Raw genomic sequence first — 71,487 nt, forward strand, 5'->3', positions numbered from 1 at the left:
GCTTTGTTGTTGGGCGGAGTATGCTAAACACAGCCATCTGGATTGGTGAAGCCTTCCGAGTCCCGCCTCCGGGGTAGGATTATGCCCTTACAGACTCCAGCTTCTTCGGATCCAGAATGTGAAAGCTCGGGCTCGGGTTTTGCTCTTTCCTTCACATTTTAAGACGGTGGCATCTTTTTACTGTGCGAACGGGAACGCAGCAATAAAAGAAAACACTTCTGTTCTCAAATCCTGATCATTTTATTATGCCCAGACAACGGGGTAGAGGATAGGAGCTAGCCTTGCCACTCCGTGCTGCTTTCCTTTTTTAGAAAGGCAGAGAGCCATCGTGGCGTCAGCTGTGCGAACGGAAGAGGTCTCATGGATTTCTTGAAGTGGAGTTAGACAATGGGTCTTCCGTCCACATCACAGCAGGTCCCATTCAGCCAGAAGGTCCTGCCGGAGACTTTCCCTTGTAAATAGAATGCAATTATTGGAATATTTTTCACCTTTATGGTACCCTTGGTTTCTGTGTCATGTCCAATGAATATCTATTAGTTAATAAGGACAAAGGTAAATAAACGGGATTTTTTTTGCCAGTTGTATTAATTATACACGCTCTAGGCGAATTTTCTGTTCTTGGTGTTCAGCTGGCAGCCTTGGTTCCTTGGCCGCATGTGCATTTTTGCTTTTGTTCTCTTTTAGTTTCCTGTCGAAATTTCAGATACAAGCAAACAAAACATGGCATAAATTCTATGTGTGGAGCCCTTACCCTGACTGTCAGTAATCAGCTTATGCCAATCCTGTTCGATGTGTCTTCTGCCTCCTCTTGGTTTGTGGGAGTGTTTTAATCCAGACATTGTTTCCTGTCGGAGTGCCACACTTAAGTATTTATTTCTGTCAGGTAAGGGTTATCACACCCACCAGAATTAGCCGGCTGACGCCATCAAAGGAGCCTGTCTCTTGCAGAGTTTTTAGTAGTGAGTCATGGTGCTCTAGGCAAGGTCTGTAAACGACATTGAGAATAATTTTAGATTTATAGAAAACATGGTGCCACAGAACCCCCAGCCTTCCCTTGTGCTGACACTTTATATAACCATGCAAACCGAGAAAGAGTTACTGGTCGTGAGTAAATAGACAGCAGACCTTACTATGATTTTATTATGCTTTTCCACTGAGGCCCTCTCGCTATTCCAGGATCCACTGTTGATTTTAGTCCCGTTTCCTCAGTTTCCCCAAAGCCATGATGGTTTCTCAGCCTTTCCCTTGTTTCAACTCCTTGGCGATACTAAGACCATCAAGGATTCACTGAGAATAATACCTGTCTCCCCACCATGTCCTTGAGCCCATATCTCGCAGAATGTCATGCCTGATTTCTACCTTGTGGTTGGGGGACTGTTTTATTGATTTTTTTTAAAACAGGTGTTACTTTGCCCATTTCAGTGTCACAGCAGGGGGAACAGGAGTACATCCAAATGTCCTCCTTGGGAAACTAAGTTTAAGGGTGAGATAGTTGGTAACTTCTCTGTACTGTTCCATTATATGCATTTTTCTCTTCATAATAATCAGGTAATCCATGGATGATATCCAGGCATTCCCTCTTCCAGTTTCCATTATGATCTTTACCAAAATAAGTTATTAGAACACTGGTGGTTTTGTAATTTTATGTAAGTTAGCACTAACTTTTCATTAGTTAGCTCTAATTCTGCAAAACAGCCTTTACTTCCTTCTTTTTGGCATCGTCATTGCTTTTGTCTTGTGCCGCACCTGCTGCGCAGCCTGTACCCAAGAATGTGGCAAGGATTGATGACACAGAGACTGGTCGGTTGCGTTAAGAAAACTTCATGCTCCCCAAATCGGCTTAGGAGCACTTCCCAAGAAAAATGCTTCCCTTCAGAAAAACTTCTGTCATCCATACACGCACAAATCTCCAACAGACCTCTCACACACCTCTCATACAGACCTGTCACAGCCCTCCTCCTGGCTGGTGGTTAAATCTCTGGCACCAGAATCTGGAACAGCAGTAGTTAGCCATCGGGAAGATCAAAGTCATGGTGTTTCTGTGAGCGAGCCCTTATCAGAGCCCTTATCAGGAGCTAAAGGCACTGAATCGTTTTCAGTAAACATGTTTTCAGTAAACATTGTCTCGCAGCTGCCTGCTCCCAGGCTGATCGAGGAGTGGGTTTCCAGCCAGGGTCTGTGATTCCCCACAGTCTTGCTTTTGTTTGTTGGTTGTTTGCTTTTTCTCAGATTATTCCAAATTTGGCTAGAGAGTCTCATGAAATAACGCCAAGGCCTTTAAGGCGTCATCCACGAGCAGTTCTGCACTCTCTGGTCTTGGCCAAGCAGAGCTAGTCCGCCTGCAGGAGCCCTGCTTCTTTTTCGTGGATTGCATTATTTGGAAACCAAGATGCGGGTGCCAATGGGTTCTTTCTCTCTTGCTTCTCCAGGCAGTTTAACTTTGTATTTTCAGTCTCTCACCTGTCACAACATTTCCCCTCCCCCCCTCAAATTTAGCTTGATAAAAAATTTCTGGAGTCAAAAAAGCAGTCCACAAACTGCAGTGGTGAGTGTAATGCTGAACAGCTGTGCACAGAGCTGATTTAAAAAAACAGACAGACAGATGTTTACATGGAAGAGCAAAGGCTGGCTGTTCGAAAAACCATGTCCCAAAGCAGATTTACAATTATCAGGAAGTTGCTCTATATTCAGGTATTCCATAACAGCTAGCAGAAGGATGAAAGTAGCCCTTCCCCACTCCTGCAGCCTCCTCCCTCCTCCCTCCCCCTCCCTCCCCCTCCCTCCCTCCCTCACTGACTCATTGTGTCCCACTCCTTCATGTTATCTGAGGCCATTACCTGCTTCCTAAGTAGAATTAAGTCAATAAAAGGGCCCATTTAAACCTCTGGTCAGCCTGCTTCCTCCGCACCTCTTTTTTGCTAACCATCACCAGCTGACCACAAGCAGAATCCAGGTCCAACTTAAGCTTCTCTTGAATAGCAGCTATTCTCTGCCTGGGCCCACGGGGGTCAGGGGGTCAGTCAACCTAGGGGAGGGAGTGAGAATGGGGGGACCAGAGAAAGAGACGCGAGAGACGGAGACAAGACAGTATTCTGATCAAGTCTCATTTATTGAAAGTACCAACAGGGCTTAAGTAAGGCAGGGAGCAGAAGGGTGGGGGAGCAGAAGTTCTCCTTGGCAGGGTGTGTTCCAAGGACACAAGTCTGCAGCTGGGGGAGTCTGGCCTGCAGGCCAGGAGGCAGAAGGGTGGGAGAGCCTGGACTGCAGGCCTTGAAAATGTGCTGTACAGGAAGATAAGCAGGCACAGAGAAACAGAAACTTAACTAAGTGCTAGTCTCTAAGAATACAGTAGGAATACTAAGATGGCTTTTATTATGCCATCCTTATTTAGGGCCCTCCATAGTTCTCCACGATTATGACTCCACTTTCATATGTAGTACTAGCTTCAAGTTACTGGTCATGAGCCTTCTGTCTTCACCTGTGTCCAATGCCTGCCCACCTCCCCACAGAATCCATATCTGTGCCTCGCCCAGGGTTTGGCAGTTAAAGGGTTTGGCACAGGTAAAGGGGCTATATTCCCAACCAGTGACTTCGAATTTAGTAGTAAGCGGTCTGCAGGGAAAAACCAAGAATGCTTGAGTAACTGGTTCCAGATGGACTGCAGTGACAGATGCGTTCTATTCTGCACTGACCATTGTGGCAGCCCTGTGTCTGCTGAGCGCTTGGAATGTGAGGCATTGATGCCAGTGTGGGTGCTCCCCTTTCCTGCCCCTCCCCTTGTGGGTAGGTAGTTTTCCTTCCTTTGTTGAAGTGTGTGACTGGTTAGTTTTCAGGCCTCTTTTGTGACTAACCGCTCCCTTGAAGGAAGCTAAGGCTGTCTGTCATCGTAGAGTTTTACGGTGCGTCCCCTCTACAATGCACATCTTCTTAGGGGTTGAAGTCACTTAGGGAAGAAGTCACTCTGGGCTTCCTTCCTCATGTTATCACCTGCTGCTTCAGCAAGTGCCCATGGTTGAAATCAACAGGATGAAGCTGGTTCAGACTCGATGTTTTCATTAGTAGCACCAAAGGACCACCTCTTCAGCAAAGGCCTCGAGGAAAGAACCCTTTACTGTGGCCCCTTCAAGTTTCTCCCTTGCCAGGCATACATGTACATGCTGATGTACATACCACATAGACAGGGAAATACTTTTCACTGAATAAATGAAAAATCTAGACAGTTTAGGGTCTAATTATTTTGGTAATGTGCAGGTCAGGACCTATGGATTATTTTCTATCCATGATGCTAACTTGTTTTCAATCATAAGTCACATAAAAATATAGTCATAAACTCTGAGCAGACTGCGTCTCAATAGTAAGAGGCTTCAGGTAGCATTCACTGTAGTTTTATCACATCCCCTTTGGGAGCAGAATCCCACCACTATCCTTGCATTGCCATCAGTCACCAGATTTTGATAATAGAGTAGGTTAGGGGCCACCCATCCTCAGACAGACATAGCATGGTAGGGGGCCTGTTGAGGTGGCTAAGAACATGAACTGCTCTTCTAGTGGGCTAGGGTTTGGTTTCCAGCCATCACACAACCAGCCAGCAACCAACATCTTCCTCTGTGGGTACTGCACCTCCATGATATATAGACATACATGCAGGAAAAACACTCATAAAATAAAATAAAGGTTGAAAATAGTACCAAAGTGATCTGGATTGGTCTTAAGTACAACGATGCTTCTTACATGAGACAATGAGTAAGAAAGAATGGAGAACAGGTCTGTCGGTGCATGGTTTTAGTCCCAGCATCAGGCTCACTGATAAAAAAGCCATGACAGGTGAGCCAACGGTGGTTGAAGTGCAAAGTCACAAAAATCTTATGGCTACAGAGGCTCCAGCAGCTCACACCTGCCTGTCACTGCGGAGTTCAGTACATGTTTGAGGGCAGCTCCTCTCCCCCAGCAGCTGTTTTCTGCTTATGTAACTTTGGCCAGTGGCCTCATGAGTTCCCCGAGTCTGCCAATCCTCCCTCTGGGAGGTTGTGTTTCAAACTGGAAGGCATTTCTACACGACTCCACCCTGTTCTCATGCATTCTTTCTGCCTTCACTTTTGCAGTGTTTCCCAAGCCTTGGAGGACATGATATTTATTTTGTTCCATTTATAACTAACCATCGGACTACTTTGCCACAACAGAATCACTTATTCTCAACAATTTGGCCTGTTCTGAGCCTCCATAACCTACTTCCCCCAACAGAAAATCAGTTTTCCTCTACAGCAGACTGGTAGCAGCAGTAATCTGTGGTTAAAAACAAGTGTTTAGAAGGCAATTAAACACAGAATGAAACAACAGCAGTAGCTTCCTGATGGGGAAGTCCTTCTGTGTATATGTTTGTCTTATTGGTTGATAAATAAAGCACTGTTGGCCAATAGGGGAGCAAGATAGGTGGGACTAGGAGAGGTGGAGGGTTCTGAGAAACGGAGGCACAGTCAGTCATGATGTAGGACAAAAGAGACATAAGAGGTGTGAACCCTTTCTCTGGTAAGAGAAGACCACATGGAAATACTCAGATTAGCAGTTATGGGTTAATAATTAAGTCAGAGCTAGCCAATAAGAAACCATAGCAAACTGCCAACAGCTTCATAATTAATATAGCGTCCTGTGTGTTCATTTGGGACTGACATGGTTCTGGGACCAGGCTGGCGGGAAGAATGCTCATTACAGCTTCCCTGTTGGAACTCCAGGTCTGTGCTCTGGATTACAATAAAAAACATGACTTTTTTTTCTGTGGAGGAGACCTTAAATCCAATTAGAAAGGGGTTGGTCGCATCCATGATAGCCACAGCACTATCTCGTCTTACCATCTCACCCATTGTTGGGTCCCAGCCCCCACTCTGTCTCTGAGTCGTTTGTCAGCCAATAACCACAGGTACATCCTGTTCTCTAGTCCTGGCTTACAGCCCCGGCCTTGCCCAACTGACATCAACATCTAATATGAGGAAAACATGGACTCTGTTTTTTTTTAAAGATTATGCATACAATATTCTGCCTGCATATGTCTGAGAAGAGGGCACCAGATTTCATTATAGATGGTTGTGAGCCACCATGTGGTTGCTGGGAATTGAACTCAGGACCTTTGGAAGGGCAGTCAGTGCTCTTAACCTCTGAGCCATCTCTCCAGCTCCAAACATGGACTCTTTTTTTTTTTTTTTTTTTTGGCTTTTCGAGACAGGGTTTCTCTGTATTGTTTTGGAGCCTGTCCTGGATAGGTAGACCAGGCTTGGTCTCGAACTCACAAGAGATCCTCCTGCCTCTGCCTCCCGAGTGCTGGGATTAAAGGCGTGCGCCACCACTGTCCAGCCAAACATGGACTCTTACATGTAAATCTGTATATAAGACTCCTCCCTCAGCCAGGTGTTGGTGGTGTACGCCTTTAATCCCAGCATTTGGGAGGCAGAGGCAGGCAGAGCTCTGTGAGTTTGAGACCAGACTGATCTGCAGATCAAGTTCCAGGTCAGCCTCCAAAACAATATAGAGAAACCCTAGCTCAAAAAACCAAAAAAAGAAAAAAGAAAAAAAAAGACTCCTCCCTCCTTGCAATAAAGGCAACCGCTTGCTCACACACACACACACACACACACACACACACACACACACACACACACACACACACACACGTCCTCTTAGCACAAACAGCCAGACGTCTCATCTTTTACTTAAATCTCCAGGCTCTCACCCGATGCATTAGACTCGCTCATGGCTCAGGCACCACAACCTGTCTTGCCTATCATGTTGACAGTGTAGTAAGCAGGATCCATAGATGAGCGGGACTGTCAGCAAAAGCTCTTTCCCCAATAGCCTGTATATTGCCTTCTTGACTACAAAAGTCTGCCAGCAAGGCAGATGCTTTCAACTCAGTTCTAGCTTGGTTTCTCCATGTCCTGCAACAAATGAATGCAGTATCTGCCGCAATAGTCATCTCCCTTCTAGTTCCAGCATGCAACCAACAGCATTGGCAATAGCCTTTATGGTTTGTGAGGCTTCAGGGGCCTCCCTAGTTACCAGCACATAGGGAGGTGGTTCAGCCTAGCAGTGGATACTCACCTAGCAACTATATGGCTGCTCCTGGGATTTCCTTCTTCACCTACACAAGGATGACTTCCTTCAAACTCTGTAATTGCTATTTTTTTCTGCTCCAAATATGTTTCCAAAGCTATAGGACTCTCAAGGGTTAGCAATAGTGAGACCCTTTTATAGGAAGCATCTCTGAAAGTCCACTGCCATTTTTATAATCAAATGTCAATGGCTCTTGGATAATTAAGAGGATACTAAAAAGAAAACACTACTATAGTCTAATATAGAATAAAAAGATCTTTCTCATAGATGAGAACGCCAAATCCTAACCACTAGACCACAATTTATGGGGCCTCAGGTAGTATATTAGTATTTATCCCTGGTGTATGAATGGACTTGGTGAGTCCATTCCACATGGAGGGATGCTCTCTCAGCCTGGACACACGGGGGAGGGCCTATACCCTGTCCCAGATGATATGACAGACTTTGGAGATCCCCCATAGAGGGCCTCACCCTCCCTGGGGAGGGGAGGGAGATGGTTGGGGGGCAGGAGAGGAGGAGAGGGAGAGGGAACTGGGATTGACATTTGAAGCAAGCTTGCTTCTAATTTAAATAAAAAAAGAACACCAAGCTACATCTTAAAAAATAAACAAAAAAACAAAACAAAACAAAAGATCTTTCTCTTAGAATTGGAGAGATGGATCAGCAGTTCAAAATGCTTGCTACTCTTGCAGAGGACCTGGGTTTAGTTCCCAGCTCTGAAATGGCAGCACATAACCGTGCATTTGCAGTTCCAGGATACCCAATGCCTTCTTCTTGGATATGTGGACATGGCACACATGTGGTAGACATATATACAAACAAAACACTCAAACACACAAAATAAAAACAAATCTTTTTAAAAAGAATGAAAAGATCTCATCATTTCTGTCATCATTTGTTAGAAGCAATGTTGGAACAGAAAACTCATCTTCATCCTCATATGCTGCTGCCAGGAGACCATTACACATTTTCAGCCCACAATAGCTTCAGCAAGCCTTGCTCATAGTGCTAGGCTCAGCTCAGGATCATGATAGAAGGGGGCTATGCTGTCTCTGTTTTGTCTATTACTGAAGCCAGCTTCCTGGTTGTGACAGGTCATGGCCCAGGACCGTGGCCATTGTCATGGTCAGCCAGCCCTGGCTGCTAAAATAACCTAGGTCTGGGTATACAGTTTCCATTACATACTTAACCTGTAGGTTAAATTTAATCCTTTTCACCTGTACTGTTCTAGTTTCTACTCTTCTTTTCTTAAACAGTCTTTAATGAGAGCTGTGTAGGAGACGCCCCTACTCCTGCCTCTTCTCAGGAGAGCCCTTTTCCTTTCCTATTTGTCGAGACTTGGCTTTCCTTCCCAGGACCTTCTTGTGGTCTTTGTCCAGTGTTAGCCGGGTGATACCCCCCTTGCTGGGGTGGATGCCCACATGGACAGTTGTGCCATCAGCCTTTTCTCGCTGCGCTCATTCAACATAGATGACGAATTTCTTCCTGTACACCTGGACTACTTTGCCAGTCTGCTGACCTTTGGAGTGTCCTCAGACAGCCTGAACTCCATCATCCTTTCAAATGGGCATAGATGGAACAGCGTACTTCTGTCTCAGCTCTTTGGAAAGAGGGGAAGACACGATCTTCCTCGGAATGTGAGAAGGTGCACTGAAATGCTGTTTCTGGTTCTTGCTTTGCACAGAAGTCACGAAGGGACTGAACTTTATTTTGGCGGCTGCAATCCAGCGATGACCGCAAAAGGAAAGAGGAACTAGTTTCTACTTCTTTTACCCCCTTAGGAAACTCCCATTCAGGCTCTGGCATTCCAGAGACAGATGATCCTGGAACTTTGGGTCAGTCCTTTCCCTAGGAATTCCACCTTGACATAAATCATGCCGCATGTTCTTTTGAGTGACCTAGACAGGCCCCAATATCTGCTTTCCCCTGTCGTCACCCACTCCTAGATGTCATAGCCCTCTTGATAAACCCAGTTTGTATGCTGGTGTGAATCACACAGAGCCCTGACACCTATGACCTAAAGATCACATCCCACGGGGCCCAACTAAACCACTACAGCCCCATACCAATCTCAGTGTCCCTGTAGAAGTAAGTCCTTTCTCAGCTCTCCTGTGAACACACAACTAAACCACTACAGCCCCATACCAATCTCAGTGTCCCTGTAGAAGTAAGTCCTTTCTCTGCTCTCCTGTGAACACACAACTAAACCACTACAGCCCCATACCAATCTCAGTGTCCCTGTAGAAGTAAGTCCTTTCTCTGCTCTCCTGTGAGCACATTCCTATCACCATCTGCATGCCAGAACATGGGTTTCTCCATCCTCCATATCAAAGTCAGACCTGGAGAGGTATTACCTGCCACTTCAACCTTGCTTTCTCTACACTGATTCTTCCCATCCCTGGTGGTTTGAATAGGAATTGCCCATATAGACTCGTGTGTGTGTGTGTGTGTGTGTGTGTGTGTGTGTGTGTGTGTGTGTGTGTGTGACTGCTTGGCCCATAGGGAGTGGCACTATCAGGAGGTGTGGCCTTGTTGGAGGAAGTGTGTCACTGTAGGGGTGGGCTATGAGGTTTTATAAGCTCAAGTCTGGCCAGTGTGATACAGTTTTTCCTTCTGCTGCCTGTGAATCAAGATGTAAGACTCTCAGCTGGGCAGTGGTGGTACACATATTTAATCATAGCACTGGGGAGACAGAGGCAGGAAGAGATCTGTGAGTTTGAAGCTGGTATGGTCTACAGAGTGGGTTCCAGGACAGCCAAGGCTACACAGGGAAACCCGATCTTGAAGCCCCCCACCCTGCAAACAAAGGTGCAGGACTCTCAGCTCCTTGTCCAGCACAGTGCTTGCCTGCTGTGATGATAATGGACTTAACCTCTGAACTGTAAGTTACCCCAATTAAATGTTCTCCTTTAGAAGAGTGCCATGGTTTACGGTGTCTCTTCACAGCAATAGAAACTATAACTTAGACACCATCTTTGGATGTGAGAAAGGGCTCTTGAATATAGATTCTGGTATGCACTCTCGTTCCCTTATATCCTAGCAGCTGTAGGACATGGTAAGGCAACTCTTCCCTCTCCTCCACTCTTTTTTCTGTTTTTCCTACCAAAGCAGAGTGGAACCTGTAATACCGTCCACACACCTTTTTCTCATTGTAAGTCCTCCCTTGTTTTCTAGACAGCTCAGCCATAGTTGCATCTCCTGTCACCCATAGCAGTGGCCACACAGTGCCGTCAGAGCCCAAAACCAGAGCCCATACATGCCACTTTCAGCGATGAAGTATGTTCTCTAGTCCATCAACTGTTTGGAGGACACCCCTGTACTCACATGGTAGACCTCATTCATCGAGGAGGCATGTCACCCCATAACACCTACACAACAACCCTGGGGTTCCCCCAAAGGGATGTTCCACCCTTAGACAGCTAGGCCTTGGCGAGGTATTTTATTCCCCACAGCAGGGAGCACAGCACAGCATCTCCCTGACACACTTTTGGATCTATAGGTCCTTGTGCAGGTGCTACTTGTGTTTTCCCTAGAGAGAAGCAAACAATGTCTACTCACCCCAGATAGGGTATCAGTGGCAGACTAAAAGGAGCCCATCTGGAAGCCCATTTATCTTGGCAAATCAATTAGTTTACTGTGGTTACTTACAGGAGCTTGATTGGATGATCACACAGGAACACACAGGGATGTCAGGAGCTAGCTCCAGCAGCATCACGTCCTCCAGACCACCCTGCCGCCTCCTCTGACATCAAGAAAATTCCAAGAAACAGGCCTACGGTTTATCTGTCAGTTAAAGATTAGCTTAATTGGAAAACTACAAAGTCCTCAGGAGATAGGCCTGAGCAATAGTGAATTGTAAAAGATAGGATCGGACCCTGCTGTCAGGTTACCAAGCAACACAGGAGGTTCTACCCCTGACCTCTTGCCCTGCAGTTGGGTTACCAGAGGACACAGGAGGACCCGCCCCTCCCACTGACCACTTGCCCGCGTCCTTGCAGCTGCAGCACACCCCAGCCCCCCTCTTCACTTCCCCTATATAAATCCCTTTGGGATGAGTCAAGTTGTCGCCTTGACCAGAATCCTGTCTTGTCATCCTCTCTCGTATCTCCTGTCCCCCATCTTTCTCCTAGGTGTCCTCCAGACCTTCGTTGAATGTCCCACTGGACGGGGCATAGGACTAGGGTAGCGGCACCACTGAGAAGTCCACCTCAGAACGGGTACTGAGAGCTGCATCGCCAGAGTTCATTGGACAGCTTCAAGTAAGCTAGCTGCCCAAAAGTCCCTTTGTCCTAATGACTGTTTGTAATTCAACCTCAAGGCATATCAGCTTCATGAATCTTGCAAGTTTTATAGTTCCCTGACTTTTGTGAGCCTCCTCATCCTACCAGGATGCTTAGATGCAAAACCAAACAAACAAACAACAAAAAAAAAACCAAACGTTCTAACCTCGAAGAAGGTAAGGTGGTTATTCTAGAGCCAAATGTGAGTGACCATGGCTGGGGAACACAGATTTTGTTTATTCCAAATTCTGTGTTCTGATGTGGAAATGAGAGCCTAGGAGTTAGGGTCTAGACTCCAGACTGATTCCCTGGTAGGCAAACAGAAGGGAGAGGGACCATGAATAGTTAAGAAAGGTGGCAGATTTCCAAGATGGCTGGCTTCTTCCTCAGTCGGGTCAGGCCACCCGCCCTCAATAAGCACATTAAAAAAGCCTGCTTAGCGGGATGGTGGTGGTGCCTGCCTTTAGTCCCAGCAAGGTGGGCAGGTCTCTGTGAGTTCAAGGTCAGTCTGGTCTACAGAAAAAGTTCCTGGACAGTCAGGACTATTACACAGAGAAACCCTACCTCAAAAAAGAAAAAGAAAAAGAGCCTGTTTGAAGGTGGAAAACAGAAAAAGCAGATTTAGTCAATATGGCTTCAAGTCTGTCCTCCAGGTCCTGAAGTGAGATCAAAGTTTAAACAGAGAGCCAAGGGTATGCACATCTGTGAGGTACTGGTCTCTGTGTACTGTTCACAAAGACTCATCATTTTTCTGGACTTCAGTGTCTTGTGAGATGCTCTGACAAGCTGTTAGAGACTATGTGAAAGAAATCACTTCCCAGAAAGCAAACTCCCCCAGCTGGCCAGGACCTTCTCCTTCTCCCGTCATGAGATTCGTGGGGAGAGTCCCATTTCTTTGAGACCCATTGTCCATTATTATTCTCAATCTGGTAGTCAGACTGAGAGACACAAAGTGTCTCTTTACAATATCTTTATTTCTGCCAGCCCTGTTACAGAAACTTAACCCATTATGCATTATGTAAGAGTTTTGAGGTCAGCGCTTTTGAAGAGGTGATGAGGTCCATGAGGGCCTCATTAGTAGATTAATGTTACTGAGGAATAGGCTAGGTATTGAAGAACCAGCCAGCCTCCATCTTCAGCTTCAAAGCCATCTTATAGTAAAGACAAACTATGTTAGTTCCTCTTTATGATTAACACTGTTTCTCAAGGATTGAGCCATGTCCCACCTGTAACCTTAACTACAGATAGTTCGGTACTGCCTGTTCCAGGAATGGCAATCATGTTTTTATTCCAAAAAGTTGTTTATAAACCATCTGCCCCATTGCAGATAAAATGAAAGAGAACAGTGTGTCCTCCTTAATGAGAAAGGAAGGGAGGGGGCGAAGTCATGCAGTCATTAGGAACCACTCCTAAGATGAATGCATGACTTTGCCTCTTCCCTTTCTCATCAAGGAGGACACACTACTTTTTTTCTTTCATTTTACCCTGTATTGTAGCATGAGGCAGTAAGATAGCCTTCCTTTCCAGGTGGAAGGCCCTCAATTTTAGATTGCCCAACCTGTAGAACTGTAAGCCTTTAGTTTGTCTAAAAAAATAGACCCTTGACTCTCAAGTGTTCTGCCTTAGCAGCACAAAAATGAGTCATAGCATGATGCTCCATTCTATTGGACCTCACAATTTTGTTGACATACAATTAATGCATGAATCTATGAGCTATAGCCATTCATTGTGTTGCTGCTATAGTTATTTTGAATAAAGTACACTTATCTATATGCTTATATAACCTAGCTTCCTCCAAATAGAAGTGGAAGTCATACCTCCTCTGTAGGGCCAACACCCAAAAGAGTGTACTTGGTAATGTTTGTTGAATAAGCCAGTGAGTTTCTAGAACACACCAGTCCGTCCTGTCCAGTCCCGTCCCACCCCCATCCCACCCCCCACCCCATCCCACCCCCCATCCACCAGGAACAAAGTGTTAGCCAACTTCGAGTGTAAACTGAAGCCTTGGAGACAGCAGGCGTTTCCTAAAGGCTCGCTGGCTGGTGGGCGGAGTTTTGAATCAACTCCGAAGGTTGTTGACTTCCATTTAACAGCTTGTCTCAGACCAGGTTCTAGAAGAATAAGGTTAGTGTGTGTGTGTGTGTGTGTGTGTGTGTGTGTGTGTGTGTGTGTGTGTACTTCTCTTGCACTGAATAGTTACACTAAATCTGCAGTTTATAATCAGCAACTGTTTTAATTTTCTGATCTATTTGATGTTCATGATTTCAAAGCTTGTTTAGGCCAGATAAGAGGCACACATTTTTCTGCACAGAAGGTAAGTGATTGATACGATCTAGGGGTCTTGGTAGCTTTTATTTTCTCTGCCAATTAAGTTATTAAAAGGCAGGAAAAAATTTTGACCTCAAGAGATGGCGGTGAAAAGAGCTCAACCAGCACAAACAGGAACAGACAGGATCAAGAAAGGCATTTTTTGGGGGGAGGGGACCGCTAAGGAGCCACTCTCATGCCGCAGACAGACACACAAAGAGGACAGACACTCACAAGCTGTTGACACACAAGGTGGAAAACTCCAGGCTCTTCTCCAGGGCTGGGGTTTTTAAGTCTCTGGAGAGTTTTTCTTCCCTAATTTAGGGTTGGTCAGTTTGAAGTTTTTCCATCCTGCAACTGTTATGTAAGTATGTCTTGGTTCATCAGCAGTGGACCCGCTGGTGGGAGAAAAAAGCCTCCAAGGGCTTGTTTCAAAGGGCTGGGCTTTTGTCTAAGCCATCTTGGAAGTTCATCCTTTTTACTTATCCATACTCCCCTCCCTCAAATCTGACTGACTACCAGGAAGTCTGCGTAACTCCTAGTCTTTCATGATTATGTCTGTGCTCAGCTTGTATATGACTGCATGCTGAAACACCCTCATTCATTATGTATTTACTCTAACTTCAAAAGTAAGTCCTTAAGATTTAAGTGGGGCTTAACTGGTTGGTTGACATAAGATGCAAAGCAGAATTTGAAAATACTTTTCTTGTTGTTGTTGTTGTTTTGTTTTTCGAGACAGGGTTTCTCAGTAGCTTTGGAGCCTGTCTTGGAACTCACTCTGTAGACCAGGCTGGCCTCCAGCTCACAGAGATCCGCCTGCCTCTGAGTGCTGGGACTGAAGGTGTGCACCGCCGCCGCCGCCACCGAAAATACTCAGAGGTGTTTGAGCCACTATGTATTTTTCCTCCTGAGGAAAACCTCAAATATTTTTTAACTATTAGAAAGGAGATAGGCATCAGCCATAGCATGCCACAGGGCTTCAATGGCAAACAAAATCTTTCTGCGTCTATGAGTCTACCCCATGTGTTGGGAAGACTTTACCCAAACGACCAAACACTGGGGTTTCCCTCCCCATCTATGCTGAGCTGAGAAGCAGGGGTTCTTGAAATGGCTCTGTCGTCACTGTTTTCAGACTTGTCCTAGCCTTTAACTACCATATAGCAGCTCACTTGGTTTATTCTTGAGCAGGACCTCAGAAGATAAGAGACAGTCTCTTTCTCAACTTTACATTTTCCACCGAAGCAAGTATATGAGCCCTTGGCATTTTGTGAGCATAAACCAACTGATCAAGAGTTTAGTTTCTGAGTATGAAAGATGGGGATAAGGTAATACAAGCACCTGGGTCAGACCCTCGGCCCCACAGGAGTGCTGTGTGGCTGCCGGAAAAAAATCCCATGTAACTAATAGAGAGCTTTTTGGAATGGCTGGTTTCAAGCAGGAGCCTGTGCTAGCTGGCGACATGAAACACTAAGACACATGTCCCACGTTGGCCAAATGGTTAGTTCATGGGAAAAGTAGACAAGGGTTATATGTTGACCCCCAGGGCAGGCTGGTTGAATTTTCATTCTAGACTCAGTCTCCCAAACTTCATCTGGGCCAGGTCTCCTCATTTCTTTTCCTTTAAAAAATGTTTTATGTGTATGGGTGTTTTGTCTGCATGTCTGTCTGTGTACCACAAAAGTACAGTAGGGTGTCAGATCCCCTGGAGCTGGAGTTACAGACTGTTGCGACCTGCCACGTGGGTGCTGGGATTGAACCCCCATCCTCTGAAAGAGCAGCCGATGCTATTAACAGTTGAGCCATTTCTCCAGCTCTGACTGACACCATCCTGATAGGCAATGAGAAACTACTGTCGGTCGTCCAGAGCTCTCTCTGGAGAATGCTGCCCACTTCTAACAGAAGCAAATATTGCCGTAATCTGAGAGGGAGAAGGGTCATTTAGGTTGCTATGTTTAGCAATCTGCACATTCGATCTCCTTTCAACCTCATAACTAACCAAATGAGTTACCAGCGAGTGGATATGAAAAACACCATTGGCCTTGTGTGACTGAGGAAACGGAGACTCAGAGAACTTAAGAAACTAGTTAATAAGAAAGGTAATTTTTTTCTTTTATTGCTTGATTGAACTAAGGCCTTGTTCATGCTCAGTAAGCACTCTACCCCTAAGCTATATCCCCAGTCCTCTTTTCACGTTTTATTTTGACACAGAGTCTCTCTGTGTAGCTCTGACTGTCCTGGAACTCGCTCTGCAGACCAGGCTGTCCTGGAACTCACAGAGATCCGCCTGCCTCTGCCTCCCGAGTGCTGGATTAAAGGCATGCGCCACCACTGCCAGGATACTTCTTTTTCTCTAAGAAGTGACCTAATTAGCCAAAAGCTGTCACACGTAGCTACTTTCTGCTCAACCCAGCTGAGCTCCAGGTTGAGGAGCTGCACACAGGTTCATGTTCTGAACCCTGCGGACGGGACTCAGCATTCAAGGTCATCATACCAAAAGCCCACTTAATGAACTAACAGTTTACTCAGTACATACGTGGACAGCTTTTGAGGAGTAGGAACCAGAGTCTCAGTTTGTTGGTTTTCAAGTCCATCCCTGCCTCTTAGAATTCTACTCTAAAAGCAGACTGAGCAGGCCTTGAGGAGCAGACCAGTTAGTGGAAAGTGCTCCTCCATGACCTCTGCTTCAGTTCCTGCCTTGGCTTTCTTCAACAGACTGTGTTCAGAAGAATATGTAAAGCAAACAGACTGTTTTCAGTCAGAGCTTTTAATCGTAGCAACAGAAAGCAAATAACACCAGAAAGTAAACTAAAGCTCTGTTCAATTTCTGTAATGCTGTATTATATGTACACCCCAGTGTGTGTGTGTGTGTGTGTGTGTGTGTGTGTGTGTGTGTGTGTGTGTGTGTGTGTGTGTAAAACCCAGGACTTCTTGCTTTTGAAGAAAATATTCTACCACTCCACCACACAATCACACAGGCCAGCAATGTGGTATTTTGGTAGTTTGTGTTTTAACGATACTATTTCTTTCAATATTAACAAAAAAAATAAGTGTGATAGTTTTCTTCCTTTGACAAAAACTTTCATCTCTAGGTGTGAGGTTGACATCATTGATCATAATGTATTTTAGCAAAATATATTCGGGAACAACATGTCTAATAAATCTTTCTATACACATTTCGCTAAATGACCAGATGCTTGGAAATGCACATCATGGTTCCCTTGCCTCCGCCTGGGATGTGTGCCACTATGTCCAGGTGCCTCTTTATTTCTCGTTAATGAAGAAGTGATTACTGGGGGGAAAGTATCACTTTGCATGTTTAAAAATAATTTAATTCAGAGACAGACATTGTTGGTGTACACCTTTAATCCCAGCACTTGGGAGGCAGAAGCAGGCAGATTTCTGTGAGTTCGAGGCCAGCCTCATCTACAGAGTGAGTTCCAGGACAGGCTCCAAAAGAATACAGAGAAACCCTGTCTCGAAAAATAAAACAAAACAAAACAGAATTTAATTCATAATTTTGTATTTTACAAATTTACTTTGCACAACTAAGCTAAAGGCTCGATGTCACAATTTCAGTGACCAACTTGTTTGTGAGCTGCATTAGAGTCAAACTGGTTCTGTAATGAATAAATTGACAACCAACTCAAGCAGAACCCATTGAGTGACATGGAGGTCAAAATGCCATTGTTTGCCAACACTTCTTTTTAAAAGCTTTGCTCCTTTGTAAACTGCTCTAGCTTGGAAGGAGTTTTTGAGTGCTCATTGTGTTTCTCTCTCTCTCTCTCTTCTTCCTTCCTTCCTTCCGTTCCTCCTTCCTTCCTTCCTTCCTTCCTTCCTTCCTTCCTTCCTTCCTTCCTTTCTGTTTTGACTAATACAGGAAATACTGACTATAGATCTTCTTTGAAAGTCTGGTAGAATTCTACAGTGAATTCACCTGGGCCCAGCCATTCTTTGGTTGGAAGGCTTTTCATTTCTGCTCCAATCTTCTCATTAAGGGTCGGTTTAGGTCGTTGACTTCTTTTCATTACTGTTTCAATTTCCTTGTTTGTTATAGATCTGTTTTAGGTTGTCGACCTCTCTTTGGTTTAAATTTGGTTGTTTGGGTGCATCTAGAAATTCATCCATTTCCTTCAGCTTTTATAACTTGGTTGAATATAGGTTTCTAAAGTGTTCCCTTATGTTAGCCTGACTTTCTTTGGTGTCTGTTGTAATGTTTCCTCATTCATCGCTGATTCTGTCCATCTGGGTTTTCTTTTGGTTCATGGATCAACAGTCTACTGAGCATATTTAGCTTCTTCAAGAGCCAGCTCTTAGACTCATTGATTCCTTCTGTTTTCTTGGTTTCTATTTCATTCATTTTACTCTGAATTATTTTATTTCTTCCCATCTACTAGATTTGGGTTTGGTTTGTTCTTGTTTTTCCAAATTCTTGAGTTGTATCATTGGGTCATTTATTTGTGCTCTTTTATAAGTAAAACCAAAGTATTTATTTTTATTTTACATATATGAGTGTTTTGCCTGCATGTATATAAGTGCATCACAAACATAGAGTGCTCAAGGAGGCCAGAGGTAGCATCTTATTGCCTTGGAACTAGAGGTGGGTCCTGGGAACTCAACAAGAGCAGCAGGAGCTCATAGCTGCTGAGCCATCTCTCCAACCCTCTTCCTAATTCCAGGGCATAAATTTCCCTCCTAGGGATGGTTTTAATGTGTCCCAGATATTTTTTGTTGTGTTAAATTTTCATTTGATTTTAAGAATTTTCACAAATTTTCTTTTGATTATTTCTTTGACCCAGCCATCATTCAGTAATGTGGTTTTCAATCTCCATGAGTTTGTATAACTGCTAATAATTCATTGATTTTAGGCTTTATTGCATTGTGGTCAGGTAGAATATATGAAATAATTTCATTGTTTCTGACTTTGTAAAGATTTCTTTTGTGTCATCGTATATGGGCTGTTGCATAGAGTATATTTTTTTTTACAGTTTGGGTAGAATATTCTGTAGATGTCTGCTAGGCCCATTTGATTTATGATGTCATTTAATTCAGATGTTTCTTTGTTTAATGTTTGCCTAGATGACCTCTCTATTGGAGAAAATGGGCAATGAAGTTAGCTATCTCTTAACTTGGCATTTTCTTTTCTTTTTTAACAAAATGTATTTAATTTTATTTTACATACATTGGTATGAGGGTGTCAGATCCGCTGGAACTGAAGTTACAGACAGTTGTGAGCTGCCATGTAGGTGCTAAGAATTGAACCCTGGTCCTCTGGAAGGGCAGCCGATGCTCTTAACCACTAAGCCATCTCTCCTGCCCCAGCTTGGTATTTTCTAATTTGTCATTATGAGTAACATATTTTATGCTATTTCATAGACATGTTCTTACCTGGAAAATTGTGGCAGCAATTGAAGATTCCCAAATTCCCACTGAGTATTCCAGTTCAAGGTGGCTTGCCTCTTTGCTGATGTTAGACAAGATTTTTTTTTTCAGAGATATTCATGAAACCATTATATCAGTTCCTGGTGCCTTTCTCCAAATGTCAAAGACAGTTTCAAATCATATGAGGCCTTGATGGGTGTAGTTTGTTCTTAGGTCTCAAGTTGTGAGTGACAGCGTTTATAAAGCATAAGGCAAACCACTTATGCATATTTAAATGGCTAAAGTTAAAGATTGCTATTTCTGTTCAAGAGTGGGACAGCCTAGAAACCTCAAATGCCCCCCCACGGTCATAGCCACATGTTCATAAGAGCCACCCTTATCCTGCTTTTTTGCTTTTTCTCCATAGCTTTATCTCATGTGTGTACATCTCTCCACCCTGTTTCCTCAAGGCTCCAATTGAAGGCAAAGCATACAATGTATACTAGTTTGTTTTTCACACTTATTTTTTTTAACTGCTGCCCCATAGGAAACTCTGAACCAGGAGTCATGGAAACCAAACCCAAGCTCTACTACTTTGACGGCAGAGGCATAATGGAATCCATTCGCTGGCTGCTGGCTGCAGCAGGAGTGGAGGTTGGTTCCTGGCTGGGGATGGTTCTTAGGTCCCATCTCCTTCTTCCCCTTCTTTCCAACTGTTTTCTTAGATAAGTGGGGGAAATTACAGTCATGAGGTGTGGGGAGATGAAGGCCTGGGATAGTCTGAAGCTCCTAGAGATGAAAAGATCTTAGCAAAAGAACCGTACATCTAGATCATTCCCTCCGTTTGGGAATGGCTGGTTTTTCTGAGGCCATTTAACTCCTGCCTCAGCCCAGATGAGAGATCTGCTGACTGGCTCTCCTCTTAACTCCAAACACTCTCCCCCGACTTTTATGTCCTGGAATCGTCTCTCTGTTTGAATGTCCTCTCTTCTGGAACAAGGACTCACCACTGTCTTTGTTTTCCACTTTTCCCTTAAGAGACTCTCCCTTAGTCTGGTCATGTGTCCCAACCATCTCAGGATGTGAAGGACAAAAACACCCTTAACAAAGTTTTAGAAAACCCATCAGTAAATGACTATACCCTCACTTGAGGGGGATCTTTGGATCCCTTTTTTTTGGATATATTAGTCTCAAAGATAAACTTAATTTGGACTGATATGAAGGAAAAATTATAAAAACCAAAGAGGGAGGAGAGAGGGGCAAAAAAGAGGGGGAAATCATTGGAGAAGTTTGGGCAAAGACAAGTGTTTAGAGCAAGGGAAGAGCTAGTCTAGGCAAAACAAAAATGGGGAAACAGTGGGCTTGCGGATCCTTGATGTAGGTAACCCCTCCAAAGGCATTCTGGTCCCATTTTATCTCTTCAGGCTCATCCAACCAGTAGCCCCTAGCCACAGGATAGCTATGAATGCAGCCAGCACATTGGTAGATGACAACGTCATGTCATAATATCAAAAAGCTGGTAACCCTTTCAGCTAATCTCTAAATACACACCCTGTCATGTTTTTAGGTGAGAGTTGACAGCTTTGTGGTTCCTTTTTAGATTTTATTCTGAAAACTATAAGGCATTTCCAACAGGTATCAGAATCTTTCTCCCTACTTCCTATCTTAAAGTTATAGCAATATCTCTCTCTCCTTAATCTAGTTTGAGGAAGAATTTCTTGAGACAAGAGAACAATATGAGAAGTTGCAAAAAGGTGAGTCTTGATTTATTTGATGCTGTTTTATTGGAAAAAATAAGAACTTTTTTTCTGGAAACATATTCATCAAATAGAACACAGGTCTCAGGAATGGTAGCTACTAGAAGGGGCTGGTACCAGCGTTCCTACAAACATTGATTGATTAATCCCCATTTTCCTGATGCAAAGCTTATGTATCAACTATCTGATCTCTGCGGCTTTCATGCATACCAAGTATCTGACAGCACTGACCTCAAGTAATATAGTAGTATAGGCTCCTTAGTTCTGACTAGCTCAGCACCGGACTCCCATTAACAAGTCTTAATCTTATCTCGGTGACTGGGGGCAAGGCAAGAGGGATAGTGCTTATGTTTTGTAGTTCATGCCTATTTTTTTCTTGGTATTTTTAATAGATTTATGAAACTATGGCATGCAGGATAGACTTGAGACGGAACCATACCCGTTTTTTACTTTTAAGATTTATTCTCTGACAACTCAATTCAGAGAATAACTGAATTACTTAGATAACACTCCCAATACCCTCTCTTATATACCCTCCCATCCCCCCACTGAGAGCTTTCTTCTTTCCAACAAGTCCCCTTCCTACTTTTATGTCTTTTTTTTTTTTGACCCACTAAATTTAATTAGAATTATTTGCATAAGCATGGTTTCAGAGGTTATTTACTGGAGCATGGGCAATTTATAAGTGGTTACACCATTGAAGAATATGACTCCCGCTCCTCCACATCCATTACCTATCAATGGCTCTTCAAGGAAGAGTGGGGCCCTACAGCCCCTCCTGTATCCATGATGGAATGTTGATGGACCCAGTCAGTCACAGTAACTGTAGCTGCTGTGATTTCATGGATGCAGTGACCCAGAGACACCATTCTACAGTATCCCTCCCCATCCTCCCATCCCCTTTCATGATGCGGCCTAAGCCTTGGAGAGAGTGATATAAATGTCCTATGTAGGCACCGGTTACTTTCTCAGCTCTTTGACCACTAATGAACCTCTGCATTAACTGCCACCCACATCAAGATGAAACATTTTTTTGATCAAGGTTGACCACAGCACTAATATATGAGCATAAATACAAATATTTAGAAGGTAGTTGGGCAATATGTTCACTTAGAAAGACAAAGTAGTAGATACTGTCTTGAGTTTCATGACCTCCTCTGCTTTGAGCCTTGGACTAAGTTACATCATGAACCCTTTCTTATCTGGGAGGTGGGAGGGGTGGTCTCAAATTCAATCAGAAAGTAGTTGATTATCCCCATAATAGTCATACCATTATTGCATCAGTTAGCACATTTTGCAGGACAGATTGGTCTTGTAGCATGCAGGGTCTACAGCCGGATGAGATCATTGATGACTCTTCTCCCCCAGTAGCCTACATAACATGTTGCAGTATGATGAACATAGAGATGAGACTTTTGGTTTAATTCAAACTTGATTTCTCTATGTCCTGAAACCAAAGGGTAATATCTTCAGAAGGAGGGTCTAATCATCTAGCTCTGATGGGAAACCAACAACAATGTAATAGCTGGCTTATTTGGGGGCTTCTGGGACCTCCCAAACCAATGGCTCACAGGGGGACTTCTATACCTGGTGTTGGGATTTTTATATATTTATATATAATTTCATAATAACCCGCAGCTCCTGGCAAAAACATTTACACATCCATTCAGTGTACCTCAGTTCCCCATTCTCTCTTTTAAAAAGGTATTTTAATTAGATTGTTGCTATGTTCCCATATGGCTTTTCATATCTGCTAAGTTCTAGTTAACCCTTCTCCTAACTCCTCCTCCTCACTACAATTGAATGTTGACAGGCCCAGTCTTGTGCAGACTCCATGCAGTCAATCTCAGCGGCTGTGTTAGTGACTGCAACAGCTGTATCCTGCCCAAAGTTGTATCACAGCCAGCTTCCCCATCATTTGGCCCTTATGTTCTTTCTTCCCTGTCTTCTGTGATGGTCCCCAGCTTTGTCTCCTTCTGCTTTCGTATCACTTGCATTCCATTCCCATCCCAAGGCCTCTTTATTCCCCTGGGCCCATTTTCCTAGCTTCCTAGCTTTTACAGATTCTCCAAGTTAAGCATTAAGCACATACATCTAACAATTTGAGGCTTGTAGCCACATGTAAGAAAGAACATGCAATGTTTGTTTTCCTGGACGTAGGTTACCTCACTTAATGTAGTATTTTCCAGTTCTATCCATTTTCCTCCAAATCTCCTAATTTTCCCTTTCTCTAGTTCTGAGTAGAATTCATATGTACCACTTTTCATCCTCCATTCATTAGTTGATGGACATCTTGGCTGGTTCTATTTCCTAGCTGCTGTGAAAGGTGTAACAATGAACATAGATGTGCAAGTGTCTCTGTAGTAGGAGATAGAATATCACTAAGTGGCCTAGGCATTCCCTGGGTTTGCTATCCTCTTGCCTGAGCATCTTGGGTACAGACCATTGTGCCTGGCTGAATTGAGTTTTGACCAAAGAAAAGGACCAATTACTAATATTAAATTTCCGGAAAAGTTTCCGAGAGGAAAAAGTGGCACTCCAACAGCGTTGCTTAGATTCCTCAGAGCCTCAGTGCCACTGCATTATCTAAAGAGAACATCATCCCCACAGTTGCTGCTCAGCAGTCATGAAATTGCAAATTAGTTTAAGAAGGCCACAGACTCTCACTAATTGTACAGCTTGGGCAAGATTTTGAACTCCTCTGCCTCCTCTGTGTCCACAGATTACAACATGCTAGTGGATCTTCCTGAAGGGGTGAGCCCTGATCACCCTTTGCCCAGTTCCTTTGCAAGGACTTTGTTGTCTTTCTGAAATTCCTCCTCTTTGATTCTACCTCACTCTACTCCAAGAATAGCCTCTGACTCACAGTACGGGTAGTTATGGGCACACATGCTCACACTGAGTAAGTGACTATAGTTCCATAGCCCTTTCCACCAGCATTCCATCAGGCAATGTTCCCAAACAGCCCCTGGCGGTGTTCCAGCTCTCCCTTAATCTATGATGTTGCTGCTGCACTGGGGATGCCCTCCTGGACTCCACTGTTTTGAGCAGGAGACAATATGAGACAGCAGAGAAGCCTGAACAAAGTCAGATGGTTCACTGTCATTAGCTTAGCTGTTCTGAGACTATGTGAGTTTGGTAGATTACACTCACTTCCCTTGGCCTCTGAGATGTCTTTGGTAATGGAAAAGAATTAAACTAGTGTCAAAGATATTTTCCTGTGTTCTTGACCTGGGTTTTGAAAAAAATCTCTCAGAGAAAGATGGTCAGCTTCTTGGAGCAGCCATTGTTTCTAACTGGTCTTGTCACTCATGAGCACAGTGCCCAGCAGTAACATTCAGTGGTGAATGAATGCAGACATCTGCTGATATAATACAGCCAGTGAGTCTCCCCACTCATCTTTCTGATACTTGTACACAATGATTACAAGATCATCTACTTAATGAAATTATGTAAGTGGGCAGACAGAGACTGTTACACATCAGAAAGCAAACTCAGAGAAGCCAGAGACTTGCCTAACACATCTGGTAAGAGAGAAACACTGGCCTTTGGAAAGCTGTCATTGTTTCTTACAATGATGTTCACCATATTCCAGTGCCATTGAATCAAGTGAGAAATCAGAGAAGCCTTTCTGGGCCATTATGGTGCATACTTTTAATCTCAGCACTCTTGGGAGGCAGAGACAGAGGATCATTGAGTTCAAGGCTAGCCTGGTCTATAGCACATGATCCAGGGCTACACATAGAAACCCTGTCTCAGGAGAAAGGAAGAAAGGAAGGGAGAAAAGGAGAGAGGAAGGGAGGGATAGAGGGAAGAAGGAAGGAAGAAAGAAAAAGAATGAAAGAAGAAAGAAAGAAAGAAAGAAAGAAAGAAAGAGAAAGAAAGAAAGAAGGAAAGAAAGAAATCAGAGATGTCCTATGGCCATTACTATGCACTAGTGAAGTATGGTTCCAAGTTTGGGCAAAGTTTCATAATTATGACATGTTCAGTATTAATGGGCATTGGATATCTATTCCCTTCTTCATGAGAAGGGAACCATGTTTATCTTCACACACATTATACTCTCAAGTTTCACAAAGACATTTGGTCAACAATGGACTACATACATAAATGGTATTCTCATAAGACTGTTTGCCTAGTGACTCGGTAGGCATCTTAGTCTGTGTGAGTACACACTTACAGTGTTCACCCAAGGACAAGATTACCTAGCATACAAGTCTCCAAAGGTTTTCCTGCTGTTAAGCAATTATCAACTGCAGTTATGTAAGTTGTCGGCAAATGAAAGCTTGGTTTTGATTCACTTGGATTACTGGTGTTGTTTTATAGCTCTTGCCTCCTTTCAAAGTCCTGCTGAATAGCTATTATCGTTAGAGACAGGATGCTGAAGCTCAGGTACATGGCTTATTCAAACGTGCATGGCTAGAATGGATGACTGCATGAGATGTGCTCTTGTGGATGTATCCTTCCTGCTGTCATGTGTGCCTATAGCAGTAAGTGATATGCTTTTAAAAGAATGCTCTCAGACTTCAGTCCCAGCTCAGAATATCTGAGGGTAAGGCATTCTTAGCAACCTTTCATGCCCAGGGACTTTTACACTGCTTAAGCTTTGAAAACCGGAAATTTATCATATGTATATAAAATTTGCTTTGTATTTATATAATATATATATTAGAGTAAATGTAGAAAACGTTGTTGTTCAATACACAAAAAAGCACAAAGTAGTCAAACAAAGCTCTGATTTGACATGAAACAAATGACTGGCATTTCTTACCTACTGGGACCTGTCATTCATCATTTTAACTAAAAACCATTGAGTGAAGTTAGCTAGGCCATCCTGCAGATGGACTGCAATCACTGAAACCATTGAAGATGAGCTTCTTACCCTGTCTTTCACATCGCAGATGGGCGCCTGATTTTTGAACAAGTACCTCTGGTTGAAATTGATGGAATGTCGCTGACTCAGTCTAGAGCCATCCTCAGCTACCTTGCGGCCAAGTACAATTTGTATGGGAAGGACCTGAAGGAGAAACTCAGGTACCTTAGTGTTCGTTCTGTACTAGGTTTAAACCAAGTCTCTGTGGTCTCATACCAACCGAAACCTGATTTGATTGTGTCTTTCAACAGGAACTGAAGGGGGAAAGTCAGGGAACAAAGGGGAGGTATTGCTGCTGGAGGCGGCATGGCTTGTGCAAGATTCTGAGCACGTATTCTACACTCTCTTTTTGTATACAATGCTAGTTAGCTTACGGTATTCTCAGATTCATGCCTAGAAAACTATGTTCTCAGAAAATGACCTAGTAAAACATTTTACATGAGGGTGCTACTGACTGACTCAGTGACCCAGCCTTGACCATTGTATCTATGATCTATTTTGCTACCAACTTGAAACAGACTTCAATTAGCAAGCATTTGCCTATGGGTTTCTACCTATCTAGCCTGGGCTGAACTTATCCCAGCTGGTCTCACCCATATGTCTCCCAACCTGCAGTTAGCCAGGCAGCTCTAGATTTGGGTATTGGCAGATGGTCAGTTCAGGGAGGAATAGGGCATTTACCTCCTGTGTTGTCATTCTTTTTTTTTTTTTTAAAGATTTTATTTATTATATATACAGTGTTCTACTGCATGCCAGAAGAGGGCACCAGACCTCATTATAGATGGTTGTGAGCTACCATGTGGTTGCTGGGAATTAACCTCTGGAAGAGCAGCCAGTGCTCTTAACTTCTGAGCCATCTCTCCAGCCCCCTATCATTCTAATTTTCTCATGAAAAACAGAATTCTAAGAGTGAACGTGAAAGACCCTAAGTATCATAAGCTCAGTCCAGAGCTTGCCCCTCATATTTCCACCTTATTCATTAGTCAATCACAAGGTCAGCCTGGGGAAGCCCCCATTGAAGGACCCGACAGGATTCATCATAAATACTGGAGGATGAAAAGCTGTAGTTTTCTTTTCTTTCTTTCTTTGTTTGCATCGATATCCCACAAATATCTGCTCTGTGCTGGAGTTGGTTAAGGATAGTTGTATTATTATAGTTGTATTATAAATAGTTCCGTTTCATGACAGATAAATAGACAAGGTGGAGAAATACTTCCAATTATAAAATTTAGTCTAGATTTGGGGTTAAGTCAGGCTCCCGACAACGCCACCATGGCAAACATGATGTGGTAGAGCGGTCAGTACATATAGAAGATGTGGTAGTAGAAAATCCCAAGTGCCACTATGTAGAAAACAGAGAAGGGGTGTCACTCGGGAGTGAGCAACGCTCAGAAGCAGCAGCGCCTCCCTCCATGCCCACACCTTCTCCATTGAAACACATGACAGGAGGAGCAATTCCACAGCCCATAAATACTGTGCATTTTCACCATTTTCATGTATACTTTTTGTTAATTGATTTTAAATCTCTAACTTTTTAAATAATCTCTACACCATCATAATCCCACTCGATTACCTTTCATACATTCTGTCATTCAGTAAATGTTTGCATAGTCTCCACTGTTTCACCTGGCTAGATCTGGTTCTGAAAATCATCCCTGGGAGTGGAAGATTTGGGGGAGAGTCAAACGCTGTTTGCTAACACTATGCCTGCTGTTCAGTGCTGCGTTAGGAAGCCTGCACTTGAGGGTTCCATTCCAATGGGAGTCTATGGTGTACTTTTCAGGATTGACATGTATACTGATGGCACCCTGGACCTGATGCTAATGATCATCCAGGCTGTATTTAAATCCCCTAAGGAAAAAGAGGAGAGCTATGCTTTAGCAGTGAAGAGAGCTAAGACCCGTTACTTTCCTGCCTTTGAAAAGGTAAGCTTGTGTATTCCTAATATACAGACTGTTTAAGAATGAGTGTTCAAAAAGATGGGCGAGATGGGTACCAGTGGGTAAAGGCACCTGCTGCCAGGACTGAAAACTTGAGTTCAATGGAAGGAGAGAACCAGTTCCTGTAAGTTGTCCTCTGCCTCCTCATGCATGCTGTGGCAAAGGCACCCCCTTTCCCCCTCCCGGCCCCATACATAGTTACATAAAATAAAACGAATAAAAACATAAAAAGACAGGCTGTATCAGAGTTTTCCTGCTGTAGGGTCTGTTGGTTTGAATGAGAATAGCCACCATAGGCTCATATGTTTAAATACTTGGTCCCCAATTTATGGAACTGTCTGGGAAGAATAGATGGTGTAGTCTTATTGGGGGAAGTATGTCACTGCGGGCACACCATTTCCAGTGAGCTCTTTCTGCCTCGTGCCTGTGTATCAAGATGTATTATCTGCTCCAGCCCCGTGCCAGCCTGCCCACGGCTATGCTCCCTGCTGCTATGCTCCCTGCCATGATTGTCATAGACTCTGATCCTCTAAAACCATGAGACCCAAATAAATTCATCCATCATAAGTTGCCTTAGTCATGATGTCTTATCATAGCAATAGAAAAGTAAGTAACTAATTAAGACAAGGTCAAAAATTTTTTTAATTATGTATTTTTTACTTTATGTGAGTGGGTGTTTTGCCTGGTGCTGGTAGAGGCCAGTAGGGGGCATCTGATCCCCTAGAATTGGTTACAGGTGGTTGTGAGCCACTATATGGGTTTAGGAATAGAACCTAGATCCTTGGAAGAGCCAACAATGTTCTTAACCACCAAGCTATCTTTCTAGGCCTTAAGGTCAAACTGTAATAATATAGATTCCAGAACAAGTTACAAAGAAAATTATAGAATCTCTAATCAAACAATTTCTGTTCTGTTTTTTAAAAGAATCAATAAGCCCAAGGTGTCACTGTCTTGAATTTGCTGCCTGGTCCTGGAGGCTAACTGCACCTTAATAAAAAAGACAAAAGCTTTTGAATGGGAAACTTTTTCAGCACTCAGTGGAAAACACTAATGAAAAGTGTCTTCACAATACATCTTGGAAGGGTCTAGGCCTCTAGAGCAGTGTGTAGAATGGTAAGGATGACCTATTAGTGCAGGCCCCACAACTAAAGGTTTTGTAGGATATTGTGTAAACTACAGGGCAGAGTTCTACCAGTCCTTCTCTGTTCTAGATGAGTTCCATTGATCCAGGGACAATGACAGTGTTATTGAAGCACCTTCCATTTAAAATGTCACACAATTTAGTCTTCCTTACACTGTAGATTTTAAGCCAAGGAGTCTCTACCCCATACTTCCCAAAGCATTTAAAAATAATTCTTTTATTCAAATTTGGATCGAACTCAACTTTACCATTCTAATTAGAAAACTTAAGCTTCCTTTTTATCTGCTAGGTCCCCTTTTCTTGTCTCCCCTCCTCTTCTTTTCTATTGCATTGTTACGTGGTTTCCTGTGCTGAGTTTTAGTTAACACAACAACTCTTATGTTCCTGAATGTCTTGTAACCTAGAAGCTGGAAATCTAGTCTTGATTGGACTCAGGTCCAATTATTTGGCCCCCAGCCTACTACATAGATGGCATTGTGTAAATCATCATGGAGCACAAGTTGTCTGATTGCTGTCCTTTGTACAATGTTAATGCAATAGACAATGCCGACACATGCTGATTTATCAGTAGATGTGAAATATTGATCTATCTATCTATCTATCTATCTATCTATCTATCTATCGAGACATGGTCTCATACTGAGCCCTAGCCCTGGCCATGACCTCAGTCCTCCTGTCCCCTCCTAAGTGTGTGAATGCAGGTGTAAGTCACCATGCCAGCTCTCTTCATGCATTATATAGAATATTCTCTACACAAAGAGTCTCCCAAGCCAAGTGCAATGGGCACTCCTGTATTCTCAGAACTTCGGTAAATAAGGCAGAGGAGAGTCTAGAATTACAGATCATCCTAGGCTACATATAGACAGAGAGAACATGAATCTCTCTCCTTCATGGCATACTTAGTTACTCTGGAGTGTGGATTATACAAGCAATAAAGATAAATGCTTTCTTTTTTATTTAAAAATAATTACTTAGTGTATTCCAAGAGGAACAATTAGTGTGTTGTTATTATTATTTTGGTTTTACCCTATAAGTAACATCATGATACTATTTTCTATCTATGATTTCAACCTGTTTGTCTTGATGTCAACATGTTCTATTGCTGTAAAGAGACACCATGACCATGGCAACTGTTATAAAGGAGAACATTTAACTGGGGCTGGCTTACAGTTTCAGAGTCTTAGTCCCCATCATGGTGGAATGCAAGCAGACACGGTGCTGGAGAAGTAGCTGAGAGGCCTAGATCTGAATCCACAGGCAGCATGAAGAGAGGGACTCTGGGCTTGGAATGAGCTTTTGAGACCTCAAAGCCCACCACCCAGTGACACATTTCCTCCAACAAAGCTATCCTCCTAATCCTTTCAAATAGTGCCACTCTCTGGTGACCACGTATTCAAATGTGGGCCTATGGGGGTTATTCCCATTCAAACCCACCACAATGCTTATTGTGCTTAATTTGTTTGAAGATCTCATTCAGAAATATAGGCTATAAACAGAAACTATGGCTATTCCTCATGATTAAAAGATAAGTGTAAGAACTGGTTTCATGTATTTTCATCCAGATTTTTAAAATATAAATAGTGGTATTTCTTCTCATTTACAGGTAACTGTGGTTATATTGAAGTTACTTACACTACTATTTTATCATTTAGAAGATTTTCCAAAGCAGAATTTCTATGTAACTACTACTTAGCTTTAACAAATGTCAATATTGCTATTTTCTTTTTCTTTAATGCTCAATTGTTTATTTATTATGTTCTCCCTGCATGTATACCTACACGCCAGAAGAGGGCACCAGATCTCATTATAGATGGTTGTGAACCACCACGTTGGGAGTTGAACTCAGGACCTCTGAAAGAGCAGCCTCTTTCCAGCCCACTGCTACTTTCTTGCTTGAGATCTTTTTCTTTTCATTAAGAATTATTTTAGAGTTAGAAAAATGTCATACATATTCTGACTGCCTGCAAGTCTGTATTGTATATCATGTATGTCGTATATGGTGCTCAGGGAGGCCAGATGAGCGTGTCAGATCCCCTGGAACCAGAGTTACCAAAGGTGCATTTGCTATTAATCACTGAGTTACTCATCGAGACCCCCCCTTCCCAGGTTCTTATATATATTATTCCCTCTTTGTGGAGTTAACCATATTTTATATATTTGCTACTCAAGGCTAACTCTGGTATCTTTTTGTTTATATTTGCTTCCCACTGGGTACTGAAAAATTAACTTTTTTCAGGTTTGGGCTTCTAATTCTACTGTTGATTTATTTTGATTTGTGTCACAACAGCGGGGTTCTCAATAATTCTAGCTCCCGTGTGTCCCTGTACCGGTGGGCACAGTGTTCCTTGGCTTCCTGCACGCTTTTCAGGTCAGTACTTCACCACATAAGGGCCTTGATGGCCACAGACTCATTCCCAAAGAGATCCCATCCGTCCACGGAACATGCAAGAGTGTCGGCTGCAGGTGTTCTCGCTAGCTCTGGAGACCACCAAAGACGCCTCAGTAAGCCTCCCATTGCAAGCATTCAGACAGGCAAGCCATCATGACTTCTGCTAAAGTGTGTTTTTCTTTTCTGTAGATTTTAAAAGGCCACGGGGAGGATTTTCTCGTCGGCAACCAGCTCAGTTGGGCAGACATACAGCTGCTGGAAGCCATTTTGATGGTGGAAGAACTCAGCGCCCCTGTGCTGTCTGACTTCCCTCTGCTGCAGGTAGGACTCTCGTCAGCACAGATGCAAAGCCCCGAGAGGCAGCTGGAGCAATGCCCCCAAGCCAGGCTTAAAGCTTACGAGAAACTGTCTCAAAAAGCGTTGTTTTGTTCACGCTAGTTATTTAGTCACACTTACACTATAGGATCTGTTAGGGAATGAAACTTTATATGATGGGAAAATGGGTATTTGAGGTTCTAATATGAACATGTAAACTGCCGGAGCACGTGGCTCAGAGGTAGAGCACATGACCGACATGTATGAGGTCCTAGGGCATTCATGGCTTTTATTCTTTTTTTTTTTTTCCTCAGTTCTCTAAACACTTTTTGCTTGCAACAACAGCCTTTGTTCCTCCATCCTGGCCCCTCTCGGATGACGGTGTCCACTTTCAGGGTCTCTCTGCTGGGTCAGTCACATTGCCTCAGCTTACACAAAGAATCCCGCCATTGCTCCTGACTGACCCGCTCTAACCCCTCAGGTTTCTCTCAGAGACAAGCATCAGGTTTTGTCTGTTAAGAACAATGTTTTTAATTAGTTTCTCCAAGGGTGTCTTACTGGGTATACAAACCACACTTAAGGGCAGACTCCATGGCCAGCAGTAGATGCCCAACACAAAACAAACTCAATGGTATTCTGCAAGATTTTTTTTTAACCTTGCCAGTCTTTTGCCTATATATTATGGTTTTCAATTTTGAGTTTTTATGGGTTGTGTATGTGTGTGTGTGTGTGTGTGCTTTTCTCCTGCTCTTTCTTAGTGTTTTCCTTTGTTCATTGGTTTGTTCTTTTTGTTTTATTACTTTTTGTCCTTTATTTGCCTTTTGTTTTCTTAAGAGTGAGACAGAAAAAAGGTGTGGAGTTGGATGGGTTTCAAAAGGATTAGTTATCATTTTAATGTAAAGAATTTCAGATACTCTCAATTATATTGTAAAAAAAAAGAACAGCATTTCTTCCTTCTTATTACAAAAGAAAGGGTGTGTTCATACACTTACACTATCTAAACCAAAAGATGAAAATGAAAAAGACCTATAATCCTTTTGACTTATGCCAAAGTTACTGGCAGGAAACTAATTTACCTATCACTTTGTATTTTCCTAAAAATAGGATTATAGTAAATATTGACTTTGTCATCTGTTTTTAATGTTCTTTTCAATAGTCACGAATATACCTGTGTGTTAACAAGTATTCTTCTGTGGTATAATATTATTTCTTTTCATTGAGCAATAGAACCATATCATTAAAAAAGAAACACAGCAGGGCCATATAAAAAGACACAAGCTGAGAAATCCCATCTCTGTACTGGTCCCATCTCCCTGGCCCCATTGTCCTTTGACTAGTTTCCTGTGTGTTCTCCCAGCGTTCCTGTTTATGAAGATATCAGCAAACATGCAAATGTATTCTTGTTCTAGCTAGTTTTCTTACACAGAACATAAAGTGAAAGATAGTCTTTTGTGCTGTTTTATTTTAAATTTAATTTCATGTGCATGTATGTCTGTGTACTACATGTGTGCAGATGCCCTCAGAGGCCAGAGAGGATGTTGGGTCACCTAGAACTGGAATTACAAATGGTTGTGAGCCCCCACATGGGTGCTGGGAATCAAACCCAGGTCCTCTAGAAGAGCAGTCAGTGCTCTTAACCATGAACCAACTCTCCAGCCCCTTAGTTTTTGTTCTTACAAAAACAAAAAAAATTATTTCTAGATATTTTTCTCTGTCTACAATATAGAGAACTCCTCTGTCCTTTCATATGTTATATTTAGAGTTCCTGGCTTAAATTTTCTATAAGAATTGGCTACACGAATGTGTGCACACACATGCAGACACGTGAGTTCCTATATGCATTTCATATATGCATTTTATGTATGTAGACATTTCCCTTTCTTATTTATTTTGTTACTTTAAGTGCTCTTTTATGAAATTTATTTTTGATATTCTTTTCATGTATATACTGTTCTTATACCTTGCCCTCTCCTATCCCTTCTCTGCCCTCATCAACCCTCTCCACAAGTCCCTTTGTTTTGCTTTGTGAACACTGAGTTTAACCAGGGTCATCCCCATGACCATGGGTGTGGAACTGTCCATGCTCCACTGACTGCATAACTGAAGGTGGCATCCTGCTCCCCAAGCATCTATCAGTCCTCTCATTCATGACTGACTGTTGACAGGGACAGTCAGTGCCTCACCCTTTTTCTTTTTTCAGATTGGGTCTCACTGTGTAGCCCTGGTTGGCCTGAAATTCATTATAAAGGCCATGCTGCCTTTGAACTCATGGACTTCCACCTGACTGTGCCTACTGAGTGCTAGGATTAAGGGCATGAACTATCACACCTGGACCACTTTCCCTTTCATTTTTTAAAATACCATTTTTTTAAATGTGTATGGGTGTTTTTGCCTGTATGTATGTAAATCTGTCTACCATGTGCACGAAGTGCCCGAAAGAAACCAGAAGCGTATATTGTATGCCTAGGCCTGGAGTTGCGGATGGTGGTTAGCTGCCATGTGGGAGCTGGTAATTGTATCCCGGTCCTCTGCAAGATGAGCCAGTGCTCTTCACTTCTGAGGTGTCCACAAGCTTCAATCATTTTCCTGTTTGGAAAACACACGTTATTTACAAATTACCACTGTGTTAGAATTCTTCTAGCTATTTTTGTTTGTTTATTATTGTTGTTTTTTGAGATGGGGTTTCCCTGTGTAACAGCCCTGGCTGTCCTGGAACTCTCTGTAGACCAAGCTGACCTCAAACTCAGAGATCTCCTGCCTCTGCCTTCCAAATGCTGGGATTAAAGGTGTGCGCCACCACTGCTGGACAGCTATTTCTGTTTTAAAGTGTGTTTGTGTGTGTGTGTGTGTGAGAGAGAGAGAGAGAGAGAGAGAGAGAGAGAGAGAGAGAGAGAGAGAGAGAGAGAGAGAGAAGGCAGAACATGAGCTGAGGAGAGGGAAGGAGAGATTCTAGGGAAAGGGCAGGAAGACAGGCTTAGCTAAGAACTAGCATGGGAATGCACGAACAATCTTTTCAAAACTACAGCTCAGCATGCACTTTAAGGATGATGGTCATTTTGTGTAGCTAGGGGGCCAGGCTGGTTTCTGAGTGACCGCCTGAGCAGGCTGCCTGAGTGGAGACCAGGACAGGACACTGGAAAATGCGAGTCAGAGTGCACCCAGCCTGTGCTTCTCTCCCAAATCCCGCAGCTGTTGGAGCACCTCATAAATACCCTGTAGGAACAGAGCAAGCCTAACCTTTCATCACTCCTCTTACTGTATTACTTCATGCCAGTTCTCCGAGTTAGCCTTATATAAAGAACATTCTCATGAGTTGCTCTTCCAGAGGATGTAGGTTCAATTCCCAGCACTCATGGTGGCTCACAACCATCTGTAACTCCAGTCCCAAGGGAATTCAGTCCCCTCTTCTGGTCTCTGGGGAATTACATTCATATGGTACTTGGACATGCATGCCAGTAAAACACTCATATATGCACAATAATGAAAGCATTCTTTTATTATAAATGAAGATCCCTAAATCCCTAAATTTAGACATCTGCACAGAGAGCACCATGCTACTAGAAGGTCTGATGCTTCTAGGAGGGGCTGGTGCTCCTGGGAAGGGCTGGTGCTCCTAGGAGGGTTTGATGATTCTTGAAGGGTAAGGTGCTCCTTGAAGAGGAGGGTACTGCCCAGAGGGTGTGGTGTTCCTTTGAAGCCAAGGTGTTTGTCAGAGAGCATGATGCTTCTTTTGAGGAGAGGGTGCTGCTGGGAAACCAGCTCCTGAAGACTCCAGATAGCACAGTCAGCTGAGGTCACCAGCTGGTCCTAGCTAACGAGTTCCACCACTTGTTGCAATTTCCTTGCTCATACCCTTAAGTATTCCCTTTCAATAAATCCCTAAAACAAGACTTAATAGGCCACAGAATACAGATTGTTAAGGGCTTTTAATATGCTCCGACCATGCTTTTGCCTTTTAAATAAGACATTTCAACCCACGCCAGGAAAAGTCAGCAAACACACCAAGAAATTAGTTCAGCACTAACACCCTGGGCTTTAAAGCTAAAGGCCTGAGTACCTCCTCTATGGCAAAACTCTGATTTCTTTCTTCCTCTCTTTCTCTCTTTTTAAAAGGTTTATTATGTATACAGTGTTCTGTATGCATGTAAGCCTGCAGGCCAGAAGAAGGCACTAGATCTCATTACAGATGGTTGTGAGTTGAGAATTGAGCTCAGGACCTCTGGAAGACCAGCTAATGTTCTTAACCACTGAGCCATCTCTCCAGGCCAGAACTCATGATTTCTTTACGGTTGTGACAGCTATCGAGCTCCTGACTTCACTGTTTCTTGTTTCAGGCATTTAAGACAAGAATCAGCAACATCCCTACAATTAAGAAGTTCCTGCAGCCTGGGAGTCAGAGGAAGCCACCTCCGGATGGCCACTATGTTGAGGTGGTCAAGAAAGTCCTTAAGTGGTAGTGGCAGCAGGTCTTAAGATGACTACAGCGAGTATCCAATCGCAGTGTCATCGTAGGTCAGCTACAGAGCATTCCAGAAGCAAGGTATAGATAGATCGCAGGAGTCTTCAAGAAACAAAACCACTCTGCTGTCAGCGACACGTGCCAATTAAATACAATGAAAAACTATTCTGTTTGGTAAGGTGTCTGTTTTAAGCTTGTCGGCTATGGATGACAATTAGGCGTGTCATGAAATCCGAGTTCCATATGAAGAGATGGTGGGCAGACAGACATGTTCAGGACACTGAGCCACATGGGGCATCATTCGTCTGTATAAAGATCAGGGCGGTAACTGAAGGAAAGGGGAGACTGCAGACAGGAGCAGAGGGTCACTCCAATACCTACACTGCTTTCTGAGAATTTGGGATTGGAATTAGAAGGAACAGTACAGGGAATGGCTGCACTGTCTAGTAAGTGGGAGCAAAAAGGACATCTGGGACACCATTTTGAAACCACATTAAAGAAAGGAACCTGGATCATCAGGCAGCCCTCTTCCAGCTACCAGAGCCACTGAAGCTCGGGCTTGGCTTTGCTGAGACAATCCCAGAGACCAGTGGCATCAACCCAAAACCCATGAAATACTTCCTTATTCAAGTTGAACAAAAGCTTCCTTGGCTTTGACGTGCCTTCTTTAAGTGTAACTATTATGTTCCCAAGTCATATGCTAAGCTGGACCCCATGCAGGTTCTTTCAGTGGGAATAGAGGAGCTGGTGATGTTACCTTAGCAACTGTGACTTTTGGTGGCCTCTCTGTTCTAGAGAAATTTCCTGTCAGTGACTTAGTGGATGTGACTGCCAGCTCCAAACTTCTAAAGCGTGTCTGTTCTTTAAAATCACATTTATTTATTTATTTGTGTGTGTGTGTGCGTGCATATGACACAGAGTGCATGTGGAGGCCGACGACAAGCTTGACGATCAGAGCTCAGTCCCTCTGGGTGGCTCCCGAAAGTTGTCCTCTGACGATCAGAGCTCAGTCCCTCCGGGTGCTGTTTACTGATTTGCTCTTCATGGCTTGCTCAGCCAGAACCCAGGACCACCAGCCCAGAGATGGGGCACCAGCAATGGGCTGGGCCCTCCCCAGTCAGTCGCTAACTAAGAAAACACCCTACAGCTGGATCTTAATGGATCTGTCTTTCTTTTTTTAAAGATTTGTGTATCGCATTTAAAGTGTTCTGTCTGCATGCATGCCTGCACACCAGAAGAGGGCACCAGATCTCATTATAGATGCTGGGACTTGAACTCAAGACCTCTAGAAAAGCAGCCAGTGCTCTTAACCTCTGAACCATCTCTCCAGTCCTGGAGACATTTTCTTAATTGAGGTTCCCTCCTCTCCAAAGGTTTGTGTCAAGTTTACATAAACCAGGCAGCACAGGCCCTCAAATGAATAGGTAATCTGGGTCAGATGTCAAATTCCTCCAATGATATGTTGGTTGTGTCTGGTGGGCAAGAATTACACACAGAGCTGTCATCCTAACTAGGCTGTATCCCAAGGACCTGCCTAGAATCAGGCAAAGAAATTCAGAGAATGTCTAGCACCCTCTTTTCCCTCTGCTTTCAGCAATTCACATACTATCTGAGATATCTGGGCATGCTATTTCCTGGACTCCTATGGAGTGGCTCCTCAGTCAGGTCTGGCAACTTCCACTTTACTAGGGGACCACACCCTGTACGTGCCATCTCAGGACTTTCTCCTGTGCTCCTTATCTCTTGATGATATGCTGCATTCGCTCAGGGTGCCACACTGCTCTCCAAGCCAAGGCCAGGCCGGGCATGCAGCAGGTGAGAGTAGTGGAAGGTAATTGTCACGGGCTTTTTCATCAGGACTTAGGACACGTGACTATCCTGGTGATGTGGGAGGTTTGGAAGGGCACGCAATGGTACTCCTACATACACGGCAACCACTCTCAGACATCGTGAGTTACTTTGGGGACCCACCCGTTTAAAATGACATCCAGCTGGAACCTGCCATTTGAAATGATACCCAGCTGGAAGCCTCATTGAAACACCTCGCAATTTCTTTCCCCGAAAACCCATGGGAGTAATCAGTGTAAACATACACGAGGCCACCATGAATAAATAAAAGTATCAGTGGAATAGTAGGATCAAAAGAAAAAAGTTCACAGTCAAAGGAAGAGTTACACGAAGCTAAAACAAAAGGATTCCAATTCAAAGCTTACCAGGTAGTTACGTATGTCTCTTTTTCCGGTGCTGGTGACTGAACAAGAAGGATCTTGTGTGTACTTGGCCAGCGCTCCACCATGGCACCATAAGCATCATTTTTCATCTAGTCATTTCAACAAACATTTTGTTCATTTTGTAAGACTGAGTCCCACAGACACTCCATTCTCCCCACCCCCAAAAGATGGGGCATTGTTGTTTCAGTCAAGAGTCTAAAGTAGAGGCTGGTAGCACGAGATTGGTACAGGACAGAATCCTTCCAAACCACGTTCATACACAGTAAAAACTCCATGGGAACAATATGAAGGAGAGTCACACACGATGTATTTCCTGTTCTCACTCCAACAAGCAATGGAGGAAGGTGTGCTTCCTTCCTTGAATGAATAGGGTTGTGGCAGGGAGACCACGGCCCTTAGCAGGCTGAGTCTTCACTTCTGCCATCTGTCTAGACCCTGGTCCATGTGTTGGATGCATGGCCTTCCCCTAGAGAGGGGTTATCTGAGTTAATTTTCTACTGCTGTAATAAACACCTTGGCCAAGGCAACTTCTGAAAGGAGGTGTTTAGTTTGAGGCTCACAGTTTCAGAGGGTGAGAGTCCATGGCAGGGAGTGTGGTAGCAGGCAGGCAGGTACTGGAGCAGAAGCTGAGAGCTTGCATCTTGAGACTCATCTACAAGACAGAGAAAGAGATCATTAGAAACCTCAAACCCCACTCCCAGTGACACATCTCCTATAACAAGGCGACACTTCCTAGCCCTTCCCTAACAGTTCCGCTAACTAGAAACTTAAGTATTCAGACATATGAGCCTGCAAACCACCACAGTGGTCAGATTTGCCAGCGGTCACACTCCTGGAGAAAACTGATTCTTCCTTTCCCAGAAGTCACCAGTACCCAGTAGCTACTCAGCCAGCTGTTAGCTTTGTGCCCACCTCACCTCTCTATGCTGGGATTTTGGCTGACTTGAATCTGCACAGGCTTGTGCATGCTGCTACAACCATTGTGAGTTCGTATGTCCAACCACCCTGCTGTGTCCAGGAAACACTATTTCCTTAGAATCAATCACTGCCTCTCTCTGTTCCAGTCCTTCTGCCTCACTTCTGCAATGATCCCTGAGCCGTGTGTGTGTGTGTGTGTGTGTGTGTGTGTGTGTGTGTGTGTGTGTGTGTGTGTGTTGGGGGGACAGCTATAAGACAGATGTTCCAGTTAGACCTGAGCATTCTGTAGTCTCTTTCTCTTTGCACCTAGACTAGTTGTAGGTCTCTGTGTTAGTCACTACCTATGGCAAATAGAATCTCCTCTGATGATGGTTGAGAGATGCATTCATATATAAATAAAAGTCATTAGTAATCAGTTTAATGCTGTGTCCCTTTGGCAGCATCAGAATAGTAGGCTCCCCCTTAGGACCTGTCTAACCATCAGTTCTTGAACCTGCCATGGTGTCAGGCATGGATTTCATATGTGGAATGGGACTGAAATCTAATCAGAAAGTGGTTGATTACTACCATGATGCTCTTGACACTGTTGCATCAGTGGCTTGTCTTGCCAGACTAGTCGCTGTTGTGGTTTGGGGGCATGGATGGAGGTCTAAAGCACACGTTGAACACCTTTACTGCAATTGCTACAAGAAGAGCATAGTCGCATGCAGCAAGCCCATGGGCTTCTAAAAACAATTCCACATCAGACTGCCAAATTAATTTGAAGGCCACCTGTTAAAAGGGAGTTTCAGGCAAATAGCTAATAAAAACAATAGAAAACTGATGACTAAACATAAAACTTCCAAGGTGAAAATGTCACTTGGTTTACTAACCCAGAATCATAGGTACATTCTTTTGTGTAGTAGTTCAGATTGTCAATTTGACAGGATCAGGTGACAAACCTCTGGTCGTGCCATATGGAATTATGCTCTGATTAGTTCCACGGGATAAAGAGGGAACCATATTTAGAAAGCAGCACACAGAATGGGTAGGGCTCTGGAGTGGGGGAGAGGAGCCCCGACTTTAAGTCGGGTGGAGGACCCCAATACTCAAGAGTTGGAACCTAGTCAAGTTTCCTTTATTCTCTGGACTTCAGTGCCCTCATCTGCTAGCGAGATTATTAGCTATTTGCTAGGTTGTTTGCAGAAGGGAGAGTCACTCTTAGATAGCACAGAGAGTAATGAAAATGGGTGTGAGTCACAGCAAATATTCTAATCTCTTGGTCTCATCTATGTTGTCTGAGCAAATCCTATGGCAACCTTTGTCCCTCTTGAAGCTCCTGATTTGCAATTGGGAAAAGCTACTTATTAGAAAAACAATTATGATAAAGAACAAGTACAAATAAGAGTTCCTATCCTATTGTAACATGACCTTCAGTCAATGACTAAGGGATTTCAAATTTGAAATCACTGGGCTTGATGTCCTTAACAATCACCTATCACCCAATGTTGTAAACTTGACTCTCCCTTTGCTTCTACTGAATCTTAATGGACCACATTCATTTCCTGGGAAGAGACAGGCTCTTAAGATGGACAGAGCATCTTTCTAAGATATTTTGCCATCTAACTTTGAGAATACTGAATTCAGCCTTTTGTTGTATATGTATATTTAGAGCCAGTGAGTTGGGCAGCAGGTAAAGTTCTTGCTATGCAAGTCTGATGTCCTGGGTTTGAGCCCCAGAATCCAGGTAAAGAGAACTGAGGCCATAAAATTCCCTTCTGGTCCTTCCTGGATAATGAAATTGATGACTACTTTATATGCTATCCTAGAGCCTTCATCCAGTAGCTGATGGAAGCAGAAGCAGACACCCACAGCTAAATACTACGCTGAACTCCTGGAATTCAATTGTAGAGAGGGAGGAGTGATGAGCAAAGGGGTCAAGACCAGGCTGGAGAAACCCACAGAAATAGCTGACCTGAACAAGGGGTTACTCATGGACCCCAAACTGATAGCTGGAAAACCAGCATAGGACTGATCCAGACCCCCTGAACGTGGGTATCAGTTGGGAGGCCTGGTCAATCTATGGGACCTCTGGTAGTGGATCAGTATTTATCCCTAGTATATGAATGGATTTTGGAGCCCACTCCACATAGAGGGATGCTCTCTCAGCCTAGACACATGGGAGAGGGCCTAGGCCTTGCTCCAAATGATATGACAGACTTTGAAGATCCCCAGGCCTCACCCTCACTGGGCAGCACAAAGGGGATGGGATAGGGGTCTGGTGGGGGGCAAGGGAAGAGGAGGGGGAGAGGGAACTGGGATTGACAAGTAAAAGCAGCTTGTTTCTAATTTAAATTTAAAAATTTCCCTTCTGACCTCCACACGCACATCATCATTATCACACACACACACACACACACACACACACACGCACACACAGATACGGAAAATAAATAAATAATTTTAAATGTGGATATTTAAAATATTTTGAGAGTGATGGGGCCAGACACCTAGCATCCAGCTATGGCCTCTGCAGGAATGCCCACAGGTATATATGCACACAGGTGCCTGCCCATTCTTATGTACAGACACATATTCATACACATGTGCACACACACACAAAAGCTGTATAAAGAAAAGCATAAACTTGTCTACAAAAGTAAACTCATCAGAGCTCTCAAAAGGGACTCTTAAGATTCAGGAAAGCATGGAATGGCATATTTCAAGCCCTGAAAATAAATAGATGCCCATCAAAATTTCTATATCCAGGAAAGCCATCCTTTAAATTGATAGAAGAAAAATGTATTTTAAGAAAAGAACAAACAATAAAATAAACAAAACAAGAAAGAAAAGAGCCAACTTGGCAGCTCGTGACTCCCAAAGCAACCCTGCAGAAAGCAGTCTGCTCTGCTGTTTTTCCCCAGCCACAAGCTTCACTTTCCTTCTCATGCCAAACTTCTCTTCCTTTTTCTCTCCAGTCTTCTTCTTATTTCCTTCATAGCCATAACATCCATAGCTCAACAACCCAAAAGTGTGTAGGCCCTAACAGTATCCCAACTTTCCCTTCCCAGTTACTTCCCAAGTTTTCCCCTGCTTGGTCTAACACTAATCCCTATTGTGACAGTCTACTTCCTTTCCAGTCCTAATCTTAGTGACTGGTATCCTATGTACTAGTTACTAGTTAACTATCCTGGTTAGTTTATCTTCCAACAGTCCTTAAAGGTAAGGGACCATTGCTTTTAACTAGGTACTACAACATTTTTATAGTACATACACTGCAGATAAAAGTGTGGTGATATATTATTTATGATTAACTAAAGTTTGCCTGAGGATTCAGAAAGCAAAATCATCCACAAACTATAGAAGCCAGGAGCACACCTTTAGTCCCAGCAGCCAGAAGCTAGGAGGTGGTGGTACACACCTCTAATCCTAGGACTCAGGATTAAGAGACAGATCTCTGTGAGTGATTCCAAGGCCACCCACATCTACACAACAGTGACTCACACCTTTAATCCCAACATTAGGGAAGTATGTAAGACAGAAACAAGGTCTCAGAGAGGCAGTCATCCTCCAGCCACACTGAAGATAGGAACATTCATTCTCCAGCCACGCTGAGGGAAGGTAACAGGCTAAGGCTTAGTGAGAGCTCATACACGCATCAGCCCATTCAGTCTGAGGTAGAGGTAAGAAGCTACTGGCCTAGGCATCAGCCTGGGAATCCAGCATGGGACTGATCAAGACTCCCTGAATGTGAGTGTCAGTGAGGAGGCCTAGGTAATCTATTGAGCCTTGGGCAGCAGATCAGTACCCATCCCGAGTATACACACGGACTTTGGACTCCCATCCAACAATGTGAGGTGCGCTCTCACCCTGAACTCTTGGGGAAGGGTCTAGGCCCTGCCCTATATGAAATGACAGACTATGGACACCCCCACGGAGGGCCTCACCCTCCCTGGGGAAATGAGGGGATAAGGGGGGGTTGTGGGGGGAGGGCATGGGAGGAGGGGAGGGAAAGGGAGAGGGTCCTGGAACTGACTTGTGAAGCAACCTTGTTTCTTATCTAAATTTAAACTAAAAAAAAAAAAAAAGAAGCTACTGGCCAGTTACTTGGCTTTTCTGATATTCAGCTTGAAGTTTGAACTCCAATATCAGTGTCTGGGTCATTTATTTATTCATGTTACATAAAAGAACCAGCTAAAGAAGTGCAGCCTGGCTCTGAAACCAGAGCCCGTGAAAGGAACAGTTTAGTCCCGGAACCTAAGAAACACACGCTGACTCTGAAACCAGAGCCAAAGAAACACACGTTGGCCCTGGAACCAGAGCCAGTAAAGAAATGCACCTTAGCCCTGAAAATGGAGCCAAAAGACTAAAGAAACACAATTTGGCCCTGAAACCAGAGGCAACTCTGCCCCCTGACAACTAAAACAACCAATCCCTGAGCAGGAAAACTAACCAATCCCTGAGCAGAAAGTCTTCTCCCTGGGGACCCCTCCCCCAAGTATCACTATATAAGCCCCTCTGCTGGTTCAGTTGCTGGCAGTCCTATGCCATCCTGGCAGAGGCAGTCACTCTCAGGGACTCCTCCTTCCCAAATAAATCCATTTCTTAAAAGAGTTTTGGGTGAAGATCCTTTGCCAGCACAAAGTAGAACCTTTGAACCTTTGCTGAGATGTTCCCTTAGGGGACTAAGCAGGGAAAAAAAAAAAAGGAGGAGGAGGAGGAGGAGAAGAAGAAGAAGAAGAAACAGTTACATCTCCTGGGAAAGTCCCTTAGGATTGGAGAAGAAAAAGTAACTTTTCCCTGGAGCTGGAGGAGATTGCTACATTTCTGCAGGGATTTCCCCTTTAGCAGAGTGAAGCAAAAGAAGAACTATCTTGGGCCAGAGCAGAGCAGAGCAGATCAGAAGAAACGGATAGCTCTGCTAGGATGTTCCCCTCAGAACAGGACTCAGCTGGAACAACTCTCTTTTGGAGAGAAGTGGGATTGCTACATCCTGCAGCTTCAGATATCAGTCTGACTTCCCAATGAGTCAGAATACGTTTCCCTCCAGAGTTAACTAGCACCTGCACACCCAACAGTTGCAGTTACTCAGACAGTTGCTGCTTTACTCTGGGAATAATACAGGGGTCATACCAGCTGCCAGGGGCACATAAACTGATGATCTAAACTTTGAATTCTGTACCTCACATTTCTGCCACATCTAGCCCCACTTAGACGCTGAAAATTGTCAACTGAAAGAATGCATATGATAAAAAAGGCAAAAGCATGAGAAATTTAAGCAACAACACAACCCTAGAAGAGTAAACCCCAATACAAGAAACATGAACAATCAGAGTAGTGTAACACCCCCAAAAGACTGATCCCACATCAATTCCCCCAAAGAGCAAATTAGACACAATCTAGGACAAAGGATTAAAGGGTGCGTATGAGACTCTCCATGGAGCTGTGGTGCTCAGAGTGTACTAAGTTTTGTTTGATTGCTTGCTTTTGGTTAACTGGGAGTAGAGGAGGTTTTTTTGCTTTATGCTTTTAATAATTGCCTATAATGTTTCTATATGTGGCAAAAGGCCCTTGCCACCAAGCAGAAGACCTGAATTCAATCCCTGCAACCCACATGGCAAGGAGAGAGCAAACTCCTGCAAGGTGTCCTTTGACCCCCCCATGCCATGACATTTGTATACACAAATAATAAATCAATATATTAATTAAAAGATACAATAAAATGTGGTTATAAGAATGTTTACTGAAATCAGAGAATATAAAATAATATCCTAAATTAATTCAAAGACAATTTAAATAATTATCTGAATAAAACAATAAAGTCAATGCTAGATATGAAGTAATATCTCTTCAATAATAAGATTGAAATACTAAAAAAATCAAAATGGAAGTTTATATATGTAAAGTTTATAAGGTTAAAAAAAGCTCATTAAAACCTCATCAATAGAATAGATCAGATAGGCTGGGTGGTGGTGGTAGTGGGGCACACCTTTAATCCCAGCATGTGTGAGGAAGAGGCTGGCGGATTTCTGTGAATTAGAGGCCAGTCTTGTCTACAGAGCTAGGCTCAGGATAGCTAGGGCTACACAGAGAAACCCTGTCTCAAAAATAAAACAAACAAATATAGAATAGACCAGATAGAAGACAGAATGCCAGGAATGACAGACAACATAGATAAAATAGAATATAAGCTAAAGAGAAAATGTGGACACTTGGGTTCTGTAGTATACACCATTAGAAGACCGAATTTGGACTAGTGAAAGGATCAGCAGGTAAAGGCCAAATTTACAAATCGTAGATCTAGAAAGAGAACAGGCTAAAGGCATGAACAATGTGTTCACTGGAATCATAGGAGAAAAGTTTCCCAAACTCAGAGAAAGAGATAATAATCAGGACTCAAGAGACACAAAGAACACCAAATGCACAAAACCAGGAAAGAACTCCATGTCACATTACAGTTAAAAGTACTAAACATAGAACAAAGTTGCATGTATAAACTATTAAGTCCCATACAAAGGCAAACACAAGAGAATTACAACTGATTTTCAACAGACACCTTACAAGAAAGGAAATCACTAGATGATGTATTCCAAGTGTTAAAAGACAATAATTGCCAACCCGTATTACTACATGCAACAAAACTATCTGTTATAATTGAAGGACAAACTCACCATGATAGAAATTAATTATTAATAATAAGTATTTAATAGATTATTAATTAATATAATAAAGTAATTATGGGATGGCTCTTTCATCTACAGACTTATTTAGATTATGTGAATTAATGTTTCTGATCCATGTAGTCCTCCACACTTTCTACCCAGTGATCACAAAGTGACCTTTCAACCACTTACTGCACTGTGACTGATGACCCAGTTGCATACACCTTTGTAAAGAAGGTGCTGGAAAAGGAAGGAATTTAGACAGAAAGCAATTTGTACAGGGATAGCCCTCTGCACTCCCTGTAACTCACAAGGGCTGTGCACACAAATGGTCCCACCCAGGGCCCACTCACCATTGTTCTGTGGGGAGGAATCCCCTCTACCTAAGCCCAGTGCTTATGTGGTCTCTCTGGCTGAAAGTGGGAAACCAGAAAATACAGGGACAAGAGAAAAGCACAAACCTTTTATTAAATTCCAGGTACATGAGGATCTTCATAAGAGACAAGGTCCAAACTGTGATGACACACATGTTTAAGACAAGGGACAACGCGTTTGTAAAAGAAAGACAAGACACACAGATCTCAGAGTTAAAAGATTAATTCCGGGTACGTTGTAGGAGGGGCAGGGGAAAGGCTAGCAGAAGTTCAGGGTCACTGCAGAGTCCCTTTGCTCTCATCTCGGCCTCCTGTGATCAGAGCTGTGTCTGTCCTTCTCCCAAAGGGCTGTCACTCGTCCCTGAATGTGCCCTTCCTGAAGTTGCAGACCAATGACTGCAAGCAGGTCATGGACCATGGCGTTCTTTTGAGATGGCGCATGCTTGACTCTGCCGGGTGAGCGTGGGCCTGAGGACGTTTGTGAGTGGATTCTGTCAGGCTGTCACTTCCCCTCTTTGTTCTTCAGACGCAGTGTGGTTATCTCCACCTCGACCCTATCTCCTTACAGTTTAACAGACCAGTCTTCAGTTTTCAAACGGATTAGGGTCTGACAGGAAGAAAACTGACTCCAGAATCCCCCAAGACTCCAGCCTGTGTCTCTGCTCACGCCTCAGGTCTATCCAGCTCCTGCTGATGCGATGCTGGGATGCCTCTGCTGCAGCCAATGAGCAGAGCAGAACTGCCTCCACCCCGTGGAGAAGTCATCTGCACAGGGCACTAGGATAGCAACTGCAGGGGGGTCGATGGGGCATGAATGCACATGTGCAACACACACACACACACACTCACACTCACTCACACACACACACACACACACACACACACACACACACACACACACTGTGATTCCTTTCTCTGTTAGCATTCACAACTGCTTTTATGCTAGTTGTTCTATCAAATACACACAGGATTTTGACCTTCCAGATGAAATGCTACCTTCCTTAGCAGTGAGATATTGTGACTTTCTATCTCCTGATTGCTGTCTTTACCAGATGAGCCTTCCCCATGTCTACTAGCTCTGGCTTAATACCTTCATTTGTTTTTGAAAGGTGATAGAGTTTGCCATGTCTTTAATCCCATGACTATGCTTTGCCTCTTCCTTCCACCATGGATGATATAAGCATAGACTTTGCCCTAGAAGCATGGAGATTATTAAGCAAAACATTATCTTCTGGACTTCTGGCACGTTCCCTGTAAAATAAAGATAGTAGCTCTCTTGACATCTTTTAGGGAGCACCTGGCCATGAGTTCAAACTCCCTAGCAGTATTTTATTATCTCCTGATAAGCAGATCCTTGAGAGTGGATAGGACTCCCAGTCTTGGGTCCATATCTTTTTCCTATACTGATCCAGAAAATGGATTGTGAGCAGCTTTTGTAAAAACAATGTTGGGCACTGATGCCACTCCCTCTGGAGTCCGTTCTCAACTAATGGCCTCTTGGGCAAAGAACTGCCCCCACTTCGACTGCTGACTTTGAACTTGCTGTCCTATGGTGCTCACAGGAGATAATGTAAAAGACTGCTGAACCTTGCCAAATCTGGGTAAGACAACCTTTCTACCTCCCTGATTCTGTATTGGTCAGTTTGTTACTCCAGGCCTTAGCCAAAGCTGGTTGCTCCTATGCTGCTGGGAGGCTTTGGGTGATTGTCCAGGTAGCCTGCTGTTTCTGTCTTCGCTGTACCTTTGGAAGTTGCTCACCTACACTTCCTATGTACCCTAGTATTATCTTCCTTCTCATGTCTTTGATGAGGTTGAAGATTAGACTGTTACAATTATTGTTCTCTTTCCCTAGATAGAAATATTAGGTACTAGACTTAAACTTTCCAGCTTAGGACAGCCCTACAGTAATCTCTGTGATGCCTTTACCCTAGGACTGGATATGCAGTTCTTCCCATTTGCTCTTGTTGTTTACTGGCTTTAGATCTTGAGGAAACATGTTCGTACTTCTCCTTTTCCTAGTACATACTTGCATTTTGCCATCTTTGTATATAGTTTTGTATAAAGTCCAAATCTTTTCTTTAGACTAAAAGGGGAATCGTAGGGAGAGATCTTACTAGTCACCTGCAGCACTGACCATGCTGTTTGGTGCATATGTGGGGTCTGGGATAAAGACCTGGGGAGAGGCAGCTCTCTCTCTCAGGGAGAGAGCTGAGACTGCATGATCAGTGCCCTGACCTGGGACACCGGTTTCTCATGTAAGTAATTTTTCTCTTCAATAAAATGACATATGACATCCCTATCCTGTGTATGGGAATCTTCCTCTCATGGGATGTATTTTGGGATGTCTCTCCTTTGTTGAGTAGTTGTTTGGATGCTTCTTTGCTACTACCCCAACTTGTCATGTTGTGGGCCAGTTGACTGGTAGTTGGTACTCAGTCTTGGGGCTACCATATATTGGTGTGTGAATGGGTTATCAAAAGTAGTCTTAACTTAACTAGATACAACTTCTAAGCCAGAGGTAAACCTTGTGCAGGCTTGCAAGATTCTCTCTGTCAATCTTCAGGACTTTGTAGAGGACACACTGGGAATTCCAGGTGGTCATGGAGTTTCAGGTGAGACTCCTCGTGGAGTCAATGTCAGGTGGGTGGAGGATGGGTGACTGATAGGCAGGCAGAAGAAATAGGTCTGAGTGACCTACTGCTACTTCTGAGTCAGACTCCATGATGTTCCAGTGCTGAGAAAGTTAGTTGATGAGATGACTAAAGGATGGGAACATGGGAGGCAGAAGTGATAGCATAACTCTTCATGTTATAAGCAGAACTGGTCCTTTCTAAGTTCTACTGATGAATTTTGGTTGGTTTCATAGAGTCATGATACACCTTGCATAGTGGCATACTCTTAATCCTAGCACTTAGGAGGCAGAGGCAGGAAGATTTCTATGAATTAGATGCCAGCCTGGTCTACATAGTGAGTTCCAAGACAGCCAGAGCTACATGATGAGACCCTGTCTCAAAAAACAAAACCAAGAGACAGAGAGAGAAAGACAGAGTGAGAGAGACAGAGTAATGATATACTGGTCTTCAATGTCAACTAAATACCACAAGGTGACATCACCTAAGGAACATCTAGCAGATAGTACTCAGGAGAATTTTCTCTTCCTGCCATTGGATGTGACATATGAGGGCTGAGAAGTCACTGTGTGGTAGAGGGTATGTCCCTGATGGAGAAAGCCATGGAACTTGCAGGACCCTTGTGCAAACATTATTGTTTTCACAAGTTAGTCATCTCTAGACGACTACCAGGGCACTGGATGTGAACCTCTTTCTAAGACATTTTGTTTTCCATTATCTGCAACTGAAAGTATCTTAAATATCACAGACAGATGCAACTGAAAGTATCTTAAATATCACAGACAGATGAACACAGTTAGTAAATGTCATTCAGCAGCTTCTGCAAGGGTGACAGGACCAAGGCAGAACTCTGAGGGAAACAGACAGAAGGACAGGGAAGAAGAAATGGGTTAAAAACACCCGATTGGAAGTGAAGACACTGCAAGGAAGCCTCTAACTCCTACTCAGGCAGCAACTTGTAGGTTCTTCCAGACAAACATCTCTGGTGCTCACGTGTCTGTGGGTGGGGTCAGGTTTGAGGATGGGATCATATTTAGAGTGTGGAAAGTTCCATAGACTGCTTGGAAGGTCATAACTGGTGCATCTGTCTTTTGGTGACATTCAGTCTTTGATAAAGAATGAAAGTCACAAATGTGCAAAGATTCTCTAATTTGTTAAATGTGCTATAAAACAACAAAGTTTCCAAGACTACATTCCAGCGACATCTGGTGTACCATGATGTTGAAGGCAGTGTTTTCCAAGCCTGGCTCAGCCTGTCCCTTTAATGCCCTACACTTAGCTTTGGTACTTTTAACCTCTTGCTTTGTGGCACTGACCATCCTCTACCTTATTGAACTCAAATGGCACCAGATTTTGAGTGTATGTCCCTTTTATCTTGAACCTAATATTTGCTTTGGACCGCATTTCTGATTATCATGACTCAACTACTTGTCTGGTGAAATTCTGCCTGGCCAGTCTCTTCCAGAACTTTAAGCACTCCCCAGACTCCATGACCTGCTCTCTCCCACTTTATGCACCGAGGGACTGAGATTCTTGTAGTCTGTGGACATGTGCAACTCCTCCCTGTCCATTAAATTATACACACAATGTATCCTGATCATAGCTGCCCTGGGGAAATTGTGTGCCATGCAGGTCTATATAATAATAAAGTGATTTTTCTGCTTTTTGCTTCATTATTTCACCTCTTCTTCCCTGACTTTGCTGATATAAAAATATCTACTTGCTTCATGGCTCTTTTCCTAATATTAATTTGTTGCAAAATAATGATATAATATTAAAACTCTAGGACATTTTAAAAGAAAATTAATTTTTCCAACTCTAACACATACTGCTTCATGTTTCTTTCAATATTTGCGTGTGAGTTTCTGTGTGTGTATACATATATATATATATATGTCCTTATATTCAGAGGATCTATCGTATATACAAATTGAATACACTGATTCTTTTATCTAAGAGTTTATTTAAAAAAATCACATTGCCCTTTCCTTAAATTTCAGTGACAACACAGAATTAACGGACAGAGCTGATGAAAAAGACAAAATCTACACAGGCTTAGATGAGCACACAAACAACATCTAATATCTACACATACCTAGTATCAGATTCTACAACCCTAAGAATTCATTGTTACTCATCAAAATGTATACAACCCTAAGAATTCATTGTTACTCATCAAAATGTATACTACTATATTTTTCTACTCAGTGTCTACAATCTTATTAATGACTGGTGTGTAGGAAACATGGCTGCAGGGACAGGGGTGTCATGATTAGCACTCAGTCCCTGGCCACTTTGCTTTCGGCTCTTACAATAGCCTTATGAAGTAAGTGTTGCCATCTTTCATTCTACAGATGGGGAACTGATACTAGCAAGACAGCACAGACTCAAAGGCTAGCCGTCTAAATGCAAAGGCTTAGCTGGTAAACACTACACCCATATAGAACTGCTCCCGTGTCTGTGTATGTCAGGAGAAATCCCCAGCAGGCGGTGACATGTTCAGTGACTAAGAGGTGACCAGAAGGGAAGGGGGAAGGGTTGCAGGAGAGACACAGCTCTCTACATTGTTCTCATACCTCTCAGGGGAGTGGGCAGAGGTTCTGATGGAGATCTGTCCAAGAGGTGGAGTGGCTGAAATGTGAGGAGGGATAATAAAGAGGCTGGACCACACAGGCTTCACAAATTGCTCAGGAGCTAGGATTCACCCTGGAGGCAATAGTGGCTCACTGGAAGCTTTTATAGCATAAAGACACGGGCCTCTAAAACAGGGTTCTCTATGCAGGATGCTGGCAAAACCTGCAGTACAAGTGGATGGATTCCAAGTAAAGCAGCTGACTAGACAGCCTGAGGGGAAAGTAGGGAGATCTGTAAGGAGACAGGGGTACTTGGGTCATAGCAAGTTTCCAACATGGCCATCAGCAGGCACCAAAAACATGGATCATGTGTCTCTGAAACTGGAAACTTGATCTTGGACTACACTGTGGCTCACTGAGGATGTGCCAGGTAGACACACCCAGAAAGCAGATAGACAGAGTCCAAGTATTGGTTTGGTGTTTCTCAGAACTTCAGTTGCTGAAGTCACCAGCTCTTATGGTCCCAGGGAGTTGTTGTGCTCAACTGCAGGCAGCCCCCGACCCCAGACAGGGTTTCTCTGTGCAGCCCTGGCTGTCCTGGAACTTGCTGTGTAGATCAGGCTGGTCTTGAACTCAAAGATAGGCCTGATTCTGCTTCCTGGCTGCTGGGATTAAAGGCGTTTCTCCACTACTACCTGGCTAACTGTAGACACTCTTGCTTGTGCTCCTCAGAAAGAAGTGGATGGGGCTGCTGTCACCAGAACAATGCAGTTTGTTGCCCCTGAGTTTGGTTCTATCTACCTCTGACCAAGTACCACAGGAAGCCAAACAGGGCCTAATTTTGTGTTCCTTTTCTTTCTCTCCCTCTGAGGGAACAGAGCTGTTCCATCTCTACCTCCTAACAACTGTCCACACCTCCCTGGCCCCTCCTCCATTGCCCTTCATGGTCTGCCATCCTGCTGTGCTAAGCCACCTCAGTGTGACACCCTGACTGTTGCTACACTTTCTCCAGTACTTTCTCCACTTGAAACCAGAGTGGTGCAAGATTCTAGATTTGGGGATTTAAGAGGAAAACTGAGACAGCCCATCTTTGCACGAAATTCATCAGCCTTATCTAAAATATGGTTCCTCTGGAGGTGGAACTCTGAATGTAGTTACTTTTCTTGAAATTTTGCCTGAGTGTGCTTTCTGAAGAATGTTTCCTGATACCCCCATCCCTCCCTTGATCTCTAGGACAAGCCATCCCCTGCACTCTGTGGGTCCTATTCCCTCTTAGCCTTGCCTTTCTGTCCTTGCCTGGTAAGCTCTGCCCAACCCTCAACATTCAATTCCATACATTGTTGCTTACCAGGGCGTGTGGGTCCGCTCTGTCTTATGACTCCCCAAAGAGCTCAAGAGGCCTCTCCTAGCACCTGAGGGCTGCCTGCCCATCTCCTGAACCTATCCTCCGGTCCCACTGTGGGTCCTGGCCTCCTGTAGCCCACTGCACATCCCGGATGAGAACACACAGCAGTGCGCACACCTTGAGGACACAAGGGGACATGTGGGAGAACTGGAAACCCTTCATCTCTCCCATGCCCTCCTGACTCCACCCATGTCTACAGACAGTGTTCATTCCTGTCACTAAGACACCGGAAGAAGCTTGAGTGGATGCTAAGAAAAAAAAACAATATCAAGTAAAAGAAAATAAGTGTTTCATCACAACTGAGGTCATTTGGGTGCTGCTAGATCTTCAGTGAAATTAAGAGATGATGGACTTTTACATACGGACATGGTAGACCATGTCTAATGCCAGTGCTAGGAAGGAAAAGGCAGTGAGTGGCCAGTTCATGCAAACCTTAACTGCACGGTGAGAGCCGTTAGAAAGAATGGAGTAACAGAGACAAGAGACAGACAGAGAGACAGCCAAAAAAGACAGAAACTCAGTATTATAGTGCATATATAGTTATATCTAGGCAAATATACTTTCTAAAGCATGTCTACAGTTACCTCCTACAATTTGAAAATGCACACCCACGCTGGGTATCACACATGCTTTAATTCAAGTTCTCAGGGGGCAGAGAGAGATTGATCTAAGTTCAAGGCCAGCGCAGGCTACACAGTGAGTTTAAGGATAGCCAGGATTACACAGGAAAACTTTTGGTACATGTCCTGCTTTCTGAGTCTGGCTGTCGACTCTCAAGACTCTGCCTTCTTCTTCCCAATGTCCTCCTACTCTGGCTCTCCCCCCCAGTCTCTTCTTGCCCAGCTATAGGTGAGTCAGTTCTTTATTAACCAATGAGAGTAATACATATTCACAGTGGACAAAGGTTATTACATAGCAGAATAGCATTAAATAAGCTGTATTTTTCAAAAAATATAGAACCTAAGTACAAATTATCAGAAAATGCCAAGTAGACCCATGACACATTGAAAAAAAAAGCTAGTATTCCTCAACATCCCAGCTCATGAAGGAAAGCAAAAACTGATTTAGAGTTAGGTAACAGGAGAGGGTTGGTATCTAGACGGGCTGTCACACACATCTGGAGTAACTGACTCCATACCTTTGAAGTTCTCTTTTCCATCTCGAGCTTTACTGCAGCCTCTTGGGGGCATGCCAGAACAAACTTTACTCCCAAGCTGCACTCTCAGTTCTGTAAACTTTTCTCCAGCCCAAGTTGCGTTAAAGAATGTATTGGGAAGACATATTCCATTTCTATTGAGGATAAAAGTTCCGGGATTTACATCAAAGACCTTTTACATTTGTTAGTTTGGAGGTGGGTGCATGGAGGGCCACCAGAATGCCCTTTGTACACCTGCACAAAGTGACACATCTCCAACACTAAAGGAAAATTGGTCACATGATCATGGGCGGCACACTTGGCCATCCATGGGAACTTGGAACCAAGCCCTGAAGAGCCCCTGGCTTAGGGCTTCCTGCTGTCTGGACAGGGACCTGAGGGAGGAAACACCGAATGTGGGTGGAGGGGCATAAGTCCAGCTGAAGGAATGATGGGTGCAGGGCATGGGCTGCAGAGAAAGGCTAAAATGCAGGCAGGCTAGAAGCACAGGACAGGCAGCAGCCCAGGGCTTCCTTCCTGTCAGCCTGGGACAATAGTTTTAAGGTGACAGTGGCCCTCAGCAGCTCTCCTGAGTCAGCCCTTGCCGTGCTCTTGACATCTCCCAGGTCTGTCTAACAAGTCTCCACATCACTCTCCGGGGACACTCGCCTTCCCCACAGGTTCTGTGTCTTCCTCTGCCAGGAGCTCACAGCCTGTGGCAGGGACTCTTTCCTGAGCCGTGATCAAACTCGACTCAGCCCTGTCACTGAGACTGATGCATGGACTTGAGGTCCTGTGCTGCTGCAAACACGCATGCCCCTGAAATGCAGCATGGCCACTTTGTCATGTTTCTAGAAAAGTGGAGTGGCCCTTGAGGAGGGACATTCTGTACTTGAAGAGAGATTAGCAGTGTATACCAAGTTTAAAGGAGCCTGCCCTGGACACTGATAGGGAGTGCAGACTCAGGCAAGTGACCTGTGTCTCTGAATACACCAGGATCATCAGGTAATGATTAATAACCCAAGACCCAGAAGGCTGTGATTGTAACAAAATCACAAGAGAACATGTGAATCTGTGAGTACATCAGTGGCAGATGTCCTTGTTTGTGGATAAGAGCTGTGAGTCTGAACTTGGCACAACATAACAGTAGTTGTCACTATCTTGAAAATGACATTGCCAATGGTGACAAGGCCACTTTCCCACAGCAGTATCTGCAGGGCTGCACACATGCATATAGACCCAGAGCATGTTGGGATAGTTTGTTGATGGCCACCCAGGTGAAGTTAAGTGTGAATTGTGAAATTCTGTTCTGCCCTTGAGCTCCTGATTAAAACAGGGCAAAAGTTATGACAAAAATGCAATTAAAGGATATTAGCATGCTTCATCAAATATAGTAAGAAGGGGACAGTGTAACCTGGACTTCAACTGAGCCTTGAGTTTGAGACAATGGTTAATTCTGCAATTAAAGGCTACTTAACAAACTATGCCCCAAATTCTATAGTTTAAAGTCACATTTACTTATTAGAGTTGAGGGTCCCATTGGTTGACTCAGTGATACTATTTATGCTTTTAGCACAGTCTTTCCTCCTTTCTTTCTTCCTTTCTGGACCAATGTGTTTCATTAGGGTTGCTCAGAGGAGCATGGTGAGAAGCCACTTAGAGGCACACAAGCATTAACCAAAGGATACATTAAAGGACTTTAGTTCTTCAGGAAAAGGCGGTGGCTGGGGAGCCCCTCCCTGATTTGCCACGTGTCTAGTCATGAAACTCTGGAATCTTGAACTCTGTAGGAGTCCATGGGAGTGGCTGTACCCTGTTGGTCCCCACCCCCTTGGTAAGAACGGTCACCTTATTAAAGTGACTTCCACACCCATCTGGACTGGAGTTGAGGAGCTGAGGAGAGAAGAAGCCTGGACTCTCACTAGGTCAGTTCTCTCTTTATAACTTGTTCCAACGTCTGCATCACTGGGAAACAGCTTTTCAGTGCTGAATTTAGCATGTGCTAATTAATGGTACATAGTAACTGCCTTTCTTATGTAATTTCCTCTTATGTGATAGTATACTTTGATCTGATTCACTGCCAATTACCATTGTTTTTATCTGCACTTGGTTCTGGTTCATATGAATGATTTTGTGATTGAACATTGAGTAGCAAGCTGTTTCTCCTCCTCTTTTCCTTCTGTCTTTCTGTCCTTCCTCTGTCTGTCTCTCCCTCCTCCATTCCTCCTTCCCCTTTTCTCCCTCCTTCCTCTGCCCTGGTCTGCAATCTTCCTTTCTCTTCCTTCCCTCTTCTCCTGCTCCTCTTTTTTCTCCTTCTGCTTCTCTGTATTCCCTCCTCCTTCCTCCTTCAGTGTCACTGAGCAGAAGGTGGGGTTTAGCATATTTGCAAGGGAATCTCAATGCATGGATTTAGGATAATGAGGAGTAAACCTGGATTGTCCTCCCAGGCACCCCGAAAATCAATAGCGTTCTTCTCTTGAATTGCATGTGCCAAGCTCACAGAGAACTTGCAGATTCCTCTCACTTGAGAACTTAAATTCAACCAGACTCTCCCAGGCCACTTTCCCAAAGCACTTCCCCAGTTTGGTTTAGTCCTGAATTTGTTTCTGTCAATATGGATACTGATTGCTTTGATAATTCTGTCTAAAGAACAGAGAAACAGGTTTCATGCTTAGGATTTGTTACTTCATTGCTGTTATTATTTAATTGCCCAAGACAACCTCTGTTAATAAATAATGAGCCCCAGAAAGCAAATGGAAAAAAAACATGTGTCGAACCATTGAGCCCTGGGAGATCTGAGGACTGCGGCCTGAACCTGTCATCCTATACCAGGGAGAAGGCTGTCTACTCATTTCCTCTGTGATCACAGATGTGTGTATGAGGGAAGGAATGGGAGGCCAGAAAACAATTTAAAATTCTGTAAGATATGGCAGGAAGAAAGCATTCTGTGGAAGGAGGTTGAACACAAACTCTGACACTAAGCAGTTAGGAGGCCAATCCTCTGCTAAGTTTAAGCATTCTTCGGGAACATGGAGAAGGCTAGTGGACTCTGTGTGCAGCTCTAAAACTGTGAGGTTAAAGGCAGCCAAACATCAGCATAGATGTCATTCATTAGATACATGTCACTAAGAAGGCTGCAAGTCTCAGCGATGTTATGGAATGAATGACTGCCACATGGGGGGATTCTGAAAGCCTCAGCATCTCAGAGTCCCTGTGAAGTCCACAGTACTGAACCTGCCCAGGGCAAACCAGAGTTCATGGGGGAAACAAAGGAAAGCAAACAGAGAAAGACAGAAAAGCACAGAACCTCATAAAGTGCTGTAGGGAGCTGACAGGTGTCCACCAGGAGCAGCTGCAACCTGGGGGCTGGGAGGCTGACATCCCAAAGGTAAGAATGCTTCGAGGCCTGGTGATACTGGCCCAGTAGGCAGGGCTGCCAGAACGAGAGGGTCTACTGTCTTCTTCTAGCCTTCACAGCCACAGCAGCCATGTGCTCTCTCTCTCTCTCTCTCTCTCTCTCTCTCTCTCTCTCTCTCTCTCTCTCTCTCTCTCTCTCTCTCTGTTTCTCTCTCTGTCTCTCTCTGTCTGTCTGTCTGTCTGTCTGTCTCTCTCTCTCTCTCTCTCTCTCTCTCTCTCTCACACACACACACACACACACTTTTTAAAAGACAGACTACCCATGACCCATGATGCTGACTTTACAGTCACCGAACAGCAAGGACCCAGCATGTTGTGCCGCTGTTCAAGAAGTAAGCTCAGGGTTTCCTCATCATATACCTGTATGCAAATCTATTTCTCCTGTAAACTTACAGCAGGGATGGTTCCTCATCGACAAACTTTGTGGTGATTGGATGACGTTCAAATGAACAACTGCCCATTACGTGGTGGGCTCCAAAGGCACTTAGTTCCTGTGATATGAAGTTAACACATCAGTATCTCTCCTTCTGAGTCATAGAACAGCATCCAATCTAGCAAGGGAAACAGAACTGCCAACAAGAGATGAGCCCTTCCCCTGTGGGGAGAACGAGGGTTTGTCACAGCCAGGGTGACTCGAAGCTATCAAAAGCCTCTGAACTGAGCAGCCCAGGAGTGAAGGACTGGGGAGGACTTTGTCTCATCCCCTCCATGGTGACTCTGCTTTCCAAAGCCCCCAGGTCCTTCTTCACTGTGGGATCTGGGCTGCTCAGGCTGTGCTCTCAAGGTGAAGGCACATGGCCAGCTGAGACCTGTTTGGTGCAAGCGCAGGTTGGTGGTCACTGATGGGGGAGAAATTAACCCATAGGACCTTTCTGGCTTCCTGCAAGCCGTCCATGAAGAAGGCAGACTACACTTCTCCAGTGTTACATTGCTAAGCACATCCCAAAGCAGTCTCCCTGGGGCTGATGTCTCTGCTTCTCATCCACAGCAGTGAGACACAGTTGCAGCCATGTCCTCGAAGCCCGTGCTTCACTATTTCAATGCCAGGGGCAGAATGGAGTGCATCAGGTGGCTCCTGGCTGCAGCAGGGGTGGAGGTAGGTTGTGCACTGCTCTTCTGGACTGGACCTAAAGTGAGTTTAAAATACATCTAAGCTGAGAGACTCCACACCAGGAAATCTGCACACAGCTTTGTGTTAAATGGTAATCTTCATGTATAGAGAAGGAGATGGACTGATTTGCACCATTGAAGATCTTACTACACTCTCTACCAAAGAACACATTCACATTAACATGTGTTTTCAGGAGAAAAAGTTCAAATAATTACTGACTTGATTTATTCCTTATTGGAGTTGAATTCCATTACAAAAAAAGATATATAGGAATAGAAACTTGAATATTCATTACTAGGCAGTACTAATTCACTATTGCAGATTATATTATGATTGTGGTTTTTCGTATGACACTGATATTTAAAAAGAACACTTACATTCGGACATTCACAGGAAGTGTTTGCGATGGGGACATGTGACGCCTCAGGTCTAACATTAAGGTCAGCGTCACAGAGAAGATGTGCACAGAGGTGAACAGGGTGGACTTTAGCTGGTGGTTATTGGAGCTGAAGATGGATGGATGGAGGATCTTCACATCTTGTGTGTAGTTTTACAGCACAGAACCAGAAAGTTCCATGATAGAGATGGTTTCAAGAGGACAGAAGGCTGAAGGGATGGCTCAGTGGTGAAACTCCCATACTGGTCTTGCAGAGGACCACCTACACTGCTCACAACTGCCTGTTACTCCAATTTAGAGGGTTCCCATGTCGCTGGTCTCTGTAGGCACCTGCACTGCCTCCTGCTACACTCCTGTAATATAAAAAACATTGAGGTAAACTATACCAGAAAAGCTAAATAGAGTTAACTTTAAAATATACACCACAAATGAGAGGCCTTACACAGAAGATAGTAACAAACCGCCTGTCACAGCACAGTAATCAGTTTGTAGAGACTGTCAAATACTAGGTTCAGGGATAGTCAGATGGGCTTTTGTGCTGCCCTCTAGAGGAGTCACTGGGAAAAACACTTCCTGCTCACACCAGGGCTGCTCAGGGGTTGGCATTTCCTGAGAAGAAGTCGGGGAGGCTACCTGAGATCTTGCCCTCCTCAGACAGGAGCACAATGGGAGGGTTAAAGGAAGAAGTGGTGTCCTGTGAAGGCTGCTTTGGTGTCTTCCCTCGGTGTCAAAGCAACGTATTTACCTCAGCCATAGAATCACACCTCCATTCCTAAACGAATAGGGCTTCAGCTGGATCCTTCCTGAATGAAGGAGAGCATAAGAACCAACACACTCTAGTGCCAGCCCAGGAGGATTGCTCTCTATAAACGAATAATTGGGTGTAAGTGTCTAGATGCAAGCTTTGTGTCTCGGAGATATGTTCTAAGCCGCTGGACTGCTGATTCAGCACAGGGAGAGGAGGTGAGGTGTCTGCACAGAAGCTTCCCTCTTCTGTGTCCCAGAGTGACTGAGAAGGCAGTGGGCAGAGGCTATGAGAGACCCTGGCTCAAACCTTCCAGACTCAGCGAGCCCACAGCCTAGTCATTGACATCATCACCTTCACACCAACCACCCCATCATAGTTCAACCACCCTCTGTGATGGCTGTCACCACTTCCTGCACCTCTCTGAATTCTGTGCAAGTTGTTGAGACTCATCATTTCAGTGCCTACCAGTGCTATCCGTGGGGTTATAGAACTACCTGCAAACTGCCTCACTGAGCAAGGCTGAAGCTGATTTTCAACCTTTCATAATTAAAAAGTTTCTTTAAACTGTGAAAGGGAAGAGTAGTTATTACTCTAGAGGGCTGGTGACATGGTTGGGTGACTGAAGATTAAGTCACATGAGTTCATATCCCAGGAACCCATGTAAGAGGCCAGAGTGGATGGTCACTGGGTGTGTGCACTGTCACACAAAAACATGTAAAACTCATACATAAAACAAATAAATATTTAAAAACTACCCTGACAGTCCCTCAATGTAAGCAACTTTGATGAGGGACTAGAGTAATAGATTGGCTGTTTAGAGTTTTTTTTTTGCACCTGCAGAAAAGCTACTGTGGTTCCACATATTACAGTTAATAACTGGCTATCTCTATCACTCCATCTCCAACTGAATATCTGGCCTCTGGCCTCCATGATCTCTGACCTCCAAGATGGATATAGACCACACACAGCGTTTGCGTGCACACACACACACACACACACACACACACACACACACACTTAAAATTAATAAAACTAAATCCTGAAGAAAAGATACCCAGTTGGTCACAGGGGCCATGATATGTGTCATGATGTAGTCACAGAAACTTCCATTCTTTTCTCATTTAGAGTTAACAGGCTTTCCTGAGAGCCAAGACCTCAACAGCCAATTTCCCAGTGCTGGTCATCCAGTGACATCACTCCCTTCTTAGAACTTAAGCATGGGCATAGCAAGGTCACAGAGCAGGAACACTACAAGAATGAGCGGCTTTGTTGTGATCAAAACCCTTTTGTTGATGGATCTAATCTGAGTTCACAAGTGGCCATGATCAGACTCCATTGTATCTACTGCAAGTTTTAACTTCTTTCTATGTACTGCCAGACAGAGACAACTCAAGTTCAAAAGTCTACAATGATACAAATGAGCTAACAAGAATACATTCACATTTTCTGTTTTCAGTTTGAAGAGAAGTTTATAGAAAGCCCAGAAGATCTGGAAAAGTTAAGGAAAGGTAATACAAAGTATCTGTTATGTTCTCAATGGGGAGTGTAGTAGAAGGTTTACCAGATGGTGGTGTTGGTGGGCAGTGGGTGGGAACAGTCAAGAGTGATGTGATGTAGGTGGTGCTGTTCCTTGAGTGATCTGAAAATGGAAACAGTGACAAAGGAGGGAAGCAGATTTCTCCAAGAATTTGTCTGGTGACTTGTGAATGTTTTCTCACAATTCCTCTGTCTGAGGGAGCTATCTTAGTCAGGCTGACTAGCACTTATTTATTCAGTCAATGTTTCACTCACAATATCCAACAACCACAAATACAGGCTGGAGGAGCTTATGGTAACTCGCTACATAAAAAGTTGTCACGCAACTCTTTAACACCATAAACATGACTATACCTCCAAACTCCCTACTTACCTCAGTTTGTATGGTTGCTCTCTGCTGTCCCTCCTCCGCTTTAAAATATATCCAGGCACATATATTGAACATATAAGCATGCATGATAGTTATAATATGTATCTGGATAGGATAAAGATGAATGAGGAAAGTTATAAAGTCAACAGAGGTGGGGTGAGACAAAGAAGAAATGGAAACGAGAAGTAATTAGGATTTTACTTGAGAGAATGGCAGCCAATAATTATCTTTCCTTTGCATGATCAGAAATTTCAATACAGCTTTTCTGGTCCTGGGAAGTGAGATTTGGACACCTCACAAACCATTCTCCTTTCTTCTTTCAAAGATGGGAAGTTGATGTTTGAGCAAGTGCCCATGGTGGAGATTGACGGGATGACGTTGGTACAGACCAGAGCCATTCTCAACTACATTGCCACCAAATATGACCTCTCTGGGAAGGACATGAAAGAGAGAGCCCTGTACGGTATATTTCCTGTTATTACTCCAAGGGGAAACAAAAGAAGGACTTGGGTTCCTCCACCAATGACCAAGAGAGTGGCGGGTTTGTGTCTACAAGGGGGTTGGTTATGGGTGTAAACACTTAGGCCAAGGATGGAAGAGTCCGTGGAGGAAAGGGAAGAGCAAATGGGGTGGGTTCAGATGAGTGTGACTATATAATGTAGAGCATGATGCTGCCAGCACAGCTCAGAGACAGAGTTGCAAACATGATGGGCCAAGGGCCCTGAGCTTGGTGGAATCATGACACCAGGTGCTCAAGGCTTCAGTGACTGGACCCCAGCCAACAGCTTAGGACAAAGGACACAGGGCTTGAGGCTAGAGGAGGAGTCCTAGGGAAGGAAGGGTGAAGGAGCTGCTTCCCACATCCAGGAACAGGAATAGTGCAGAGCAATGCCCTGAATTTCCACCCAGTTCTATGAACTGGTCAACTCAATGAGGCTTAGAGAGACCTGCTCCCAGGGACCAGGGTTGGCTGAAGCATCTAATTCAGGGCTAAAGCAGCCAGGCTGACTGAACTACCCCTGCTGGGACCCACTCTGCTTGACAAATCCTTCATTCATAAACCACTGTGTGGGAGTATTGCTCAAAAGCTAAATGTGGTGTTAGCCAGCAGCACTGGTGTGGGAACCATATATCCATGGGAAACAGAGACTCAGCTGTACTAGTGCCTGCATGGAAACTCTCCTAGCAGCAACATTTATCAATTCCCCATGGTGGATTCAGCCGAGATATTCAGTAACAGATGAGAGAGGAGCACAACGTATACTTTCAGCCACAGAAATGTGTGCAGTGTTGAGGGAAGCAAAGGTGAAGTGTGGGCATCGCATTATGTAAGTGAGCAGACACCAGAACACGTGTTCATGGTTCATTTCATACGAAATCTTCCTGTCCTCCGCATGGATGAGAAGGAAGTGGATCAGTCCTCCTGCAGCTGCTGGCACAGTGGCAGGATTGGGGGTTCGAGGGGAGTGAGGATCAAACTCTCCCAACACTGGAGGATGTTAACGTTGTTAGACTGCTACAGATGCATTGAGACAGAATACTACCTTCTCAGGGGCCAACAATGGCAGTGTGTGAAACTGAGACAAGGAAACTCTTTCCCAAAAGCACTGTATGAAATGCAGTGTAGAACACTGGAATGCATGTGATGTGATTCAAATGAATAGAGAATTTGTGCCTTGACAAATGTTCACAAGGTCAGAATCCAGCAGCAGTGTGAGCTGATTATACAGATGTCCTTTGTGAGAAATGAGTGGAGATCTGTAGCACTGACCAAGAATGACTCTGGGCCATGCAGCAGAATGGAGCTTACATGGGAGGCAGCTTGTTAGCTCTGAGAATCTCAACAAAGTTGAGAACAAACCACAGCCAGGAGAGAGAGAGAGAGAGAGAGAGAGAGAGAGAGAGAGAGAGAGAGAGAGAGAGAGAGAGAGAGACACTACTGTAGAGTTTGATGATTATCTTCTGGAATGCTACCTAGTTTATCACAACTATAACTCTAGAAGGAACAGTGATGCTCTTTGTGCTTGGGTTCAGCCTGTGTGTGTGTGTGTGTGTGTGTGTGTGTGTGTGTGTGTGTGTGTGTGTAAAATTCTAAAAATGTATGTGAACTGACAGTATGTCCTAGAAGGCAAGGTAATATATCTGTTAAATATAAAAGATAATGACCCACTAGATGCAAGTAACTTGGCAACCACCTTTCAGTATAAGTTTCTCTGGTTTTTAGTTTAAAATGTAAAATAGTGAATCCCTAAAAACTCCTGGCCATTCAAATAATTTTGTCTTTCAGGATTGACATGTATGCAGAGGGTGTTGCAGATCTGAGTGAAATGATGGGGCAACTGATAGTAACACCCCCAGATCAAAAAGAAGCCAAGATTTCTTTGATAAAAGACAGGGCCAAAAACCGGTACTTGCCTGCCTTTGAAAAAGTAAGTAGGCTCTTTGAAGTCTGGGGACACTGAGTTCCAAGGACAAGAGATAGGCAGAGGCTCAAGAGAAAGGTCACTGCATAACACAATGGACTTCAATTCCAGAGCAAACTGAAGAAAGTGACAGATGGAAAAATATTCTGTCACATCACACAGGGGGACCAGAGAGTGGCTGGCTATCAGGAGAATATGATAGTACTTCAAAGATGGAGGAGAAGTTCCTGAACAAGGACAGCAATCGAGGGTGGAGGGGAGGAGGTTGACGAAGAGATGTTAAGGAAAGTGACCAGCAGGAATTAGGGCCATAGATGCCAGGCTTGGGAGGAGAGACATGCACACTCAGCATATGAGGATGTGTCAGCATAGATGAGGAGCCTCTCTCAGTCAGGGCTTCTCTTTGGAGGTAGATCAAGAACAATTCAGAACTACTTGAACTTCTGTCAAGTAAAGGTAAGAACGAAGCTATGATCCTAGCGGAAAAGACACCCTACACAGTCCTGAGAGTATCTGACTTTGACCCCAGGTACAAAGCATCACCTTAGTCTTCATTCACCCAGGGAAAGTTCACTCACTGCTGCCTTTGCTCTATGGAAACAGTGAGGGTATTAGGAGCCATCAGATCCTGACATAGCACTCTGGAGTCAAGGACACATAGGACACAATGTCCAGTATTCACAGCTTAAATCATCTCTGGTATGAAATTCATGAACTCCATGCACATCATGAACTATGTATTGAGAACATTTTATGCTTCCTTTTGTAATTTTGATTCGTTTGCCTTCCTCCTTTTCTTCCTTCCTTTCTTTCTTTCTTTCTTTCTTTCTTCTTCTTCTTCTTTAAAGACACACCCTCTTTATTATGTAGCTCAGACTCTCCTGGAATTCTCTATGGGGCCCCAGTCTCAAGCTCACAGAGATCCACCTGCCTCAGCTTCTTGAAGGCTGGGATGAAATGTGTGTGCCACTACATCTGACTTCCTTTTTTTGAATGTGGTAACTATATTCTTTCTCTGTAGACATGTACAGAGTAAAAGATGACCACAGAGCCTTTTAATTGTTCTTTACCTGTAACTCCTGATGTAATAAGTGCCTTTCCTTTTGGTTATCTGTAATTTTCATATTGCTGGAGTATTTAACTCAGTGCCTTGTGACTGTAACTAAGACAGTGTTATTATTCAACCTTAAAAAACCAGCAACATGGAAGTGAATGTTAAATAGGTAGCCACCACTCAGATGGCAAGATTGGCAGCATATGGCATTGGTTTTGTCATGCATGTTCATCTCTGTCTGTTCACATCGCTATCAGTCCAGCCCTCATGCGTTATCAGTACAAAGCTGCTTCCACACTCCGTCTCAGATCCCCCTGGGCAGTTCAGCATGTCAGTCACCACACGGTGAAGGGGGAGCCGCAGCTGATGATGTAAGGGAGGGTGTACTGTAGTTCATCCAGGTGCAGTTCAGATCCCAGAGAACTGAGGAGAGCACACAAAGGAGAATGCAGACACAGGATGTTCTCTGGTGACTGATGCTCTGTGCAGGTGGAGCCTCTGCCCATGAGGGCCTGAAAAGACAGGACAGGGAGAGAATGTCCTGAAAGCCCAGTGCTCCATCATTTTAAAACAAGGGGAGGTTCCATGATGTGCAAGGAGCTATGTAAGCCCTTCTCATAGTGGGACGTGTGCATAATGGTGGATGGTGTAAAGGCCATAGGAATGTGGCAATAACAGAAAAGGGTCAGGCGAGCTTTAAGGAGGAGCTTTCTTGCCCGACTTCTCCCTCTGCCTCTTGCACCACAGGTCTAGAGAAATGTCTGCAGTTGTATGCCTGCCAAGCAGAGGCGGAGCGACACCTTGGGAGACGTGGGGACAGTTAGTGGCTCCAGTGCAACTCTGACTTCATCATCTTTCTCCTTTGATTTTGCAGGTGTTGAAGAGTCATGGACAAGACTACCTTGTTGGCAACAGGCTGAGCAGGGTGGACATTCACCTGCTGGAACTTCTCCTCTATGTTGAAGAGATTGACTCCAGCCTTCTGGCCCCTTTCCCCCTGCTGCAGGTGAGATCACGTCAGAGAGGCAACCACACACACACACACACACACACACACACACGCACGCACGCACGCACGCACGCACGCACACACACACACACACACACCTCTGAGAATAAAATGTTGGCCTGTGCACTGCTGAGGTCCCATTTGGGCCTCCAAACTGAGCTATAAAGACCCTGGTTTTAGGCATGAAGGTAATCTTTTGCTGTATGGAGATTGCAGGCTGGTACCCCAAGGAGAATATTCCCCTTCTGCACTGAGACAGACTCAGGACTGTTTTTTGCAGGCTGCTTCTGGCCTTCGTCTCCCGTCTCATGTCCTGTCTGTGCACTCTCTGTGTGAGCAGGTCTCTGTCATCTCATCCCCGTCCTCAGCTCTGACTTCTCAGCACTCTGCTTTCCTCTCCACAGCTCCCACCATGCTGTCTCCCACCCCAGGGACCCCATCCCTATCCCCAGTGTGACAACCGGCTGTGAGTCGTTCCTGGTTAGACTTTGATATTTCTGTCCCCATTTCCAACTCAGAGCTTCGTGTCTTCAGTTTTCTTTCACACCTGAGAGACACAGTGCTCTGTGCTCTGTCCCACAAAACCAGATCTACACTCTGTGTCCAGGGTCCTGAGGAGAAGGTGTTGATGTCACAGGAGGTCTTAAGGGAGGTTATGCTGACCCATGGTTTCTAGCTCATGGTTTTGTCATTCTCTCTGTGTCTACACTGGAGCTGTGACAAGGATGCAGGTGGTCGTGTTCTGGGAGGGGCTCAGCTTTTTTTGGACTGTCCACACAAGCGGCTCTGACTCTCAGGCTGTGTTTTCTGGATTACAGGCCCTGAAGAGCAGACTCAGCAGCCTGCCCAATGTGAAGAAGTTCCTACAGCCTGGCAGCCAGAGAAAGCCTCCCACTGATGAGAAAGCACTGGAAGAGGCAAGGAAGGCTTTCAAGTTTTAGTAAAGCTGCATTGATGGAACCTACAGATACCAGTCTCTGATGTTTTTAAGTAAGAAAGAGCAATTGTTCTTCCTGGATCTTGTGATATAATAAATATGAACCAATAATATCTAAGTCTAACGTGTTCAAATTGTTGAGCTGAGATTGTAGGCATCACATAGGAAGAGGATAAACAATAATCACTACAAATAAAAGCAGCAAAGCTTTGGAAAACGAGCAAAAACTAAATAAAAAGAAGATTAACAAAGTAGTGACTAACATCAATGTAGAATAAGTCAAAAAGTTTTTTTCTTTCTAAACACCAACAACAAACATGCTAAGAAAGAGATCATAGACATACTCCCATCCACAATAGCCTTAAAGAGAATTAAATATCTAGGAGTAAACCTAACCAAAGAAGTGAAATACCTTTACAATGAAAACTATAACTCTCTGGAGAAAACTATTGAGAAAGACACCAGAAAATGGAAAGACCTCCAATACTCATGGTTGATAGAATTAACATTGTAAAAATGACCATTCTATCAAAACTAATGTACTGATTCAATGAAATTCCAATCAAAATCCCCATTACATTTTTCACAGCAATAGAAAAAAATACTAATGGAACAACAAAAGCAATCCTAAGCTATATATATATATATCAAAATGCAAAGAGTCAGGGAAACAAATTACCTAATTAAAATGGCCTGTGGATCTGAACAAAGAGTTCTCAGAGGGGAAATAAAAGTGGCTAAGAAATATCTTTAACAAATGTTCCTTGCCTTTAGCAATTAGGGAAATGCAAATGAAATCAATCTTAATATTCAATTGTACCCCATTCAGAATGGCTAGGGACAACAAAAAACTGACAGCAAATGCTGAAGAGGATATGGGAAAAGGGAAACCATCATTCACTGCTGGTGGGATTGCAATCCCACCCTGGAAATCAATGTGGAGAAATACTAAAAAGCAAAAAATAAATCCAGATTCGGACTCAGCTATACCACTACTGGTCATATGCCCATAGGACTCAACATTATACTTCACATATATTTACTCAGTTTATAGCTAGGAGATGAAAACAACCTAAATGTCCTTCAACTGATTAATGGATACTGAAAATGTGGTACATGCACACTATAGAATACCACTCAGCTGTGGAAAGAAATGAAATCATGGTATTTGTAGGCAATGGAATGGAATAAAAAATATTTAGTAAGGCTGCCCAGACCCAGGAAGATAATACTACATGTCCTCTCTCATCAGCAGTTCCAAGTTCCAAACCTTCAGGAGTGAATATTCAAATCCAGGGTAACCACAGAAACGTGAAAATTAAAAGAGACCATTTGGGGGCACTAGAGAGGAGAATAGCAAGATACAGGTGGTATAAAAGAGAAAGTGGTGCTGTGGGTTTCTGTAGTGTGGTGGTTACCATGTTTGTCTACCACGCGAAAGGTGACCAACTTGGTCTACAAGAGCTAGTTCCAGGACAGCCTCCAAAGTCACAGCAGAGAAGCCCTGTCTCAAAAAACAAAACAAAACAAACAAAAAAAAATGGGGAGAGGAAAGGGATATATATGAGGGGTGGAGAACACAATATATAAGGAATGAGAGGGAAAAACCAAATCACTATGAATATGTGAAAATGTCATAAGGAATTACATTAGTTTATATTTACGTAAAATTATATAATATGTGCAGGCTACTTTTATGTCACCTTGACAAAACTAGAGTTACTTAGGAAGAGGGAACCTCAAATGACAAAATATCGCCCCTAGAATGGCTTGTAAGCACATCTGTAGTGCATTTTCCTAATTAGTAATCGATGTAAAAGGGCCCCCAGCCCACTGTAAGTGGGGCTGCCTTCGGGAAGATGGTTCTCAGGTGCGTGAGGAACCCGACTGAAGAAGCCTGAGGAGCAAGCCAGCAATCAGCAATTCTCCATGGCCTCTGCTTCAGCTCCTGCCTCCAGGCTGCAGTCTTTGCTGGGGTAAGAAACAGCAAGCTCTAAGATGAAATAAATCACCCTCCAAGTTTCTTATGGTCATCATGTTTTTATCACAGCAACAGAAACCTACCAAACTAAGACAACATATAAGGTATTTGTATAACTATATATTTTCAGCAGAGTTACATCTCTTGGGGTAATAATGATCCCCTAAAGCCACAGACTACCAAAAATCTCACTACCAGGTATGAGACAGTCCCTTTTGAGTTGTTGTCAGAGGTGTGCAAGAGACTCTCCAAACAATACAGTCTATTATGTTGTCCTTGAAGGTAGTCGCCCACAGCTAAAGACACCACACACTTGTGGCACAGGACTTGGAGGATTCTGAGGAGGGGAATGTCTTTCTGTATGTATGTTTGCTTATTGGTTGATGAATGAAACACTGATTGTCCAGTAGCCAGGCAGGGAGTATAGGCAGGGCTACCAGACAAGGAGAATGCTGGGGAGAGGAGGCACAGGGAAGCCTCAAGGAGATGCTGTGTAGTAGCAGAAGGAGTAACATGCTGGAGCATTCTCTGGTAAGATAAGGCCATGTAGAAATACATAGATTAAAAGTTATGGGTTAAATAAATAAGAGAGAGCTAGCCAATAAGAAGCCTGAGCCATTGACCAAACAGTTTATAATTAATATAAGCCTCTGTGTATTTAATTTGGGACTAAATGGCTGAGGGACCAGGCGGGAAAGAAACTCTGTCTACAGGATTCACTCTGGGACTTACCTGAAACCTTCCTCCCTGAGGACTAGCTTTCATACTGCCAGTGGCATTGTGCAAGCTGCCAAGGGAGAAAAGCAACCTAGCTGTGCTGCCCATGACCCCAAACAACAGCCAGCATGGCAAGGCAGACCTGAAGGTTCATATCATGGAAGTAACCATGATCAACATGAGGGAAATCATGCCTGATACTGGAAACGTAGTCAACTATCCAGGGCTAGTGAAGCCATGGATCTTAGAGGAAAACCTACTACTGTCGCCTTCTAAGCCAGTGTAATTCCTTACTGCATTCTAAATACTTCTAACCACAGATAGGTGTAACTATCATTAAAGAGGAGGTGATACAAATATATATTCTATACTTTTTTATATGCACCTGACAAAATCAAATCACTACTCTACTATAGCTTAATGGGAATCTATTCTGAGAAACTATAGAGGTATATAGAATTTTCATCAATGAGGCTTCTAATTGCAGCAGTTGGAAACCATGACAGAAAGCTACAACTGGTCAAAATGCAGAGAATAACTGACTGTGGGATTCCCAGGCCCAACTGATGCATCTGCAACACCTAAAGCTCAGTGAACATCACAGAAACGGGGACAGAAGGATTATAAGAGCCAAAGAAACCGACATCCACTGTGAAATTGTGCCTTCTATGACAGGGAAGCTACACCCATAAAATCTCAACATGGCTGCCTAAACAAGACCTGAACCTTTCCAACACCAGTTGGCAACCCAATATAGATGGAGGAAATCTTAAGGGCCACAGCCATAAGTTAAGAGCTATAAGCAAGGAGCAACTGCTGAGAGAGAATTAGGCTTTCCCAGGGATGAGCTCCTTGATTGGATCCAATACCAACGGGTCAACCCTAGACACAGACATGCAGGCAACACTAGACAGATTCAGCAGGTTGTGTTTGTTTGTTTATATGTCTATGTAGCAAAGGTTAAAGAAAAGGAGGCTGTGGATTTGTGAGATGCTGGGAGGGGGAATATTGGAGGGAAGAGAGTGGAGAATGATGTAATTATATTTTAGTTAAATTTTCAAAGAAAAACATCAACAAAAACTGGGAAAGGTGTCACAAGGTAACTCACTTGGTAAAGGCACCATCTGCCAAACCTACCACTTGAATTTAATTCCCTGATTCCACACAGCAGAAGGAGAGAATCGGGTCCACTAAGTTGTCCTCTGACCTTTATATATACACTGTGACGCACACACATGTGTGCACACTTACACGTAAATGAATAAGTGTGAAATAAATGGCTGGTGACAATGTGAGGAAAGAGGACCTCATTGACTGCCTGTGTCTTATCTCAGTTTTGGTGTCAGGGGTATACCGCATCAAAAAAATGAGTTTGGAAACATTTCTTCCCCCTCTGCTTCATGGGACAGTTAGGATAATAAAAGTGTCAATTTTCCTTAGTTCTTATAGACTTCTGCAAGGAATCCATCTGGCTCTTGGCATATTTCAGTTAGGAGATGTTTTTATCTTGCTTCCAGTTTTGCTGCCGATTATGAATCAGTTTAAGAACTTCGTTCTCAGCTTAATTTTCCCAAGTCAAATGCACTTAGAAAGTCATCCAGTTATTTGTATGTACTTATGGTTTTCCCATATTTCATTGGTATCTGTTGTCAATGTCTCCCTCATCAGTTTCAAGTCTGGGTTTTCTGTCTTTTTGCTTTTTTGGCTTTTTTTTTTTCTCTTCTCTTTTTGCAGTCAGATTGGCCAAGAGTTTGTCAATCTTGTTTACCTTTTTTAAAAACCCACTTTGTTTTAATTATCATTTACATTTTATTTTTCCTGATGCAGGATTTCTCCTTGTAGACCTGGCTCTCCTGCAACTCACTCTGTCGAGCAGGCTGGCCTCAAACTCTCCTTGACTGTGCCCTGAATGCTGGAACTAAGGGTGTGTGCCACTATGCCTGGCCTATTTGTGTTTTTA

The 71,487-nt window shown here is 43.8% G+C and overlaps 2 protein-coding genes and 1 long non-coding RNA gene across 5 annotated transcripts; 2 read left to right on the forward strand and 1 right to left on the reverse strand.

Moving 5' to 3' along the window:
- Positions 1-224: 224 nt before the first annotated feature.
- Positions 225-10,895, reverse strand: LOC106021437. Its single transcript, XR_005874763.1, has 3 exons — positions 10,750-10,895; positions 752-985; positions 225-451 (listed from the first exon to the last, which is right to left on the reverse strand). It is a non-coding gene; the product is annotated as an uncharacterized LOC106021437 (long non-coding RNA).
- A 281-nt stretch (positions 10,896-11,176) lies between these two features.
- LOC101843868 (glutathione S-transferase alpha-4) lies at positions 11,177-36,085 on the forward strand. Of its 3 annotated transcripts, none has more exons than XM_005073708.4 (7): positions 11,177-11,360; positions 19,594-19,700; positions 20,749-20,800; positions 25,705-25,837; positions 27,460-27,601; positions 31,336-31,467; positions 35,796-36,085. In XM_005073708.4, exons 2-7 carry the CDS (start codon positions 19,614-19,616, stop codon positions 35,916-35,918), a joined length of 669 nt encoding a protein of 222 aa, XP_005073765.1. In that variant the 5' UTR covers positions 11,177-11,360; positions 19,594-19,613; the 3' UTR covers positions 35,919-36,085. The 3 variants fall into 3 exon arrangements, with proteins under 3 accessions (XP_005073765.1, XP_012971571.1, XP_012971572.1); XM_013116117.3 differs by lacking the exon at positions 11,177-11,360 and adding an exon at positions 13,352-13,505; XM_013116118.3 differs by lacking the exon at positions 11,177-11,360 and adding an exon at positions 13,554-13,695.
- A 19,517-nt stretch (positions 36,086-55,602) lies between these two features.
- On the forward strand, positions 55,603-66,942 carry LOC106021440 (glutathione S-transferase A2-like). Its single transcript, XM_040739744.1, has 7 exons — positions 55,603-55,752; positions 58,233-58,340; positions 60,957-61,008; positions 61,732-61,864; positions 63,694-63,835; positions 65,758-65,889; positions 66,711-66,942. Exons 2-7 carry the CDS (start codon positions 58,254-58,256, stop codon positions 66,831-66,833), a joined length of 669 nt encoding a protein of 222 aa, XP_040595678.1. The 5' UTR covers positions 55,603-55,752; positions 58,233-58,253; the 3' UTR covers positions 66,834-66,942.
- Positions 66,943-71,487: the final 4,545 nt, after the last annotated feature.

Source organism: Mesocricetus auratus, unplaced genomic scaffold, assembly GCF_017639785.1.
Source record: "Mesocricetus auratus isolate SY011 unplaced genomic scaffold, BCM_Maur_2.0 Super-Scaffold_100691, whole genome shotgun sequence".
Classification (NCBI taxonomy): Eukaryota; Metazoa; Chordata; class Mammalia; order Rodentia; family Cricetidae; genus Mesocricetus; species Mesocricetus auratus.

Coding starts and splice junctions, on each gene's coding strand:
- LOC101843868 (XM_005073708.4), top strand. CDS start 19,614: ATGGAAACCAAACCCAAGCTCTACTACTTTGACGGCAGAGGCATAATG. Junction 27,602..31,335: donor ACTTTCCTGCCTTTGAAAAG/GTAAGCTTGTGT, acceptor TCTTTTCTGTAG/ATTTTAAAAGGCCACGGGGA. Junction 31,468..35,795: donor CTGACTTCCCTCTGCTGCAG/GTAGGACTCTCG, acceptor TTCTTGTTTCAG/GCATTTAAGACAAGAATCAG.
- LOC106021440 (XM_040739744.1), top strand. CDS start 58,254: ATGTCCTCGAAGCCCGTGCTTCACTATTTCAATGCCAGGGGCAGAATG. Junction 61,009..61,731: donor TCTGGAAAAGTTAAGGAAAG/GTAATACAAAGT, acceptor CTTCTTTCAAAG/ATGGGAAGTTGATGTTTGAG. Junction 61,865..63,693: donor GACATGAAAGAGAGAGCCCT/GTACGGTATATT, acceptor TTTGTCTTTCAG/GATTGACATGTATGCAGAGG.